Genomic DNA, 72,089 nt, shown 5'->3' on the forward strand with positions numbered 1-72,089 from the left:
AATAATCAAGAATAATCAGTCATAAAAATCCGTGACGGTTTGGTTACCGCCAACAACTAATCGGCCGATTAATCGGTCTAAACGAACGTTTTTTACAACACTGTATTTTTCAGTGATTATATCGATAAAGACTTAGTTGGAAAAAGCCAAAGATTGAAGGAAGTACTAAACAATAAATTCCGTAATGTTAAACAATCGGTTTGGCTGGTGGCAACTCGGGCAAAGGAGGATGCAACCCTTTGGGCTCGGTACTGTGGGAAAGTCAGAAATATGGGCTGTAGTGTTGTGAATCAGAATAGCTGAAAGGATACTTAGGGATGTAAACAAAAAATTATTGATGGAAAGAATAGTTGTTATAATTAAATTTATTAATATAACTTTTGTAGCAACTACCGAGTTTAAAAAAAAAAAAAATTATGGAACATATACAAAAGTGGAAGGTGTATTTGGGTAATTGAGATTTGTCTTTTTGGATAAAGAAAGGAAAGGATTCGTCACTCCTCACTATATATGAAGCACAGGGTGCCATGTTAGAGCAAGGGGACCACCTTGTTTGGTTTGAATACATCACATATGTCTATGGTGGTCATGTGGATGGGATACCAAAAATACTAAGTTTATCTTCTTCAATTGTAGACTTAAATTTATAACTCAGCAGCACTAATTTTAGGTTTTTAAGGTATTAAATATAGGAGCTAAGTTCCCAAGTTGTCAGTTGTAGGATTGTAAAAGAGTTGAGTTTGAGCAAGTTACTTCCAACTTGTGCTCAACTCATTTAGTTAATAGTCAATTTGAGTTGGAATGACAATGATGAGCTGTAAAGCTAACTTCAGTTCAGCTCATTATCAATTCGAGTCGGTTTACAACTTGTTTGACCAGTTAATTTTCTTAGTTATAATTATATACCAATAAGAGTTTATCTAAACACAAACAATTCAAATAGTTTAGAAAAATATTATCTAAACACAAACAATTCAAACATAATTAACAAGATAACTAACAAAACAAACAATTCAACAATAGCTTAGGAGTTATTTAGAAGGGCATGAGATTTATTGTGACTAATTTTGTGTAACTCAAGTTGTTAATAAGCGAGTTGGGTTATGCTCAAAGTCATCTCATTTATCAAATGAGCCAGTCAACTCAAATTGGAACTAACTCGAGTTGTAAATTAGCAAGCAAGTTATGAACGAGTTATGAATTTGAGCAATTTTATACAGCTCTAGTCAGTTGTCATAGTCTGATAATTACTGAGGGTCTAAGGCCAAGCAATTTGATTCCAATCAATGCAAAGGATTGACAAAACATTTGCATTGATTGGAGTCAAATCGCTATCATGCTTTTGTCAAGATTTGACTCTAATTTCTTCATCTTCCATTAATATTTAGCATATTTATGAAATTAAGATTTCGGTACTGGGAATTGTTTCTCAGTTCTCATGCTGCATTCCGGGTACATGTGTTCATGCACCACACAGCTGGGGATTCAAATCAGCTGAAATCCAAATGCATGAACAGTACCGCTGAAATTCTTGGAATTCCAAATTCAACCGTTCAACTTTTTCTGTGCACGGATCTCGGAACAGCTGATTTTTCTATGCACGCATCTCGAAACAGTTCAACGGTTGGATTCGGAATTCCAAAAATTTCAGAGTTACTGTTCATGCATCTGGGATTTCAGCTGATTTGAATCCCACAGCTAGCGATATCTAAATATTACAAACATCCTGAATTTAAAAAAATTAAAAAATATATTGTATTTCACATTTTCACTTCATTCAACATTATTGTACAAGATGCTTTGTTAACCGAATCAAGCAAAGCTTTGGTACATAAATCAATGAAAACAAATGGTGGCACCGTCCAAAACATATCTCTCTTTAGAAACTTGATCTACACGGATATTCTTCTGAGAGCAACTGTGACAGTAACAGCAACGCCGAAAAGGAGGATGAATAACCCGGTGAAATTGATCACCTGGCCTTCTGAAAGGGAATTAGGCGCGATACTCTTTTCCATCAGGCCTGTCTCGGCTGTGCAAATCGTCATAAAAAAGATGCCAATGCCGGCAGTCACATGCACCGGGGCTGCCATCTCACGGGTCATTTCCGGAGCTTTCGGGCACCAGAAGACCAGAAATCCAAATAACCACTGGCAAGTAATAAGAATTAATTCTCTTCTTCTTCTTTTATTCATCATATAAACACAGTTATAATGCTGTTCATTTCTAGACCATCATAATAAGCAGGATCATGGCAATTGAGAATATGTAATATGTTCAAGTTCAGAGAAAATTTGATTTGAGTTTTTTTTTTGAGAAAAGTTAATATCCTCCGGGCTACAGTCCCTCAAAAATCTCCGTGTATAAAAATCTTCCCTTTTTAGCTTAGTTCTGACACGTTTTTAACTGCCACAATTGCTATAATTTCAAGTACAATATGTATGTTTACAGAATTATATGTTTATGTTTATAGGATAATATGTGTAGGTTTACAGGATAATACATGTATGTTTACATGATATTATGTGTATATTCACAGAAGGTGGTCTCCAACAGCTGTCACGCGTTTTTAACAGCTTTAACGTGTTTTTATGTTTACAGGTTTTGTTGAATTATTTTACATGATTTAGTATTGATGTTTACATAATTAGTTAAAAATATCCGGAGATTTTTGAAGAACTGGAGTTGGGGTGTTAGCTGCTTCCTTTTTTTTTTCATTGTGCTATGAAATGACAATAAATGTAAAAAAATAAAAAATAAAAAAAATCAGTATGGGCATTGATCCGGCCTGTTTTGCATTTGGGCTTTACTACAGTTATTGGGCTGGGCCTAATATAAAGGCCTAATGCCAGATTAAGGGATGATTCAAAAATTTTAGCTGTCAAGAATTAAAAAAAAAAAAAAAAAACAGAGAGGTAAGACTGGTACCTGCAACCCAAACAAGCAAATGGTACAGATCCCTAACCAAGAATGCAAGGTGGTCATGTTTTGAGTTTCGCTCATACTGTGGTACTTAAATGCCACATAAATTCCGAAAATCCCGAGAACTAATGCGAAAAATTGAAGCATCATGTGTATCATCTTTTGCCCGATCCTATGCATTGGAAATGTCTTATATACCATGATCGCTGAAATTATCGATACAAGATAATGAAAAGTTAATTACTTAAATTACATATCAAGGTGCATTTTCCATTTTGATAAGAAGTTTTGTGCATGCATTTTCCATTTTATTACCTTCTCCAATCATGAGAATGAATCCTAAGCACATCACCAGAGGATGTACCTACAAAACAATTAGCGAAGCGTATAATTTAAAAGAAAAAAATAATAATTACATGATGTCAATATATCACTCAATGAAAGCATATTGCTTACGTTAAAGACGGTATTGGAATCTTCGGAATTGATGTTTGCACCACCCTGGTAGTGAACAACCCAAACGATCATAAGAATTGCTACAACCAAGGCCAAAATGTGAGCTGCTGTGGTGACATGTCGGGCGAACAAGACCATAGAAGCACCTGGTCCCATAAGAGCCATTGTTAGAGAGAAAGAAAGATTGTTTTTGGGAGAGGCTATGTTAGAATTAGGTTATAATAGAGGGACAGTTGCAGGAATTGGGTTTGGTATAAGTTCAGGTTAGAACATAGGTAAAGGATCCTAGCTAGTTAGTACATGAGGCTATGCAAACATGACAAGTTATCTCTAATTATTAGTTTTGTATTGGAATAGAATGTGGGCTAGGAATAATTCAGTGTGGATGACAATTATTTAGGTTTAAGTCTAGTGGATAAAGTAAGGAATATATTTGCTATTCTTCAACTTTTAACTTGAAAATTAACCCCCAATTTCTAACACCTCCAACTACATATTAGGTTTAATAAACCTTGTAAAAAAGAACTTTTTCACAAAATAAAATTAACTATTTGGTTGTCCTTTGATATTTAATGAATATATTTTTAACTTCTTCACAACTTGGTCTTAAATTAAGAAAACTGTAGGTATCAACATCTGTTAATTAAGAAACTTCATAAGAATGGTTGCTTATTTACAAACTTCAAATGTTCAATAATAGGTCTACTAAAAGCCCAAACTAAGCCCAATTCAAATCCAGGCCCAACTTCCATTGGAAAGTTGGATGGAGATTTCAATAATTGGAATGTTCTAAATGCCCATTTGGGTTATTTATTAAATGGAAATTTTTTCAAACTTCCAGCCTGTTTTGTTCAATTTTTTTTATAAACGATTAGACATCTAGAAAACTCCCGCTCAATTAGCTCTTGGGTGGCGCTCTGTAGGAGCTTTTACCAAAAAACCCAAGGTGGCAAAAAAAATTGTAGCTCGTGGATCGATCTTGACTCGTATCTGACTCGCTAGCTAATAATTTGTTCGTTAGTGAACTGAGTTATTAACGAATCAACTCATCACTAGCTTGATTCAAAATTAACAAGTTTGAGCTGAGACCTAGCTCGCTCGCGAACTGGCGAGCCAACCTGGTCCAAATATGAATTTGTGCTAATCTAGTATGCATGAATTTACTTTTGTGAATTATGTTTGTATGAATTTGAAAATTTAGTATTTCAGTATGTATGAATTTAATTACAAACTTAATTTATAGTAGTTGATTGTATAATATATTATCTAATACATTTGAGCTTTTAGTCCACGAGCATTTACGAACTGACTCGGCTCGTTCATAATTCGCTCGTTACTAAAACAAGCAAATCATAAGTTTGATCTAGCTCAGACCAAACCGGCTCGTTGACAACCCTACGTAAAACCAGCCTGTTTTGTTCAATATTTTAGCATAATTGGTAAAAATATTGTCTTCTATATGAAAGATAGAAGGTTATGAAATTGCATCACGGTACATAGGTGACATCTAACATGAAGGTTTCTATCAGTTTCTTTTTCTTTCTTCTCAATTATCGAACGAACCATGAATTTTATGTATGCAAAATAATATAGAATGCCCGAAACGAAAGATAAAAGTAATAAGTTTATGAAATGATATGGCGTTTGAATTAAAAATTGGAAGCTATTCAAAAGACTTAATTCGTATATATTTATTCGAATGAGAAGGTTGAAATGTCACGTGTTTTTCTTTCGTTTCATTCATATTTCGTATCTTTATTTTTATTTTAAATTTAAATAATCAGCTCGAAATTTTTAACATGATATTCTTATTATAATGTGTTGAGCGACTAAATTCGATATTTTTTTCCAAAAATATTTACTATCTTTTTAAATATATACAAAATTATTTTTCTATAAAAAATTCTAGATCATTCAAAAATAATTATTGTTTTTAAGCACATTTTAATATGATGATCATGTTTTTTTAAGAAGTGAAATTTCACCTGTTTCATTACGAAATAATATTTGTCATACAAAAATTCAATTATTATGAACTAGTGAAACATCAACCAACTAGTATCAACAATCACAAAACAAAATAGTATACCAAAAAATATAATCAAACTAACATCACTAAAATTATCAAAATCACTAATATCAATCACTAATAGCAATCACATAAGTGGAAGAAAAACTAGTATCAATCAAAGACCAATTATGAGATAATAAACCAGCTACCTCATCAATAACATCATAGATGTCGCTATCATTTGACTCCCTAAACCAAAAGAAGAGATTCCGTCTAAAACCATATAATGATCATGTTCAACAGTTTTAATCGATAGTTTGAATTTTAAATTAAATATAAAATGTGATGAAAAAATATGAAGTATTTGAACCCTCTATTTGAATAATGAAAAATTATCAATTTATTTGTCTACACCTAACAGAGTCAGTTAAATATATAGCACGAATACTGACACCAAAACACCAGTATCCAACAAAAAAAGAAGAAGAAGAAGAACTCAGCTGTTACATATATTGTGTTGGCACATGGATACCCATTTGGATAAGTACCAATCGTGCATAAAATTGTGTAAAAACTAAAAAAGTTCACCTTTTATATTATAATTATTTCTTAAATTTATTTGCAAGTAGAGGTAAAATAGCATTTTGAACTCTGAAACGGCGTTTATTAAATAGCAGAATATTTGGGAGTTGTCTAGATTTCAGGTAGCTAGACCCACATGTAACAATAACTTCCTTTGGTCTGTGATTATATTTTTAATTGTTTTTTCTTAGGGGAAAAAAAGAAGAAGATTATATTAATTGGGTAGATTAAATATTAGTCACTGTCTATATAGCAATCCGAAAATATGATCCTCAACTGCCATTAAATGGCATCAAATCAAATCAAGAAAGTCAAATAAAACCATTAATATTAGGGGTGGTAAAAAAAGTTCATAATTTGTGGTTGGATCTTGACTCGCATGTGATTTGCTTGCCAATAACTCATTTGTTATTGGACCAAGCTGTTAATGAGCCAGCTTGCCACAAGCTCGGTTTATAATTAACGAGTTCAAGCTAGAACCTAGCTTGCTTGCTAGCTCGGTTAGACATCAATTTGTGAATTTTTATGAATTTGTGTGCATTTTATACTGTCCAACTCGGTCCAAAACGTATGTATAATTTATTTTCTTCTTAAAACAAGATCCAGCCAAATCTAACGAGCCAGCTCATTAAATTGGGAGCTAGCTCAGTCCAGCTCGTGAAGATTTTAAATTGAGATTTCAACTCGGACTCCTAAAGTTAGCTTATTTGTGACTCGGACGAGCCAGCTCGTAATGAGTTCAAGTTAGGCCCAACTCGTGACGAGCCAACTTGTTGCCAACCCTAATTAATATATATAATTCACTAAAGTAATTTTACAAAAATGACTACTGCAAATTTTACACCTCTCGTTGTGGAAATCAGAGGAATTTAGCATATTTCAATTTGTACATATATTTTTCCGTATATTGATGGCAAAATAAAAAGTTAATATGTACTTAGATTTGAAATTTTTTTTTGCTAATATGGGCTCTTTTTGTTGACACATATAGTAAATTTTTATCTTTCTTTATGTAGAGGATACAGTGGCCAACAAAAACAAGTTTTGTTAAATTCAATAATCAATTTATATCACTAGGAGAGATCCAATTATACTTTTTTTTGTGATACTGGATTACATCCTATATTTTTAAAGTTTAAATAGTCAATCCAAATCGTTCAATATGATGGACATATTAAATGTGCTTACAAATCAAATTTTACATTTTTTTTTACTATTTATTAAAATGGGTACAAAAATTCAATGGTCTGAAAATAATGATTTTGCAAAATATTTAATAAATAGTAAAAAAAATCAAAAAAATGTAAAATTTGATCTGGAAGTACATTTTAATATATCAATCAAGTTAAACGGTTTGAATCGACTGTTTGGACTATTTGATCTGGAAGCACATTTTAATATATCAATCATGTTAAATGGTTTGAACCGACTATTTAGACTTTAAAAACTTTAAAAATATAGAATGTAATTCAATGTCACCAAAAAATAAATAAGTAGATCCCTCCTCTTATATCATATATAGAGACCTAAATCTTCTTTCTTACGTTGTATCACATCACAACTCAAAAATTCATATACCAATTTGTAATGAAACAGAGCCAGTTAAGAGTTGGAGGCACATGGGCCCACGTTACATTTTTCAAATTTAGATAGAAAGAAACAAGATAGGAAAATGACATGAACCAGTATTATTGTCTTCATACAACAACTCAGCACTCATCTGCTTTCTTTTTCTTTTTCTTTTTCTTTCTAATCCAGAAGACCAGAAAGGTGTAGTAGAAGGGCCCCATATATAGGTGTTCTTAACTTCTTATTGATAAAACCAAACAATCAGCCTCTGTCAGTATTTTAAAAAAAATACAGGAAAAGAAAAAAAAAATATGATGATATTACCTAAAATTGTTTTTTTGGTATTTGCAAAAACAAATGAGTGGGAATCATAGACAGGTAAGAGGCCCATACCCTGTCATGGCCAGGCGAGAGCATTACAATCCCAGACAAATTGACAACTAAACAATGAAAATGAAAGAGAAGAAAATGAATGGAAAGAAATAAAAGGAGATGAACACCCGTCATTGCCAGATTGGCATGGTCCCTGTTTTCTCAGCTTGCGTTTCAAAACTGAGTCCATTTTAAAAATGAGATAAACCCTCGCACATCGATGCAGCAGATAGGTTTTTCTCTTTAGATTATTTTTTTACTTTTTTTTTTAGTAGAAGACCCGTAAAGGTATCATATATTAATAAAACTAAGAGAATTTACAATATTATAATAAAAAAACCTAAATAGAAGCTGCAACATAAAATTAAAGACCTGCACTAAAACTAGTCCCTACTGTAGGAATAAAACGAAAAGCTACTAGATCATCTAGAAGTCTAAAACACCCCTTCCCTCCATTTTCTGAAATTTCAAAAGATAGAGGTTCTGCTTGTAACGTTCCACTTTTCTCTCTGACAGTGTGTTTCGTTTACCAGTAAAAACTGGGAAACCTGTTCCTGATACCAGTAAGACTGAGAAACATTTGTCGTTTACCAGTACACTGGGAAACCCGGACCATTCTCTGTTCCAATGATTCCCGAGTACCAGTACCCTCCATTTTCTTTTCCTTGATCCGCCATTTACCAGTAGCCTTTGCTGACCCTTCTACTGTTCCATTGCCATCCAACTTCCACTACCAGTATCCATTGGAAATTGATATTGCATCCCAGGGTTAATTTGAAAACTCGTCAGTTGTTAATTTAAAGGTGTTATTTAAACTTAAATTCATATCACAAGTTTTCAGATTAGTAAATAAAAGAAGAAGAATGCGCCTAAATATTACTTATTTTCGACCTAATTGAAGCCACAAAAACATACAATACAGGCAATAGCTTCCTACTAGTTAGAATTAATTGCAAAGATAACTTGTTTCAAGCCCACTAATCATATCACATTAACACCTAAAACAGCCACAACTCAAAACACCACAAAAATAAAATAAATACTAAAAGAACTACAAAATAAAAAAATTCACAACAACCCAATCCAACAATTCACTTTCTCTCTCTCTCACCTCCCATCAGCTGAAGTAAATGACTCAGCAAATCCAGGTGGCCTCGTGGGGATACTCGTCTGTGTATTATCCCGACTCATTGCAAAAGATGACGTCGCGTCATCCAATTGGCTATCCTCAAACGCCTGCCATTTCTTTAGCGCTTGTGGCAGGGTCATATCAAGATCAATTCCATAACTGTCGTCGGAATCCTGATCTGACGGCTTCCATGACTCAGCCAGGCTGGATAAGACATTTACAGAATGTCCCATATCGGGCCTCTGGTGTGGCTCTCTGGCACAGCAGTGGCCTGCCAGTTCAGCAACTGTTGCCACACTGGCAAGAGTTTCTTCATCAAGAGGAGAGAGGGTAGGGTCCACCATCTGGCAAAGGGAGTCCTTGGCTGAGGAGAGCTGCATCCGACGGAACCATGTCACAAGGTGCATAGACTCCTCAGGTTGGGTCTCGTCAAGAGCCTTTCGGCCTGTTATAAGCTCCATTAGGATCACACCAAAGCTGAACACATCTGATTTTGTCGTCACACGACCCGTCACTGTATTTCAAAAGAGAAAAAAAAAATGGGTCATTGAAGGGTACAAGTATCAAAATTCTTAATAAAGTAAATGGTATGGAGAAAGTTCTGTTTAGAGGAAACAGGTAAGAGCAATTGGTTTCGGCCGCAAATTTACCTTGGTAGCATTGGAATTTGAAGATACACAGTGAACTAGTTTAATTTGACTGGGTTTGTACAAAACAACTTATCAACAGTATGTAATAGAGACAAGTAATTAATATCCAAGAATGAACACTTATAAGCCTTGAATAGATGATTGTGCAAGTAAGATGTCAAAGATGTTACGCCCTGAATAGACACAGACAACTTGTGAAATGAAATAAAGTGACATGATTTTACCAATTGACTCTGGGTACAAAGGCATTCAATACATTACACTTTTGGTAGGCATCATACCAAAATAGCATTAAAACTATATATTTTGGACCATATCCTTACTTTGGTTCATTGACTAGGTAGACACTAGACAGTGATGTTATTGATAAGAGAGGAAACAGTCATATCTCGCACAAAAATGCACCAACTTTCCACTTATTTTCAAAACTTGGAAAATTAAAACATTTTAACCTTTGAAATAATGTCCAACCCCGTCCACAATATATCAATAGCATTGGCTCAAAATCGTCACTCAAGAGATAAACAAATTTATTAACCCACATAACAATTTTCAATCAAATAGTAAATAAGAAAGTATAATTAATAGTAAAATAAGAAAGTATAATTACCTGCGTACTCTGGTGCAAGGTAACCAAATGTACCGGCTAAACGGGTCTCAATTGAGCAGCATTTCCCATCAGCAGGTGCAAGCCGCACCAGACCGAAATCTGCAACCTTGGCCTTCATATCATCACCTAATAGTATATTACTTGGCTTTAAATCCCTATGTATAAAACTTTGGTGAGCAAGACTATGCAAATACTCAACCCCTCTGGCCACATCAAGTGCAATGCTTAACCTCTTCTTCCACTCCAGTGGCCTGATTCCTTGTTCCTTCCAGTCAAAGAGGTGTCTACTAAGTGCACCTTGTGGCATATATTCGTATACTAGTATTCTCTCATTTCCATCAAGGCAGTAACCTAGCAAAGATACCAAATTACGGTGCCGCACTTTTGTCAAAACTGCAATTTCAGATCTGAATTCATTTAGCCCTTTCCCCATTACTCCCGACTCCATTCGCTTAACTGCTATCTTGGTACCGTCATGTAACTCTCCTTTGTAAACAGTTCCAAACCCCCCACGACCAAGAACATTATCCTCACTAAAGTTATTTGTCACATTCCGAAGTACCTGGATAGAAATTACCATATTACCAGCCTCAACCACATGTACATCACTGGCATTGGGGCCGTTACTGATATGGGTCTCACTGGCTGCACCCCTTACACCATTTGAGTGGGTCCCCGCAATGGTTACCTTCACTGTGTCAGGATCTGACCCAGAATGTCGTGGATGGATCACAGTTGCAGCATACGGACTTTGGACACGGCCGAATGGTTGCTTCTTTCTTTTGTAACAGTAGAAACCCAGCAACCCAATAAGACACAAGCCTGCAATTGCACCAAGCAACGCACCAACAATGACCCCCGCAGAGGCTTTCTTACTGGTTCCAACAGCTGGTCCTGTTTTGGCTGATCCCTTGACATCACCATTGTTGCTCTCAGTGGTAGGACCGATCGGGGGTTGATCCTTCCCTATATTAGTGTTACCAGTTGTATTGACCAGAACGTTCTTGGCAAAGGTCGGCACTTTACCCCATATAGAGTTGTTACTCACATCAAGCTCCTTTAAAGATGGCAATCTAGTGAGCTCGGATGGTACGGTGCCTGTTATGTTATTATTCGAAAGTAGCAACTTCTGCAAAGAGGTTATTTTTGCAAAGTCGGGAGAAATAGCGCCATTCAGACCCATTTTCTGAAAATTAATCACAGTAATGTTACCAGAGGCATCACAGGTAACACCCATCCAGTTCCCAGCACACGGGTCGTTCCCTTCCCAGTTCTGTGCAAAGCGGACCGGGTACCCAAAATCTGCAGCAACTGAAAGAAGAATATCCACACGGGAATCACAGGGGCCAGGCGTAGAAAGACAGAACCTTTCACTTTCAGGTTTCAAATCCACATCTTTAACCGAATTTGGGAAAACAGGCACTGGGCCTTGCAGCAAATTGTTGGTCAGTGTCACCTTACTGAGTGATTTGAGACTGAGTAGTGATTGAGGTACTGGCCCGGTTAACATGTTATCCCTTAATTCTAGATCAGTGAGAGAATTCAAACCCAATAGGTCAGGTATAGGACCTGAAAAATCGTTGGAGTGGAACCACACTTGATTTAAGGAGGTCATGTTGGAGAGGAAACCAATATCACCAGTGAAACGAGTTGGTCCTTGCTGATTGTTTAGCCAAAGAGACCTTAACGGGGACGAAGCAAAAGAATCAGGTACAGACCCATTAAGGTAGTTGAATGACAATGCAAGGTGGCTGAATGAAGGGAAAGTGGTGGCAAGGAAAGATGGGAGAGCACCCGTTAGGTTCGTGCTAACGGCCGAGAAATTGACTAGAGAAGCCGTAGAGCTTAACGAATCGGGTATAACCCATGGCTGAAACGGGTTATTGTCGAGCGAAACTACTTGAAGAGAAGATAAACCAGAGAAGAAGTTTGACGGAATGGAGGTGAACTGATTGTTGTGGAGAAGCAGACTCTGTAAAAGTGTGAGAGTGGAGATGTCAGGGAGTGGGCCCGAGAGAGTGTTCGACTGAAGCTCGAGTTTGGTCAAGCCGGTGAGGTTGGCAATGGCAGGCGAGAGAGAGCCTGTAAGTTTGCGATTGCCTAGCTGGATGGCGCTCACGCGACCGTCTGAAGAGCACGTGAGCCCGGCCCAGTTTCCGCATGGTTCCGATCCAGTCCAGTTTTCCACGCCTAACTCTTTGGCCACAGCTCGTATGACAGGGAGATCGGAGGCAGCTATTTCGACGGAATCAATGGAGGGGACACTGGAGAGGACGCAAAGGAGAAGGTAGACAGGGAGCAGGGTGGAGAAGTGTAAAGGCGGTCGTAACGTCGGCATTGGTGGAGGAGAAAGAATGGAAGGTTTTGGTTTGAGCCTTTGACGCAGGGTGGAGAAGTGTAGAGAGACTGAGAGAGAGTGCACATGGAGGAGGCACATGGGGAGTACAGAAGGAGAGAGAGAGAGAGGTAGGACCAGGAAACGGATACGGTACAAATTAGAATTAGATCTCTTAGCTTTAATTCTGTGTAAAAAATTGTATTGCGGGTATTATTCTTCACAAATTATTCATCCGGTATAAAAAATGAGTGAAGCTCGAGGAGAGGTGGCCGGGAGTGCGCATCCTCTGCATTAACTCAAAAGAGAATCTTTTGAGTTAATGTATCTTAACCGTCTGATTATAAACGGAGTCCATCCAGCCCCATTCTATAATATAGGTGTCTTTAATATTAGTGTGGATTTAATACGGACGAATCTTGAAGCTAATCTGACGGTACATAAACATTAACTCAAAAGATTCCTTTTTGAGTTAATGCAGAGGATACGAAATGAGGTGGCCGGTGGGGTGAGTAGGGTTTTGTGAGGTGCAATGACGAAAAAGCCCATAGAGCGGTGTTGGCGTGTAAAAGTGGGATTGGATGGCTGGCTGGCAGGGAGCTGGGGCTTACTGTAACTGTGGGGTTGTAGTGCTGTACAGAGGAAACTTGTGTAAATTACAAACCATCCTTTGTCCGATAGAGACCGTATTAGGCTTTTCTGTGTTCAACATATTGGAAAAAAGAAAACATGGAGAATTTACATGCAAAAGATAGAAAGATATAGTTTGGTACAAAATTAAGGGGATCATCAGAAAGTTGATATTATCAATTTTTCTTTTTATAGTGATATTATCAAATTAATTACAAGAAACCGGAGAATCACTTTTTTTTTATTTATACATTGATTATTTCAGATCAATTTTATTTCTATTGACTGATACATAATTCTCTATTGCTATATCTATAAGTTCTTAACATATGACCTTTTCTGTCATGAGCTTCTTTCTGATACGTGTTTGTATCTATTTTATTTTGATCTTGTAATGCTATCTAGTTTTGAATTCAAAATGCATATTGTTTCCTTTGAACCATAGTTTGTAATTTGCTATCATTATTGAGGAGGGTTCAAATGCCTCTATTTTTTGTGCCTCCATCATGCCTCCATTTTTTAAAACTTTAATAATTTAAAATTTAAATCTTAAGGGCGTGTTCGGATGGCACGGGATTACGGAATGAGAATAGGAATGAGAATGGAATTCACTTTTGAAAAAGTGGGAACCCACGGGTATAGAATGCATGAGATTAATTATGGGAATATGAGAAAATGAGTGTTCGTTTGTATCATGGGATTAATTGTGGGAAATCTTTATTTATTTTGAAATATGTATATTTATTTAATTGTTTTAGTTTAATTTAGTTATAAATGATTTTTTATTTAATTATTGTTTTTGAATAGTATAGCGTTATGTTCTGTTGTGCCACCATCTATTTATTTAGACCAATAATATATTGTAAATTTAATATTTTAATGGATTGTAAATTGTAATATTTGATAAACATAATTTTTTTAAAAATTATATTAATGAAATTAAATAATAATATTAAAAAGATGAACCATTTCTAATAAAAAATATTACTAGAATGGTACAAATAAAATAAGAAAATATTTATAAATAAATAAATAAAATAAGAAAACAACAATTAAAAATATTTACAAAAAAACATTTAAAAAATACTTGATATATATTATACAATTATGCTTATTAATAAAAAAATTATAATTATATAAAGTAGATTAAATAATAACATAATAATATAACAAAAGTAATTAGTCTTTTATCTTTTCATCTTCCTTCATCCTTTCACCAGAGAAATATTATTCTTTAAATTGTAAAACAAGTTATACTAACAAATAAAATACACTTCGTTTGAAGGATGGGCACATAAAATCTGAGATAAAGAAAATTGGGACCCATAGTCACATGCAAATGGAAAATGTTATCCGGTCTCCTAGCTTATCAAGTTAGTCCCACATCTAAAAATCAATTTTAATCCTAGTCTTTATATATAGATGCTGAAATTTGTTTGTTATTTGAAAGAGAAAGAGAGAGAGACTTGAGTCAGATGACCACGTGAAGTGAGAGAAAATTGATGAGAGAGAAGATTTGGGAAGAAAAAAATTGTGTCTGAGATGATGTTTTTTTTCCCAAAAAATTGCATTGATATGGGAACGATTGGGGATATATTTGGGAACCCATCTGGGAAAAAACTAGCCAACCGAACGGAGCTTGGAAACAAAAAGGAAATTGATCCCAATCCCATATGATTCCCACAAAATTATGGCGTGCCGAACAGGGCCTAAAATTCAAAATAAAATCGTTGGATATGAACTATATCATTTTATCTATGCACGTGTAAAAAATTATGGTATTTCAACTTTGTTTTGATTGTCATCTTGAGCTTGTAAAAATGTATACTAATGTGGATAATTTCTAGACGTTGATTTTTCAATTTATTGATTCACATAAAAGCAAAATAAAAATGTGATAATTTTTTATGGACATATAGAGAAAATAACATAGATCACATCTAACGGTTTTATTTTGACGTTGAAGTTTTAAACTTTGAGTTATTTAAGTTTTAAAAAATGGAGACATGATGGAGGCATAAAAAATGGAGGTATTTGAACCCTCCTCATCATTATTTCATAATGATTCAATTAAAACAATTTTTTTTTTGTGTGTGTATCAGGTCATCTAGTGTAAAAAGGGAGTTCTGTATTTGAAAATTGGGAAAGTGCTAGTGGATTAGGTTATTAAGGCTGTGCTCCACAAACTAAGAGTAAAATCTCATTAAAGGGAAGGGAAGGGAGGAGACAGGATGAAAGCTCCCCCTCAAACAGTAATCTGTATACTCCGATTTGGGAGGTAACTATTTCATCAAAATTGAACACGGAGCTCACCTCCGAACAGTGTTTTCTCCTCTTCGCTCCCTCTCCGATTCTCTCCTTCTGGAGCAAGTAAACTCGCCCGGTCAGATCCGATCTAGTGTGAGTTCATCTCCGCACAGTGATTTCACCCTTCCCCTCCCTCCATATACCCCCGTCTGGAGCACGCCCTAAGAGAATACTGGTATCTTACTGGTATTTTTTATTTGGGAGGGGAATCGCATGAATGGGTTTTATTTGTAATATGTGTACAATGTAACTTATTGGTTAATGAAAGGAATGGCCAACGGCTCCAATGATGGAGAAAGGAGAAAAATAAAAGATAGAGAAAGGGTAAAATTTATAATTTATAAATTTAAGTGAGTTTTATTAGAATAATTAATAAATTGGATAAATTTGTGAGATTTTGAACTTTAGAAGGGTACATACGATATTACATGAAATTCCCCCAAAAAAACTATTAATGACATAATAAACTCTCACTTTTTTGTTTTATCTATAAATGCATTTTTTTCATAATTTGTCATTTCAAACTGATATTTTATTGATAACATAAAAATAATATCACGGGACGATATGTAATGAATAAATTAATGTTTGATCGCTCACTTATTAGGTGCAAATATAACATATATGTGTGTATGAGCGTGTCTTTCATTCTTATTTTTTTTCTCAATAATTTTATATTTAATCATAAGGAATTAGCTCAAATCAATGTCTCATTATAGAGTTATTATATATGCAATAATGATAAAAGAGTATAATTTGGAAAGAAAAAGTGGAAAAGTGGTAATTTGAAGAGTATTATTACTTTAAAATAGTAGGTGCCTAATAATAGAAGGGAGGATTGTTGTTGTGCCCATGAAAAAATACATTAAATTGTCTATTTTCCCATCAATACTAGGGGTGTCAACGGGTACAATAAGGATAGAGTGGAGAGACTTTCGTATCCGTATTCGTAACTGTTACAAATTGTCTTTACCTGTTTCAAATTATCTTATCCGTATCCTGTCATTATCTGTTATAGTTGTCGGATAACAAAACAGCAGTATATAAATAATGAATAATACTAATATAACAATAATTTGTATTATTTTCTGTATAAAATATTAAAATATATTCATTCCACACATATATACATGATTTAAAAGTTTATATTTTATTGGGATTTTTCTTATTGAAACCCGTGAAATTTTATTAGGCTTTGCTATAATTTATTTACATGTTTTAATATTAATTAAGTGTAACACAACTACATAGAATAGTCAATTGTCTAAGTCAGAAAAATTAATAAAATGTATTTTCTGAAAAGACAAAAAAGAGTTAGAGAATTAATATTTATTTCTCGTTAATATATATAATATATATAATTTTTTTTATAATCACCCGATCGGATAACGGATACGGAATAAGCTCTACCCGTACCCTTATCCGTTTAAATTACGAAAAAAAATCTTTTCCCATACCTGCTAAGTTTACAAAAAAAAGTCTTATTTGTATCCGTCTTATCGAAAACTGTACGAATCGAATAAACAGACAAAAGGGTGTCATTGACCCCTCTAATTAAAACATTCAAATGGATAAAATTAATTCTTAATTAGTATGAGTAAGAAAATGCTTATCGACAACCTAGCATAGATTCCAAAATATATCTCAAACAGTTAAAAGAAAAAATAATTTTACTCCACAGAACAATGATATTAATTAGTTCCTATTATGATACCGTGTGGCCCCAATATTCACCTAGAAGCATTTCTGCGGAGCTTTTAATCTGGTCCGTTCGTTTTGAATCGAGCGGGCAGAAAGAGGACAGAGCAAATTTTGAGAATTTTTTCAATTCAAGCAAGATCTGATCTGGTCCGCTCGATTCAAAATGAATGGACCAGATTAAAACCTCTGCACAGCTCCGCAGAGGATACGATTCTGTTATGATACCGTGTGGCCCCAATATTCACCCTCTTGATGAGACAATATGATATAGGCCACAACAGCAACAATGCTAAAAATGACATCATAATGTTGTTTATTTTTTCTTCTTGTTTCTATTGTTATCTTTTGCCATCTATTATTATTTTCCTCTATTTTCTATCTCAATTATCAATTTCATTTCAAATTGTAAACGAGATAAAAATAACTTTAAAGGAATGAATATAAACAGCACGGACTGAAATTTGGTGTTTATTAATGTATTTTAAAAATTTCAACGGTGCTAAAAATTTAGAATTATGCTACTCTCCAATTGAATATAAAAGGAGCTTTGCACTGGAAGTGAAAATAAAAGGATCATGTGATTTTTTTTTTTTGAGGAAGTCCAGGTGGGGGTGGATGGAGGCGGGGGGATTGTATCACCTAAGAGCATTTGTCTCTATTAGTGTATTAATGGTCGGGCGGGTACGGGTACTCCGAGTATACCCGGGTACGGGTACGGGTATGACGGGTACTAGGGTATACGGGTACGGGTATGTCGGGTATTTTTTTCAAAAATCATACCCTACCTGTCCTATACCCGTACCCGTGTACTCTTGACGGGTAGGGCGGGTACGGGTATTTTTTTATTTTTTTTTGCTGTTTTTTTTCGTTTTTTTTCATTTTTTTTTGTTTTCTTTCCTGATATTTTTTTTTTTCTGTTTTTGTTATGTGTTTTTTTTACTTTAAAACAATAAAATATAAATAAAAAAAATTAAAACATAATTTAAAAAACAGAAATTAATAAACAGAAATTAAAAACTGAATTTTAAAAACAGAAATTAAAAAACAGAAATTAAAACACAGAAATTAAAACACAGAAATTAAAACACAGAAATTAAAACACAGAAATTAAAAAACAAAAATTAAAAAACAAAAATAAAAAAAGAATTTTAAAAACAAAAATTAAAAAATAGAAATAAAAACAGAATTTTAAAAACAGAAATAAAAACAGAAATAAAAATAGAATTTTAAAAACAGAAATGAAAAAACAGAAATTAAAAAACAGAAATAAAAACATAATTTTAAAAACAGAAATTAAAAAACAGAAATTAAAAAACAGAAATAAAAACAGAAATTAAAAAACAGAAATTAAAAAACAGAAATTAAAAAACAGAAATAAAAACAGAATTTTAAAAACAGAAATTAAAAAACATATTTTTAAAAATAGAAATTAAGGGTTTGAGGGGAAATTTGAATTTGGGTCGGGTATAAGGGTACTGGTACGGGTAAGGGTAGATGGGTACCCAGGTAGGGTAAAGTCGGGTACGGGTATGGTCGGGTATTTGTCCAAAAAAATCGGTCCGGTCCGATTTTTGCCCGTACCCGCGTACCCGAGTACCCGACCCATACCTGGGCTCGGGCACGGGCGGGTATGGTCGGGTATACCCGTTAAGGGTATAATTAATACTCTAGTCTCTATGATACTATTAGAGTTTTTAATTTGATGTGGCAGTTTCAGATATATGACTATACGAGCGAGTTTACTATTTAAAAATTATACAATAAAGTTTCTTATTAAGAAACTGTTTATAAACTCTATGCTGATTGAATGATTGACTCAAATTATTTATCCTTTTTTAATTTATTGCTAATATGACTTAATAAAAATTCTAAAATTAATTTCAAAGATGTGAGAGTTAGAAATTTTAGAGACTTTAATTTATAAAAAGTAATTAACAGTTATTTAAAAACAGATTTGAGTTTATGGGATGTAGATGCTCTAAGGTAATATAATATTTTTGTTTAGATTCGGACCTTCCGATAAGGATCTCTACGGACATTTAAGAGGTCCGGTTTGACCATATTCTAATCTGACAGTTCGGATTTAAACATAAATGTTCTGTTACCTCAGAGGAAATGGAACAAAGAAACATCGGCCTGTGAATTTGAGGAACAAGTATCCTCTCCAATATTGTAAAAGATTTTCTTCACTTTACGGTTTTTGAGATTAATTAACTTCCAGCCGTTTTGAAATTCGAATTAGTACAGGAGCAGTATTATTGGATTCTGAGATTCATGTCAAAGTTCAGAAAGAACGGTTGAGATTCAATAATTCTAAAAGATACCCTATTACGATATCGGGAAGGATTTGAATTCGAATTTGGGAGGCAGAGATCTTGTTAAATTTTATCTGGTCTGTCGCGAACGCCATTAAAATTTAAGAGATCTTGTTAAATTCGTCCCCATTAAAATTTAAATTATTCTAATTACAGCAACAGGGGCTTTTTCTGGTGTGGTCATTTGGCTCTGCAGAGTGGGTCCCGTAAAGTGTGGGTTCCGCTTGCGCCTCGGATGCGTATCCTCTGCGTTAACTCAAAAGAAATATCTTAACCGTTTAATAAACGGAGCCAATCCAGATCATGCCTAGGAGTCCTTTAATATTAGTGCGGATCTAATTCGCACGAATCTTAAAATAGATCGAAAGGTTGAAATTCATTAATTCAAAAGAGATTCCTTTTATACGAATTCAAGGCCCCACCCGCTCACATGTCCGGATGCAAAAAGTTAGTTGTATAATTGTATTTCGTACGATGAATATAAGAAATGAAAGATACTCGAATTGCAAATAAGTTGCGAAATGTAGCGCTTGAAGGAGAACAAATTTATATACTTGGGCTGCCCGAAAACATCCCTCCCGATAATATACTTGGGCATGCCACTACATATTACCAAACCTGACAGACAAGCTTACATGCCGTTGATAGAAAAAATAGAAAATAAAATGCAAGGGTGGAAAGGAAGATTAATCTCACGTGGTGGCCGATTACAGCTTGTAAACTCGGTACTTTCATCAATACCGATATACTTCATGACTTGTTTTCTATTGCCTAAATGGGTGGTTCAAAGAATTGACCAAATTCGGAGGAGGTTTCTGTGGGGTAAATGTTCGGGAGATGAAAGAGGGGTTTCCTGGCTAAACTGGGAGGCTGTCTGTCTTCCCAAAAGGAATGGCGGATTGGGAGTCATAAATATAGGAATCTAGAACACAGCCCTCCTATTGAGGTGGTGGTGGATGGGCTACAAAAATCCAAACTCCCTCTGGTCTAGAGTTATGATTCAATTATACTGGAAGGGTACACAAACAGATGGGCCATTCCTTTGGAACGTCACGAGCTCCTTTTTCTGGCGGCAGTTACTCAAGTTGAAGCACTGGTTTCATTTTTCGGCATACTGGATTATAGGCACTGGAAAAACCATATCCTTCTGGCAAGATTCATGGAATGGTGAACCTCTTGCTCTAGACTACCAACCAACCTTTCCTAGCTTGTCCTTGGCAGATGCTTTGCCTCTGTTACATATCCTCACTCCAGAGCTCACACTGACAGAGCAGGTCACCTTGTCAGACCAAAGTGATGAATTGTATTGGCGCTGGACGGCCTCAGGTATTTACTCTGCTAGTTCCTTCTACAAGATCATGGTACAGGGAGGGAAGATTAAGTGGAATTTCATGATTGCTTGGCGGTGCAAGGCTCCCACCACAGTTAGGATTTTCTCAAATCTTATGCTAATGGAGAAGGTCCTAACACATGATGAACTCATCCAAAGAGGAATCCAGTGCGATATTAGATGTGTGGTGTGCAGCGCAGGCGAACCTGAAACTGTTTTGCATCTCATTGTAACATGTCCGTACGCGCAGACGGTGTGGAACCTGATGACCGGCTTTCTAAATGTACCGTTCATAATGCCTGGTGAATCGGTGCAGCAGACTTGGTGTGAATCCTGGAGGCAGGTTAAGTTGACAGGCAAAATGAATGAATGTACATGGGCCACATGGTTTGAGTGCACATGCTGGATGTTCTGGAAACAGAGAAATGGAATTATATTTTGAGGAGAAAGAATGCCGCCTCAAATTTTGGTGAAAAAGATACAGGATGAAGGGCGTTTATGGCTACTTAATTGCTAGGCATGCTTTTTGGGTTGTAACAGTTGTAATTGAAAACACAGCATACTGATGTAACCCTCATGGGGTTTTTTTTTTTTTTTTTTTTTTACCAGCATTATTAAAACCAGGCAACCTCTGCCTTTGATTTCAAAAAAAAGAAGGAGAACAAATTTATCTCGACTTAATTGTTCGTATTTATAAGCGTCTCATAAGTTCAAAATCATATTTGCATCTGTATTTATTATTTGATAATTCAAATATCAAGTATATATGTATCCAAATTTTTAGATATGGATTGGAAACGGATTTTAAATAATATCTGATCCGTTTTCATTTATAACAGCAAATATTAATTTTTCCGGGTCATTTAAAACACCGCAAAAAAAAATTTCAAAATCCAAATGTTGTAATTAAAAAATGGGTTTTGTAAGTCCAGATTTTAAGATTCAAACAGCAATTGAGAGAATTCGTAGCATTAATTAGACGACGAAGGTAGACCCCTTCAAATCACACTTAATTTGAAGTTTTGAACTCCAACAAAAGGCTTTCCAGACAATTTCAAATCACAATTTGTTTTGTTATTTGGCGAAAAAGGGGCAACAAAATATATAGTCTAGAGTCTAAAGCATTGAACATTATTTTTATCATATTTTGCAGGCTATTTGTTTTTTGGGAAGAAATCTTCTGTGATTAATTGCGAATCACAAAATTCTGTTAATTTAAGTCTATCTATTTATTTGTTTTGAGATAGTCCTGTGATTCTCAAAGAATCACAGAAGATTTTTTTTCTTTTTTTTTTTCCATTATATTTCTTAATATTGTCATATTTAAACACGGTGTTTTTAATAAAATTTGAGAATTTTGACTTAAATCATTTTATTCAAAATAAAATAGAAAGAATACATACATTTGGACACTCTCCTAGGAATGTTAGTGGTACCTTTTTATCCGTTTGTCCGACAGAATGCCAAATTTTTTTAAATATACTATTTATTGAAAAAAAAACCCTCTGTTATAAAAAAATTAATTTCTGCCATGGCCGCACCTAACGGATGCGGACTCATTTACTGGAGACCGCATGTAACGGATACGGCCCCAAAATAGAGTCTGCATCTAAGGAATGGGCCCCCTTTTTTGTTCTTTTCAAAGTTTGAGATATTCTTAGAGGATGCGAATTCAAATTTAAGATATAATATATTATTTTATTTTATGGTTATTTTACATCGAAGACCTTAGATGTTTATTCGTTAATAGCCTTAAATTAATTTTTATTACAAAGAAATCCAACTAGATGTATATTATTTTATTTTATAGTTATTTTTCACCGAAGACCCTAGAAGTTTATTCGTCGATATCCTTAAATATATTTTTATTACAAAGAAGTCCAATAACATATATATTAATGTATTTTTTTATTTTTTATTTTTTTCACCGAAGACCCTAAAAGTTTAATCGCTGATAGCCCTAAATTAATTTTTATTACAAAGAATTCCAATTACATATATATTATTTTATTTTATGGTTAGTTTTCACGAAGATCTTAGAAATTTATTCGCCGATAGCCCTAAATTAATTTTTATTACAAAGAAGTCTAATAGCATATATATTATTTTATTTTAGTTTGTGATTATTTTTCACCAAATACCCTTGAAGTCTATTTGCCGATATCCCTAAATTTAATTTTATTACAAAGAAGCCCGATAACATATATATCATTTTATTTTGTGATTATTTTTCACCAAAAATCTTATAAGTTTAATCGCCAATAGTCCTAAATTAAACTTCTAGAGATATCGGCGAATAACTTCTAGGGTCTTCGGTGAAAAATAACCATAAAATAAAATAATATATATATTATTGGCCTACTATCTAATCAAAATTAATCTAGGATCTTCTGCATCGGAAATGTCTTATATACCATGATCGCTGAAATGATTGGGATAAGATAATGAAAAGTTAATTACTTAAATTACATATCAGGTGCATTTTTCATTTTGATAAGATGTTTTCTGCATGCATTTTCCATTTTATTACCTTCTCCAATCACGAGAATGAATCCTGAGCACATCCCCAGAGGATGTACCTACAAAACAATTAGCGAAGCGTATAATTTAAAAGAAAAAAAAATAATAATTACATGTCAATATGAAAGCATATTGCTTATGTTAAAGACGATGTTGGAATCTTCAGAATTGATGTTTGCACCATCCTGGCAGTGAACAACCCAAACGATCATTAGAATTGCTACAATCAACGCCAAAATGTGCGCTGCCGTGGTGACATGTCGGGCGAATAAGACCATAGAAGCACCTGATTCCATAAGAGCCACAAAGACTTCAAATGTTCAATAGTAGGTCTACTAAAAGCCCAAAATAAGCCCAATATAAATTCAGGCCCAACTTCCATTGGAAAGTTGGATGGAGATTTCAATATTTTTTTTTTTTGTTTTTTGCGGAGAAGAGATTTCAATAATTGGAATGCCCTATCTGTAGTGATACTCTCATTTGGGCTATTTATTAAAAAAATTATTTTTTTGAGAAATTAAATTGAAATATTTTCAAAATGCAAATTTTGTGTAAAACCAGCCTGTTTTGTTCAATTTTTTTTAGTATAATTCATAAAGATATTGTCTTCTATATATAAAAGATGGATCACGGATAGAGAACTGGGTGTCTTTAATTCTCAATTGAGAAGTTTATGAAATTGCATCTCGGTTCATAGGTGACATCTAACATGAAGGTTTCTAGCAGTTTCATTTTCTTTCTTTCTCAATTCTCGAACGAACCATTAATTTTATGTATGCAAAACAATATAATTTTTTATCATTTTAAATAAGTATAAAATTATTGTTTTATAAAAAGGTCTAGACCATTCAAAAATAGTTTTGTACCTGTCAAAGAAATAATAAAAAAAATTCAAAACATATAAAATTTAATCTTCAAATACATTTTAATATGGAGATCATGTTGAACGGTTTTAATTAATAATTTGAATTTTGAAATAAATATAAAAAATGCGAGGCACGAATGAAGCATAAAACACAAAAAAAAAATATAAAGTATCTGAACCCTCTATTTGAATAATGAAAAATTATCAATTTATTTGTCTACAGCTAACTGAGTCAGTTAAATATATAGCACGGATACTGACACCAAAACACCAGTATCCAACAAAAAAAAAGGGGAACTCAGCTGTTACATATAGATATATAATATGTTGGCACATGGATACCCATCTGGATAAGTACCAATGGTGCATAAAATTGAGTAAAAAAATTCACCTTTTATATTGTAATTATTTCTTAAATTTATTTGCAAGTAGAGGTAAAATAGCATTTGGAACTCTGAAACGGCGTTTATTAAATAGCAGAATATTTGGGAGTTGTCTAGATTTCAGGTAGCTAGACCCACATGTAACAATAACTTCCTTTGGTCTGTGATTATATTTTTAATTGTTTTTTCTTAGGGGAAAAAGAAGAAGAAGATTATATTAATTGGGTAGATTAAATATTAGTCACTGTCTATATAGTAATCCGAAAATATGATCCTCAACTGCCATTAAATGGCATCAAATCAATCAAATCAAGAAAGTCAAATAAAATCATTAATATATATAACTCACTAAAGTAATTTTACAAAAATGACTACTGCCAATTTTACAGTACCTCTCATTGTACAAATCAGAAGAATTTAGCATATTTCAATTTGTACATATATTTTTCCGTATATTGATGGCAGCTGTGTTCAAAATATCGTCAATACATTCAAAAAAGTTACAATACTCCCTTGTCAGGGTTGTCTTTTACACTTGACCCCCTCTGTAAAATCAAATTAAAACCCATTAAGCACCCAATAAGCTCCAATAAACTCCCAACCCTTTACATGGTTGCAAACATAGAAAAAGCATGGCTAGTGAAATCTATATTCTCTGCTGAAACCTTCTTCGCCGGACAATCTGCCATGTCATTTTGGCTCCGATCAATGAACTGACACTGAAAACCAACATTTGCCTTTAAGGTCCTTCCAAATTTCAAAAAAAAAATCTTCAAAGGCCTTCCAATCAACAGAGTCCCACACATAGCAGCTTAACCAAACAAATTGCCAATATGAGCTCTTTTTGTTGACATATATAGTAAATTTTTTATCTTTCTTTATGTAGAGGATACAGTGGCCAACAGAAACAAGTTTTGTTAAGCAAATTCCATAATAAAAATATACGAAGGATAGGTTTATTCAAGAGACCTGAATTAGCTTCTCTCTCTTAGGTTGTATCACATCACAACTCACAAATTAATATACCAATTTGTAATGAAACAGATACAGAGCCAGTTGAGAGTTGGAGGCACATGGGCCCACGTTACATTTTTCAAATTTAGATAGAAAGAAAGAAGACAGGAAAATGACATGAACCAGTATTATTGTCTTCATACAACAACTCATCACTCATCTGCTTTCTTTTTCTTTTTCTTTCTAATCCAGAAAGGTGTAATAGAAAGGCCCCACATATATAGGTTCCATCTCAAAAAATGAATTGTTGATAAAACCAAACAATCAGCAGCCTCTGTCCGTATTTTTCAAAAAATTACAGGAAAAGAAATAATATCATAGACAGGTAAGAGGCCCATACCCTATCATGGCCAGAGAGAGCATTACAAATCCCAAACAACTTGATAAACAATGAAAATGAAAGGGAAGAAAAATTGAATGGAAAGAAATAAAAGGAACAAGTTGACATTATCTCTTCGAACGATGAACACCTGTCATTGCCAGATTAGCATGGTCCCTGTTTCCCCAACTTGTGTTTCAAAACTGAGTCAACTTCAAAAATGAGATAAATCCTCGCACATCGATGCAGCAGATTGGTTTTTCTCTTTTGATTGTTTTTAACTTTTTTTTTTTTAGGAAAAGAGAGTTTACAATACTATAATAAAAAACCTAAATTGAAGCTGCAACATAAAATTAAAAACCTGCACTAAAACTAGTCCCTACTGTAGGAATAAAACGAAAAGCCACTAAATCATTTAAACCTCTAAAATACCCCTTCCCTCCATTTTCTGAAATTTGAAAAGATAGAGGTTCTGCTTGTAACTTTCCACTTTTCTCTCTGACATCGTGTTTTGTTTACCAGTAAAAACTGGGAAACCTGTTTCGGTTACCAGTAAGACTGAGAAAATGTTTCTTTTACCAGTAAACTGGGAAACCCGGACCATTCTCTGTTCCACTGATTCCCAAGTACCAGTACCCTCAATTTTATTTCCTTGATCCCCCATTTACCAGCAACCTTTGCTGACCCTTCTACTGTTCCATTGCCATCCAACTTCCACTACCAGTATCCATTGGAAATTGATATTGCATCCCAGGGTTAATTTGAAAACTCGTCAGTTGTTAATTTAAAGGTGTCATTTAAACTTAAATTCATATCACAAGTTCTCAGATTAGTAAATAAAACAAGAAGAATGCGCCTAAATATTACTTATTTCGACCTAATTGAAGCCACAAAAACATACAATACATGCAATAGCTTCCTACTAGTTAGAATTAATTGCAAAGATAACTTGTTTCAAGCCCACTAATCATATCACATTAACACCTAAAACAGCCATAACACAAAACACCACAAAAATAAAATAAATACTAAAAGAACTACAAAATAAAAAAAATTCACAACAACCCAGTCCAACAATTCAGTATCTCTCTATCACCTCCCATCAGCTGAAGTAAATGAGTCAGCAAATCCAGGTGGCCTCGTGGGGATACTTGTCTGTGTATTATCCCGACTCATAGCAAAAGATGATGTCGCGCCATCCAATTGGCTGTCCTCAAACGCCTGCCATTTCTTTAGCGCTTGTGGCAGGGTCATATCAAGATCAATTCCGTAACTGTCGTCGGAATCCTGATCTGACGGCTTCCATGACTCAGCCAGGCTGGATATGACATTTACAGCATGTCCCATATCGGGCCTCTGGTGTGGCTCTCTGGCACAGCAGTGGCCTGCCAGTTCAGCAACTGTTGCCACACTGGCAAGAGTTTCTTCATCAAGAGGAGAGAGGGTAGGGTCCACCATCTGGCGAAGGGAGTCCTTGGCTGAGGAGAGCTGCATCCGACGGAACCATGTCACAAGGTGCATAGACTCCTCGGGTTGGGTCTCGTCAAGAGCCTTTCGGCCTGTTATAAGCTCCATTAGGATCACACCAAAGCTGAACACATCTGATTTTGTCGTCACACGACCCGTCACTGTGTTTCAAAAGAGAAAAAAAATGGGTCATTGAAGGGTACAAGTATCTATATTCTTAATAAAGTGAATGGTATGGAGAAAGCTCTGTTTAGAGGAAACAGGTAAGAGCAATTGCTTTCGGCCGCAAATTTACCTTGGTAACATTGGAATTTGAAGATACACAGTGAACTAGTTTAATTTGACTGGGTTTGTATAAAACAACTTATCAACAGTATGTAATAGAGACAAGTAATTAATATCCATGAATGAACACTTATAAGCCTTGAATAGATGATTGTGCAAGTAAGATGTCAAAGATGTTACGCCCTGAATAGACACAGACAACTTGTGAAATGAAATAAAGTGACATGATTTTTCCAATTGACTCTGGGTACAAAGGCATTCAATACATCACACTTTTGGTAGGCATCATACCAAAATAGCATTAAAACTATATATTTTGGACCATATCCTTACTTTGGTTCATTGACTAGGTAGACACTAGACAGTGATGTTATTGATAAGAGAGGAAACAGTCATATCTCGCACAAAAATGCACCAACTTTCCATTTATTTTCAAAATTTAGAAAATTAAAACATTTTAACCTTTGAAATAATGTCCAACCCCGTCCACAATATATCAATAGCATTGGCTCAAAATCATCACTCAAGAGATCAACAAATTTATTAACCCACATAACAATTTTCAACCAAATAGTAAATAAGAAAGTATAATTAATAGTAAAATAAGAAAGTATAATTACCTGCGTACTCTGGTGCAAGGTAACCAAATGTACCGGCTAAACGGGTCTCAATTGAGCAGCATTTCCCATCAGCAGGTGCAAGCCGTACCAAACCGAAATCTGCAACCTTGGCCTTCATATCATCACCTAATAGTATATTACTTGGCTTTAAATCCCTATGTATAAAACTTTGGTGAGCAAGACTATGCAAATACTCAACCCCTCTGGCCACATCAAGTGCAATGCTTAACCTCTTCTTCCACTCCAGTGGCCTGATTCCTTGTTCCCTCCAGTCAAAGAGGTGTCTACTAAGTGCACCTTGCGGCATATATTCGTATACTAGTATTCTCTCATTTCCATCAAGGCAGTAACCTAGCAAAGATACCAAATTACGGTGCCGCACTTTTGTCAAAACTGCAATTTCAGATCTGAATTCATTTAGCCCTTTCCCCATTACTCCCGATTCCATTCGCTTAACTGCTATCTTGGTAGCGTCATGTAACTCTCCTTTGTAAACAGTTCCGAACCCCCCACGACCAAGAACATTATCCTCACTAAAGTTATTTGTCACATTCCGAAGTACCTGGATAGAAATTACCATATTACCAGCCTCAACCACATGTACATCACTGGCATTGGGGCCGTTACTGATATGGGTCTCACTGGCTGCACCCCTTACACCATTTGAGTGGGTCCCCGCAATGGTTACCTTCACTGTGTCAGGATCTGACCCAGAATGTCTTGGATGGATCACAGTTGCAGCATTCGGACTTTGGACACGGCCGAATGGTTGCTTCTTTCTTTTGTAACAGTAGAAACCCAGCAACCCAATAAGACACAAGCCTGCAATTGCACCAAGCAACGCACCAACAATGACCCCTGCAGAGCCTTTCTTATTGGTTCCAACAGCTGGTCCTGTTTTGCTTGATCCATTGACATCATTGCTGTTGCTGTCAGTGGTACCAGTGCCTCTACCAGGACCGATCGGGGGTTGATCCTTCCCTATATTAGTGTTACCAGTTGTATTGACGAGAACATTCTTGGTGAAGGTCGGCACTTTACCCCAGATAGAGTTGTTACTCACATCAAGTTCCTTTAAAGATGGCAATCTAGTGAGCTCAGATGGTATGGTGCCTGTTATGTTATTATTCGAAAGTAGCAACTTCTGCAAAGAGGTTATTTTTGCAAAGTCGGGAGAAATAGTGCCATTTAGACCCATTTTCTGAAAATTAATCACAGTAATGTTACCAGAGGCATCACAGGTAACACCCATCCAGTTCCCAGCACACGGGTTGTTCCCTTCCCAGTTCTGTGGAAAGCGGACCGGGTACCCAAAATCTGCAGCAACTGAAAGAAGAATATCCACACGGGAATCACAGGGGCCAGGCGTAGAAAGACAGAACCTTTCACTTTCAGGTTTCAAATCCACATCTTTAACCGAATTTGGGAAAACAGGCACTGGGCCTTGCAGCAAATTGTTGGTCAGTGTCACCTTACTGAGTGATTTGAGACTCAGTAGTGATTGAGGTACTGGCCCGGTTAACATGTTATCCCTTAATTCTAGATCAGTGAGAGAATTCAAACCCGATAGGTCAGGTATAGGACCTGAAAAATCGTTGGAGTGGAACCACACTTGATTTAAGGAGGTCATGTTGGAGAGGAAACCAATATCACCAGTGAAACGCGTTGGTCCTTGCTGATTGTTTAGCCAAAGAGACCTTAACGGGGACGAAGCAAAAGAACCAGGTACAGACCCATTAAGGTAGTTGAATGACAATGCAAGGTGGCTGAATGAAGGGAAAGTGGTGGCAAGGAAAGACGGAAGAGCACCCGTCAGGTTCGTGCTAACGGCCGAGAAATTGACTAGAGAAGTCGCAGAGCTTAACGAATCGGGTATAACCCATGGCTGAAACGGGTTATTGTCGAGCGAAACTACTTGCAGAGAAGATAAACCAGAGAAGAAGTTTGACGGAATCGAGGTGAACTGATTGTTGTGGAGAAGCAAACTCTGTAAAAGTGCGAGATTGGAGATGTCAGGGAGTGGACCCGAGAGAGTGTTCGACTGAAGCTCGAGTTTGGTCAAGCCGGTGAGGTTGGTGACAGCTGGCGAGAGAGAGCCTGTGAGTTTGCGATTGCCTAGCTGGATGGCGCTCACGCGACCGTCTGAAGAGCACGTGAGCCCGGCCCAGTTTCCACACGGTTCCGATCCGGTCCAGTTTTCCACGCCTAACTCTTTGGCCACAGTTTGTATGACAGGGTGATCGGAGGCAGCTATTTCGACGGAATCAATGGAGGGGAGACTGGAGAGGACGCAAAGGAGAATGTAGACAGGGAGCAGGGTGGAGAAGTGTAAAGGCGGTCGTAACGTCGGCATTGCTGGAGAAGAGAGAGAATGCAAGGGTTATGGTTTGAGCCTTTGAGGCAGGGTGGAGAAGTGCAGAGAGAGAGAGTGCACGCGGAGGGGGCACATGGGGAGTAGAGAAGGAGAGGGAGAGAGAGGTACAAATTAGAATTAGATCTCTTAGCTATAATTCTGTGTAGGAAATCGTATTGCGGGTACTATATTCTTCACAAATTATTCATCCGGTATAAAAAATGAGTGAACCTCGAGGAGATGGAGTTCACATCCTCTCCATTACCTGATAAGGGAATCTTTTACAACTCCGTTCATTTTAACTTGGCACAGATCTCGAAGCCTAATAATACTGCCTCCTCCTCCACTAGCCCGAATCCAAAAACGGTTGACATTTAATCTCAAACCGTAAAGTGAGGTAACCCTCTACAGTGCTTGGGAGGATACGAATCCGAGGAAAGGTGGTGGGATTGGGTGGCTGGCTGGCAGGGAGCTGAATTCGCATCCTCTGAGATATCTCATATTTTGCGTGGGACTTGGGACTTGGGACTGCACGAGGTCTCAGTTTTTGACATTGAAGATCATCTGACCTATGCGGAAGCAATGGATAGGCCTGACTCTGATAAATGACTGGAGGCCATGAGATCCGAAATACAGTCCATGTATGACAACACGGTCTGGAACCTAGTTGTACTACTTGATGGGGGTGAAACCCATAGCTAACAAGTGGGTTTTGAAAAGGAAAACAGACATGGATGACAATATGACTATTTACAAAGCATGGCTAGTAGCGAAAAAGTTTCAAACAAATTCTGGGAATTGATGAAACTTTTTCACCCGTAGCTATGTTTAAGTCAATTCGGATACTCCTAGCAATTGCCGCATTTCATGATGATGAAATATGGCAAATGGATGTCAAAACCGCCTTCTTAAAAGGAAATTTAAGAAGAGGATGTGTATATGACACAGCCTACGGGTTTTGAAGATCCAGAGAATGCTGGGAAGGTATGCAAGCTTCTTGAATCCATTTATGGATTGAAGCATGCATCACGGAGTTGGAATCTTCGATTTGGCAAAGAAGTCAAAAGCTTGACTTCGTCAGATGCGAAGAAGAATCTTATGTGTACAGAAAAACTAGTGGGAGTGCCATCGCCTTTCTTAATCTTATATGTAGATGACATACTCTTAATAGGAAACGATATTCCTCTATTGCAATTAGCCAAGTCTTCATGAAAGAAGAGTTTTCTCAATGAAGGACTTGGGCGAGGATGTCTATATACTAGGCATAAAGATCTACCGAGGTAGATCAAAGAGACTTATAGGATTAAGTCAAAGCACGTACATTGACAAAGTGCTGAATCGGTTCAGCATGCAGGATTCTAAGAGAGGATTCCTGCCAATGAATCATGGTACACAGCTTAGCAAGACTCAGTGTCTTTCGACAACTGATGAGTAAAGCACTATGAGTAGAGTACCATACGCTTCGGCTATTGGCTCTATCATATGCGCCATGTTGTGCACTCGCTCAGATGTCTCGTATGCTTTGAGTATGACGAGTAGATATCAGGCTAATCCAGGCATAAAGCACTGGAATGCTGTAAAGAATATCCTTAAGTTCTTGAGGAGAACTAAGGATATGTTTCTCGTCTACAACGTTATCACCTAATACGAGAGATCGTAAACATCATAAGATGCTTATAATTAATTATAAAAGATATAATTAATATAAAGGTGATGTAAAGATAAGTAGAGTTGACACAGTCAGCAACACAGCTGATCCACTCACAAAATCTCTTCCTCAAGCCAAGCACGAGATGCTTAATGCTTCTATGGGTCTGGAACACATAGAAGATTGGCTGTGTGATTTTCTCAGGATCTACGAGATCTTAGAGAATAAAGAATTTTGTATATAAGTAGGGCCCACGATGATTGGCTCCTAGCTTAAGTGGGAGATTGTTAGTTTGTAATAATCTAGAAGTCAATAATACGATAAATTATCATAAAGCTTTGTTCATGAATAGAATGTTTATTTATATATCATTTTGTTGCCTTGAGTATTATTGAATTTATGGATCATTTCGAGTTCATGACTGAAATTGTGAAACTCCATAATATAGATGATATATACTCTTAAAAGGTCACTGACCAAGGTAATTAGCAGGAACACTAATTACCGCGATAAGGTTAGTATGTGGATTAAAAGATGGTTAAGTTTTACAAACCACCTGACACAAGATGTCATTTTAATCACATAGATACATGTTCTATGAACATGGTATTTGACAGACCCCGAATGAAACATTAAATAGAATTGTGTTCGTGTCATTTATGTTTTCATTTAGTGTCAGGTTCTACAGTATGAGGTATTTATCGTTCCCACTGAGAAATATGTATGTGTGATTGTTATCTACCGCTGTCCGTAAAAAGCAGTCATAACGGTAGCTTTTCCATATGTATAGCTTGGTTGAGGAAGTGATAGTTTACCAAGAATACTATCTGTCCCTCGTATCTCTATACGAGCTATAGCATCACTGGGCCCCTTGATAGAGTAAGATTATCTGCTAGCGGTATAATTACAAGAGTAATTATATTTGATAATCTGCTCAAGATCAAGAAAAGATTCAGTTAGTAAGGATGACACACATCTACCTTGAAACTGATCTGATAGCTATGAGACAGAAGAACAGACACAAGTAAATTGTTTACTGCATCGTGATATTGTACAGTACAGCATCATCTATGTAATTGGATGGTCATGATGTGTTGCCAGATGCCACCCATGATTATAGAAGTTAAAACAGTTTTAACTCTATTTACCAACATAACACAGATCCTATTGGGTCACACCATATAGGAGTTAATCGGAGAATCTTATTGCGATTGATTATAAATTGGTTATGATCAATAGTAAGATGGTTATAATTAATTATACGTGTTATAATTAAATTATAAATGTTATGTAAAAATAACAAGCAAAAACATTGGTTAATTTATAAACGTGTGTGACACGTTGTATAAAAGTTAACCGGTTAATTTATAAATGTGCATGACACATTGTATAAATTACCGAAACAACAAACCGCAAGAAAAATATATATATAATTGTTCAGAATAATTATACAAATATTATTTGTGTTCGGGCCGAGGGCATTCGGGTCTTTTCAGATTCGTCCTTATCCGCATGACATGTCATTGATCCTATCCAGATGACATGTCATCAATCCTATCCACAAGGGCAAAATGGTCATTTCACACCTATGCCACCTTGCATGTGTAGAAACATGGAGAAGAGCGTGGAAGGGTGTGGAAGGGGTATTTTGGTCATTTCACATATAAAAGGATGAGGTGTCAATGGCATACCTTGTAAATAGGCCGAACTTGGAGGGCATTTTGGTCTTTTGCAACCGACCCTAAACACTATAAATAGGGGTGGAGGGGTAGAGAGAAAATTAACTAATTCATTCGTACCGGTTTCGTGTCGAAACAGATCGGTATTTTCTCTCTTTCTCGGTTTCTCTCCCAAATAGTGTTTCGGTTGAGAAAAGAAAGTTATACGTACTTGACATATAATCTTGTGGGTTGTTGTGGAATATATTTACGGGATTGATGAATAGTGTTTTACCGAATTTAGCGGTATGTCAGTTTTGCATATTGATGAAACTGAGCAACCGAAAATTCGTGTTTACGGGTTTTCGTCTTTTTCCCATGAATAGTGTTTTTGCAGAATTTCGTGGTTTACGGTATTTCTGGCAGAAGAAATAAACCGCTCTCCGGTTAGTCCTGGTGGATAACCGATAGAGGTATCACACGTGTGATACTCCGAGTCGATTCCTTCCCTGGTGAGGCTCTACTCGCTCGGTCTGCATTCCAACTGTGATTTGGAAACAAGGTATAAATATGTTATATTAATCTATTTAATTGGTAAGTAGATTAAAGTTTTAAAAATCAATCATGGAGTAGATCTGTAAAAGGATTAAATTGGGTTTTGATGCCAAAGGAATACTGAAGGTGGACCGCCTTGGAAAGTTTCCTGACATACCCCGTTTAATCCTGAGCTTAAGTTGGCCGTAGAAACTACGATCATTCTGCAACTTAAGCCTAAACGGGTTTTTGGTTAGCACCCCGAAACCCCAACAGTGGTATCAGAGCACAAGGTTCTCCCGCTGATTGATTTTCTAAAAGTTATAACTTATGCAAATTAGGTGCATATACCGCATATCAGTTTAATTCTTACATTTGCAGCTTAAGTCCAAAACCGATTAGAAATGAGATTTTCTTGGATCGGTTCTACCGACTAAGAAAGTTAAATTAGATTTAAGCTTTCTTTATGCTTTCTTATGAAATGTAAACTTTTACATTTCTTGGATCGGTTTTCCGACCGAGAAAGATAAAATAGGATTTTATGCTTTCTTTATGTTTTCGTTTTCAAAACTTTCAACTGCATTTGAGTATATCTAAGAATGTGATGAAGCAATAAAGTACCCAAGTAAGAACTGCTAATCTCCACCCGTAAGCGACAAGGTTAATGACAAGAAAAGTCTCGGTTTTTCATCTAACCCTTGTTTACGTGTCCTGATAGCTGGCCCAAAGGGGACTTTGTCACGTTACCAAATTACTCTATGCTTTTGAAATGACAAAATTTAGTGTAAGTTTTTGCCTTTTCGAAAACCTTCGGAAGTAAAGTTCATCGAAGAATGTGATGAAGCAATAAAGTACCTGAGTAAGAGCTGTCATTTCCACACAAGAAAGAGATGGTTCTGTCTAGGAAAGATTGAGTCTAAGCGGTCCTCGTGACCCCAATCTTTCCTGGGAGACCCTTTCACGTGTCCTAATGTCTGGCCCAAAAGGAACTTTGTTACGTTACCAAATTGCTTTATGGACCGAAAAGAATATCTGATTTTAAAACATATAAATTGTTTATGTGCTCTAAATGGTATAAATAAGAACTGAGCATAGCTGCAAAATAAAGAATTGGTAACTGATAGATTATATACCCGACTTGGTCCCGTATATAAGTAAATTAGATTTACAGCTTAGAGTAAATTAGATTTACTGCTTTAAAATGAAAATTGGTAAAACTAGATTTACCGTCTTTCCAAGGAACCGTGAAAGAAAATTTTCTTTGAAGAAAAATACGAATGTGGGATCACATTTGGCATTGTTTTCTTTCTGACTTCCTTTCCACGACTGCTTACTGAAGCATATGAAAGAGGTCTTTTTAAGAAAATGGAAATGCGATCATATTCACTATTCTTTCTGTCTGACTTCCTTTCCACGACTGCTTACTGAAGCATATGAAAGAGGTCTTTGAGGAAGATAGGAATTGGATCACAATCGGTATTTAGCGGTATGTCAGTTTTGCATATTGATGAAACTGAGCAACCGAAAATTCGTGTTTACGGGTTTTCGTCTTTTCCCCATGAATAGTGTTTTTGCAGAATTTCGCAGTTTACGGTATTTCTGGCAGAAGAAATAAACCGCTCTCCGGTTAGTCCTGGTGGATAACCGATAGAGGTATCACACGTGTGATACTCCGAGTCGATTCCTTCCCTGGTGAGGCTCTACTCGCTCGGTCTGCATTCCAACTGTGATTTGGAAACAAGGTATAAATATGTTATATTAATCTATTTAATTGGTAAGTAGATTAAAGTTTTAGAAATCAATCATGGAGTAGATCTGTAAAAGGATTAAATTGGGTTTTGATACTAAAGGAATACTGAAAGTGGACCGCCTTGGAAAGTTTCCTGACATACCCCGTTTAATCCTGAGCTTAAGTTGGCCGTAGAAATTTTTGTTCTACGGTCATTCCGCAACTTAAGCCTAAACGGGTTTTTGGTTAGCACCCCGAAACCCCAACAAATCTACCCTAGAAGAGTCCTTAGCCTGTCATGGCTAAGATACAAATCAAATCAAAGAAAAATAGAAGAGTTCCGAAAGAAAGAAAACAAATAAAACCGATTGATCAATGATCTCTTCCTCCTTCTTCTCTCTTCTAGCTTTTCCTTGCTTTTCCTTGTTAAAACCCTAGAAATTCTGCCTAAAAAACGTCCCCCAATCTGTTCTACAGGTTCCTATTTATAGCCCCCTCTAAAACCTAGAAATAACCAACCAAAAATAGCAAATTCGGACTCTGAACCGACCTAATTGCGGGTCGCAATGTACTGTAGCAGTTAACAGACTGCACAGAAAAATTCTGAAGAGATCCTTGCGGGCCGCAATAAAAGTCCTTGCGGGTCGCAATACATTCCTTTTATATTCTCAGGTTGTAGATCTTCTCGTTAGCTTTCCAAAAAGTGGTCACAAGCCTAAATCGGAGTTACGAGTCAAAAGTTATGGCCGTTTTAAGTTCAGACTCTATTTTTGGCTGACTGCTACAGTGCGTTGCGGGCCGCAATAACTGTGCTGTAATGAAGAGGCTCTGACTTGTTTGGTTGCGGGCCGCAATAACTCCATTTCGGGCCGCAATAAATGTTGGCAGAAGCTCATTTCTTCGTGCTAACTCACCCGTTTTGCTTCGTTAAGGTCCAAACACTTGATTACCTGTAAAACAAACATAACTAGGGCAGTAACTTGAACTTTTGGACATTTCTAACCTAATTAAACCTAATTTAAACTAATTTAACCAAAACTTGGCTTAATTTACATACCTAACCCTAGGTTTAAATAGATACAATTTTGGCTTATCAATAGGCTCTATCTATACCCCTTTCCAGTTTAGATTACGAAAAAAAATCTTTACCCACATCCACTAAATTTACAAAAAAAAATCTTATCCGTCTTATCAAATACGGTACGAATTGAATAAAAGACAAAAGGGTGTCATTGACATCCCTAATTAAAACATTAAAATGGATAAAATTAATTCTGATTAATCAGCACGAGTATGAAAATGCTTTCCCTCTTTCTGTACCAACTATCGACAACCCTATCATAGATTCCAAAATATTAGGGGTGATTAATGAGCGAGTTAGGGTATGCTCATGCTCGCTCGTTAAATAAATAGGCAAGTTGTTAATGAACAAGTTTAAGCGAGTTGGTAATGAGCGAGTTTTTAATAAGTGAGTTATGAGCGGCTCACGAGTTATGAGTACCAAAATTTAACAAATTGTCATAATTCATTTAAATAAAATATAATAAAAATTCAATAAAAATTAACAAAAATAGAATCATATTACAAAAATCAACAGTAATACTTTCACAGTTATCGAATATAACAAAAATTAATAGTGTCATCCAATAAAGTGTAAAAAATATGAATGTATGAAACTATGAATATTACACAGGATTTAATGAGATAAGACTGATGTTGCAAAAATTTATTTGGAATTGAATGTGGCTGGGATTAGATGTAGCAAATTCTTAAGGAGCGAGTTATGAGCGAGTTGGGGCATACTCATGCTCGTTCGTTAAGTTAATGAGCGAATTTAAACGAGCTTTTAATGAGCAAGTTATGAGCGATTTACTCACCCCTGCAAAATATATCTCAAACTGTTATAAGAAAAAAAATATTTTTGACTCCACTGAACAATGATATTAATTAGTTTCTATTATGATACCGTGTGGTCCCAATATTCACCCTTTTGATGAGACAATATGATACAGGCCACAACAGTAACAACGCTAAAAATGGCATCATACTACTGTTTATTTTTTTCTTCTTTCTATTGTTTTCTTTTACCATCTCTTATTTTCCTCCATATATTTTCTATCTCATTTATCAATTTCATTTCAAATTGTAAACGAGATAAAATAACTTTAAAGGAATGAATATAAACAGCATGGACTGAAATTTGGTGTTTATTAATGTATTTTAAAAAGTTCAACGGTACTAAAAATTTAGAATTAGAGTGAGTCTATGGTTCTATGCATATTACGGTTTGTTACCGTGCTACGTACGGCTCTATATTCGAGTTTTCAAATCCTAACGGTCGATCCGAACCGTTCATCTTGTTCTCCATATTAATGTGTTTGGAGACCAAATTTTACATTTTTTGAAATTTTTTTACTATTTTTTTAGATATTTAGAAAATCACTTGATCTGAAAATTATGGACCATCCAAAAAGAGTGATTTTCAATAAATCTAAAAAAATAGTAAAATTTTTTTAAAAAATATAAAATTTGATCTCCAAACACATATTAATATGGAGAACAAGATGAACGGTTCGGATCGACCGTTAAGATTTGAAAATTCGAATATAGAGCCGTACGTAGCACGGTAACAAATCGTGATATGCATAGTACCATAGACTCACTCTTAGAATTATGCTACTCTCCAATTGAATATAAAAGGAGCTTTGCACTGGAAGTGAAAATAAAAGGATCATGTGAATTTTTTTTTATTAGGAAGTCCGGGGGTTGTATCACCTAAGAGAATCTGCATCCCTGATAGGCTGATATTATTAGAGTTTCTAATTTGATGTAACAGTTTCTAATTCAGTTTCAGATATGTAAGAAAGTTTTTTATTTAGAAACTATGCAAATAAGAAACTTTTTCAAAACTCCATGTTGATTAAATGATTGACTCAAAATTTTTGTCATTTTTAATTTGATACTGTCGTGGCTTAATATGAACTCTAAAATTTATTTCAGAGATGTGAGAGTTAAAGCTTTTAGAGACTTTAATTTTTATAAAGTAATTTACAGTTATTTAGAGTTGCTGAGATGTAAATAGTACAAGGTAACATAATATTTTTGTTTGGATCCAGACCTTCCGATCAGGATTCCTACGAACATTTAAGAGGTCCGATTTGACTGGATTCTGATCTGACGGTCCGGATTTAAACAAGAATATTCTGTTACCTGAGGATAAGGAACAAAGAAATATCACCGTGTGAATTTGGGAGGGATCTTGTTAAATTTCATGTGAGCTGGCGCGAACACCGAAATTCGTCCCTATTAAAATTATAATTATTATTCTTATAAGAGGAGGGAATTACAGCCTTCTGGGTAATGCGGTCATTTGGCTCTGCAGAGTGGGTCCCGTAAAGTGTGGGTTCCGCGGCCCCACCCGCTCACATGGCCGGTATTCAGATGCCCAAACATGATCGCTGTTTTCGTAAATTCCATCAACCTGTGTAGGCTGTGTTATTTCATAAATTGCCGCAACCACCTGTCAAATTGCTACGGTCTGATTCAATCAAATAGTTTCGATTTGGACTAGGCTTTCTTTACAGAGGATCTTCTGTTTTGTCAAGTAATACTAATACATATGACATATTCACTCCTATTCGCTTTAAATTCAGACACGCTAAATCGGATAACAGGTGTCTGATCTGATCACATATGCAGATAAGCAGATTTACACGAGGATCCATATATATACGATGAATATAAAAAAATAAAAAAAATCCCTCGCCGTTGCCCTGTACGAATTAAAAACATATTTATCTTGGCTTAATTATCCGTATTTATAAGCGTCTCATAAGTTCAGTATCATATTTTCATCTGTATTTATTATTTGATAATTCAAATATCAAGTATATATGTATCCAAATTTTTAGATATGGGTTGGAAACGGATTTTAAATAATATCCGATCCGTTTTGATATATACTAGCAGATATTCAATTTTCCGGGTCATTTAAAACATAGCAAGAACATTTTTCAAAATTCAAATGCTGTAATTGAAAAATGAGCGTCAGGCTACCTACTTTGTAAGTCCAAATGTTAAGATTCAAACATCATTTGAGAGAATTCGTAGCATTAATTTGAACTCCAACAAAAGACTTTCCAGACAATTTCAAATCACATTTTGTTTTGTTATTTGGCGAAAAAGGGCCAACAGAATATATAAATCTAATGCATCTGAACATTAATTTGATCATAATATTTTGCATGACTCCACACATCTTGATTTTTTTTTCTAATGTGGAATAATGATCAAATCTCCAAATCCAATCCATACCGTATTCGATAAGTCAGATACAGGTGATTTGAAGTCAGAAAAATTAATTCAAACTATTCAACGTGATCTACGTATTAAAATGTGTTTGAAAACTAAAGTTTACAATTTTTGAAAAGTTTTTACTATTTTATTAGAATTTTTTTAATTCACTGTTCTTCAGTCAATTGTGGACCATTAAATATCAACAATTTTAAAAATTAAAAAAATAGTAAAAAAATTTAAAAAATGTAAAATTTGGTCTCCGAGCACAATTTAATATGAAGATTAACTTAAACAGTTCGGATCAGCGTTTTAAACTTTAAAATTGCAAAATATAAAGAGGAGGGTTCAAATGCACCCAAATTTTTGTGCACCCAAATGCAACTTATCATTTTTCTTCGTTTTCAAAGTCCGAATAGTCAATCCGAATCGTTAGATGTGATCTATATATTAAGATGTGCTTGGAGACCAAATTTTACATTTTTTGGAATTTTTTTACTATTTATTAAGCCACATTGAAAATCTCTGATTCAATGGTCCAGAAAATGTAAAATCACCGATTTTCAAAGTGGCTTAATAAATAGTAAAAAAATTCCAAAAAATGTAAAATTTGGTCTCCAATCACATCTTAATATATAGATCGCATCTAACGGTTCGGATTGACTATTCGGACTTTGAAAATGGAGAAAAAAAATTTGAAAGATAGGGTGCATTTGGGTGCACAAAAGGTTGGGTGCATTTTGGCGCGGTTTGGATCATTTGAAATTGAAAAGTGGATCAAATTAAGTAACGCCCGGTGCTATCATGGATTTATTTATTATTGTACAAGTAGTTGAAGACCTCCCCACACCCCAGTACGGCAGTACATATTGCTATTTGCTAATGAAGAAAGGTGTAGGTCCGATGCCCATCGGACCTAGTTTGGTTTTTATGGGCAGATATATCGTCTAATTTGCTTCAGGATTTGTGTGCACGAATATTAAAGCAGACACAAAAGTTTTGGCGCGAATCATAAAGCCAATCCGACGGTGAGTGAACCCGTTGGAACCAAAGTAGGTCCGATGCCCATCGGACCTACTCTGTTTCCTTGCTAATGTGGTCCTGACCTGCTATAACAAGGGGTGTTCAAATGGTTCGGTTTTCAATTGAACTGAAAATTTTCGGTTTAAATGGTTTGGTTTTTCGGTTTAAATGGATCGGTTCGGTTGAATTTTTGAAATATTTCGGTTTAAATGGATTGGTTCGGTTTAGACTTTTCAAAACTGACTAAACCGAACCGACCAAATTATATTGGTTCAAGTATAGTTTATATTTTGTTTGGTTCAATCACTGTTTTAATATTTTAGAACATCTACATATTTTGTATGGAATTGAATAACTTGTGTAAATACATATGCAATTTTCGTTAATAATGACACCAATAGATTTACTTCGGTTTATTTGGTTCGGTTTTTAATCAGTTTATAATTTTAATCGGTTCGGTTCAGCTGTATTTTTGAAAACTGAAAAAAAAAATTAGTTTGGTTATTTTAGTTTGGTTTCAACTGAACTGACCGTTTGAACACCCCTGCCTACAATGAAAAGTAAACCAACAAAAAAACCAATGTCAAGTTAACCGCTCATGGTATTTTTATATAGCAAACTACTCAGACAAAATCAATTATTTTTCTTATTTTTGTGAAACTTCTTTTAGAATAAAATCAATTACTTTTATGTTAAAACCAAATAAATCATACAATATGTGCATCATTTTTTAAGTTAATTTTTAGACTCTTAATTTATGCCAAAACAACATGGAAAACTTATAATTTTCATGTACAAAATTATATACTGGACAGTAAGGCAATGACAAGTCACAGCGTAGGCATTTTTCTCGGGATTCTGATTTGTTGTAGTATAAAAAAAAAAAAAAAGCAAGTAAAAAGGCATTTAGTTTGACGCGGTAAACAGCTCAAACCCTGAAACCGCGAAAGTGTGAATGTGGTGCATCCTCTCAGTGGGACCCACAAAAAGGAAATGCCAGACAAAAAATTATGCATCAGACTGTCAATGCGTCAGTCGACAATGCCAGTGCGAAATTGTGTGTCCTTTTTTTTCTTTTCCGTATTTCGTCCATATTTGTCGTGTGACATGTAGGGTAGAACCAGGGTGTTTCTATGTCTAAGAGTTTTTTCTAAAAATAAAAAATAAAAAATAGGGTGTTTCTAACTCCACTAAAATTTTTTGTGAACTTAATTCTAAAATTTATCGAATTAGTTTTAAATGACAAATTCAAACCGTTAAAATCAATGCGTTTACATGTGAAAATTTTAAAGTTTCTAATTAATTTGATATAAAGTCAAGTGGTCAAATTATAAGGTTTATAAATTAATTTTAATACATTCATTTTTTGACATCTTTTACCACTTGACTCTATGCAAAATTAATTTAAATTTTTTTTTTTTTTCATGTAGACGCATAACTCGTGAGGTAGAAGGATTTTAATGGTTTGGATTCATCGTTTGAAGCCAATCAGACAGGTTTTAGAGTTGAATTTACAAAGAAACTTGGTAGGAACACTCTAGTTCTACTCGTGACATGTAACCTGTACACAGAGCAACCGTGTTCTATCATAGTGCAATATTTTGAAAATCATAAAATTTTAATTTTAATATAAGAGTGAAGAAAGCATGACCATGTTATAATAGAGATTTTCAATTTTACATTTTTTGAAATATTTTTACTATTTGTTAAGATGGATACGCAATTGTTGTTTTTAAACAATTATGGACCATAGAAAAAACAACAATTTTTAAATTTTAAAAAAATATATATATTTTTTTCCAAAAAGAGTAAAATTTGATCTCCAAACATATTTTAATATAGAGATCGTATTGAAAAAATATAAGCGTATATTAGAAGATAAGTTGTAATATGCATATTACAATAATCCAGCTCTCTGTCTCTCTATATATATTGATGATAAGCTCGTATGCATTCCCTTGTGACTTATATACTGCTCAACAACCAACTAATTTCAGAATGATTAGCGCAGCAGATATGGATTCATAGTGGGGCCCCGTAGAAAAGGGTGAACTGACCCAAATTGAACCCGACAAAACCCTCTTTGGAATTGGATCGCCTTCTCTTGTCCAGCTGTCCCTTGCCTATATTTTAGTAAAATTTTCATATCTTAATTGTGAGCCTAAAGGCAGCAAATTCACACTTGTCACCTGATCTAAACCCACCCGACCAAGAAATGACTTCATGGTCAAGTTACTAAAGATAATAAAATATTATAACATGAAAAAGTTAAGTTCACTAAGACTAAAAAATGTTCTTGAATAAGAAAGAGACTGTGAAATTCCATGGAAGAAGAAAATTGTCAGAATTCCATGAAAATGTTCTTTAAACTGGACTTCTTCCAGCTTTCAATTTTTCACCTGCTTCAATGTCAGAAGAGAATCCTTTAAAAGCCCTCCGTCTGAAATTGGAATTGCATTCGAAAACATAATTTTAATAGCAATTAAGACCATCAGAAACAGCACAGCCAAGCATTTGGGCCACAAGAGCGGTAAAAGGAAAATCGTTACAGGTAGGCGTTTTTGGGCTAAATGATTTTAAACGGTGTCCATACTCCATAGGCCATACAGCCCCAAAGTGACAAACGAATTCACATCCAAAATCCGATCGGTCCTTCTCTTCGGACTTTGGGCTTGGGCGGAACCCATTATCTCCCAAAATCTCGTCTCTATTCTCGTTCCGATTCAGAAAATTATCAGAAAATTGACGAGAAAAAGAAATCCCATTATCCTCCCAGGTACCTGAATCAATACAATTAAAATGGACGGTTCAGATTTACTCTCAGCCGGTCCTTGCTCGGGATGATAGAGGAGGCAGTATTATTTGTGCTTTGAGATTCGTGCCAAGTTAAATAGAACAATTTTGGACTGTCTGATTCAATTGTACTCAGTCCAGTAACCTGCGGGGTGAATTCTCTGGTTAGCACATGCGAGCGATCCCATAACCCCAGGATATATTTCTCTTCCCCGCTTCGATCCATCTCTCTCATCTCCAATCATGGTGCACGGTGCATACGACCCGACAGAGCTAGTCAAGGGATGCCAAGCTCGGATCGACGCAGTCGCGTCTCACTCAGGGAAGCTCCTCCTGGGTTTCTCTGATTGCTCTCTCCGAATCTACGCCCCCTCTTCTCTCCCTAGCGACCCTTCCGATCATGAAATCCGTAGGGATAATTACTCTATGGAGCGATCCGTCAATTCCTTCTGGAGGAGGGCTCCGACTACCATGGAGGTTTCGCATTCAAGGGATTTGCTGCTGTCATTGTCTGAGTGGGTGGCGGTGCATCGATTGCCTAGCTTGGAATCTCTCGTTGCCATCGGAAAGACTAAAGGAGCTAATGTGTTTAGTTGGGATGACAGAAGAGGATTCTTGTGTGTAGGGAAGCAGAAAAGGGTCATAATATACCGACTTGATGGTATGCAAAATGTTTCTCTTTTATTTCATAGGTTTCATCTATACTAATTTCAGTGAAGGTTACTTGGATGCTGATGTGTAATTACATTTTGATATAACATATTGAAGCTGTGTAATTGACAATGCTTGAATTAATTGATTTTAGTGTTGTTTTAGGTGGGCGCGAATTTGTAGAGGTGAAGGAGTTCAGTGTGCCGGACACAGTGCGATCAATGGCATGGTGCGGCGACAACATATGCCTGGGAATTAGAAGGGAATATGTGATCATGAATAGCATCACTGGTGCATTATCTGATATATTTCCTTCAGGTAGGTCCCCGCCTCTAGTTGTATCACTGCCAACTGGACAGCTTCTCCTAGGAAAGGTAAAGTTTGAATCATTTTTTCTGAAAATTGCAATAGTGTTTTATTCTCTGTTTCTTCAGAGAACTATTGATGACCATGATAAAAAATGTGAGTACGGTACTGTAGCACTTGGTCATGACTTGCGTATTAGAATAAGATAAGCTAGCCAGCAATTAATTTTGGTATCCTGATGCTACATAGGTTTCTGCAAAGAGCTTCTACCAAGTAGGAAGCAATATTTGTTAAGTATATTAGTGGCTGATTTAGACATCCTTTTTGTTATTTTATTAGGATAATATTGGAGTTTTTGTTGATCAAAATGGGAAGTTACTACAAGAAGGGAAGATATGCTGGTCAGATACACCCACAACGGTTGTCATCCACCGACCTTATGCGGTTGCTCGTTTGCCGAGACACATTGAAGTAAGAAAGAAATTTGCACTGTCGTCAATTATTCATTTCTGGATGATGAATTAATGGTTGAAAACATGTTCCAGATTCGATCCCTCAGAGCACCTAATCCGTTGATTCAGATGGTAGTGCTACGTGATGTCAATCTGCTGCTTCAAATCAATAATTGCATTGTTGCTGCACAAGGAAATTCACTTCATGGCCTTATGCCAGTCCCTATTGGAGCACAGGTATATAAAGGAAATTTATTAAGGGATGACATATTTTAAGTGGAATTATTTTCTTTGTAAAGTTGAACATGTACAAAGAGAGTGTTAATTTGGTCAATTCAACCCAAACCAAACTGTAACTAGTCGAGACAAAATTTATGCTAACTAAATTGTAAACAGAACTGAATAAATATAACATTATAACTAATATAAACTGAAACTCTAGGCAATAGAATGCTCTTGTTAGTTTATTATTATTATTATGAGTGAGACTATGGTAATATGCATATTACAAATCGACCCGTGCTTTGGGTTCATATCTCTATTTTCAAAGTTCAAACAGTCTATCCGAATTGTTAAACTTGATCTCCATATGAAAATTTACTGAGAGGCCACATTTTACATTTTTGTAAATTTTTTTTACCATCTTTTTAGATAAGTAGAAAATCACTACTTTCGGATGGTCCGAATTTTTAGATAAAGTGATTTTCTACCGATATAAAAAAATATTTAAAAAGTCCTAAAATATGTAATAATTGATCTGAATTTTTTTAGATCTAAATTTTTTTTCTAAAATATGTAATAAGGGATCCAAAAAAATTCTAAAAAAATCACTACTATTTTTTCTCTGGTAGAAAATCAATACTTTCAGATGATCCAGAATTTTTAGAACAAGTGATTTTCTTCCTATACAATGAAGCCCTAAAAACAAACACAAGTTGAACTGGGTGACTGTATTATTTAGCACAATTGATCTGCATGTTTTTTCATATATTAGAGCTAGTAAATAACTTGATGCATTATGCATACCAGTGATTTCTATCTGTCTATTCCTTCTGGTACAGGGCAGCACATTCCTGTTCCTGACCTGATTGAAGGGACCTGTACTGGTACTGGGCCAGACAAGTCTCCACATTGAAGTTCAAGCATTACATTCTGTTAGGGCCTTGATAATACCATTACCCAGCTTTAAAACCAGAGTTCATTATAAACACCGCCTCTTCTGTACCAGAATAAACAAACAATAAGTAAATATATTTTCTTTTTTGATTCATAATTACTTCAATATTTATTTGGATTTCAGATAGTACAATTGACGGCATCAGGAGAATTTGAAGAGGCTTTGGCCTTATGCAAACTTCTTCCCCCCGAAGATTCGAGTCTTCGTGCCTCAAAGGAGAGCTCTATTCACATGAGGTTACTTCTTTACCGTTGGTGCATTTAAAATTACTGTACCTTGCCTTAACATTTGTTAACTTTTTGATGCATTTGAGTAGAGTCTCGCGGAGTTTGTTTTAGCTCATGCAAACTACAAGGTAATCTGTCCAAATATCAATTGCTGCCTTCTTTTCTCAGATATGGACATTATTTATTCGATAATGGAAATTACGAGGAGGCAATGGAACAATTTTTCGCTTCACAAGTTGACACTACCTACATTCTGTCTCTATACCCTTCTCTTATCCTCCCAAAAGTAGCACATACAACTTTACCCGATAAGGCCGAGTCGACTGAATCATCTTCGCAGTTATCGAGGCAGTCATCTGACGCATCAGATGAGATGGAAGCAGGTTCAACTGCTCCGACGCAGCTGGGCGAGCTAGATGAAAAAGAAGCTAAAAAAATGAACCATAACGCATTAATGGCTCTTGTGAAGTATTTGCAAAAAAGGAGAAGTGCTATAATTGAGAGGGCTACAGTTGAGGTCACTGACGAGGTCGTCTCAGGTGCTGTGCATGATGGGCTGTCCTTGTCAGACCCATATAGGTTAAAGTCCTCAAAGGTTTGTACCAACATTCACCATATATGCATATTACAACTCATGCATACCATTTTAACAAATAACATCCATCTTTTCTCGTGTTTGTTATTAACTATAGGTTATATCAAGCAAACTGTAGCTAATCTAGCATATATGTATATATATAATTTCTCTGTGTTTGCTCAACCAAATTTATTCACAGCTACCTTTTGTTAATTCAGGCCTAACAATTAAGTTCATATTTCTTTTTTTATTTAAGTGCAAAGTGGCTGTAGAAAAAAAAAAGGTTAGCTAAGCTAGGACCAAATTTATCATTAAAAAAAGTAATCACTATCTAAGCCAGCATGTTATCTAGGTCCCAGAGCTTGCTTCAAATATTTCAATTTTTTTTTAAAGTTGTAGAACTTTCGATGTTATCTCATGTACAGTAAATTCCATTTGATTTGTGAAATGTCTTTATTAAATATATATGTGCCATTTAAAGACTTGTTTGAAGAGCCTGTCAGACCATATTATATTGTTTTCTCTTTTTCAACCTCTGTGTCTTTTATCAGAGGCGGGTACAGGCTCATGTAAGCTCGGTAGCAAGAGAAACTGCAACTGTACTTGACACTGCACTTCTTCAAGGACTTGTTTTGACTAACCAACTAAAAGGTGTACTCGATATGCTAAAAGGGATGAATTATTGTGATTTAAAAATATGCGAAGAATTTTTGAAGGAGATGAATCATTATATAGTGCTCTTAGAGCTTTACAAGTGCAATGGCATGCACCATGAGGCACTTAAATTACTTAACCAACTCGTTGAAGAGACTAATACCGAGATCAGTGAGAAGTTCAAGCCAAATATGATTATTAATTATCTCAAGGTATCTCTTCAATCTTTGTTATTTTTGAAATTATTTGATATATCTCCCTTGATATGTGAACTAGCTAATTAACATAATCTGAAAGAAGTTTTCTTTGAATTTCTCTAAAAATATTTGTTATCATAATTATTACTGTTGCCTTCTTCATCATGATAATTGTAATTAGTTTATTAAGACTTGCTTTTGAGGTGGGTTACTGAGCTTTACAAAGCAGAAATAGTCATCCTTCTACCTGAAAATCTGGAGTTCTGAGATCCAAATATACGAAACACTTGCAGTGTGATCTATATGTCAAAATATGCTTACAAGCAGAGCCTTACATTGCTAATTTTTTTTTTACTGAAGTATTTTGGATAGGTTGGAAACCATTACAATCATATATGGTCAAGATTGCTTAAAACATTGGTTTTCCACCAATTCAGAAAAGAATATAAAGGAAATTCAAGAAATTTAAAACTCGGCTTATAAGCATATTTTCACATTTAGATACAGTGGACAACTCAGATTACCTGGAATCTCAAAAACCGAGACTTGAAGCTTACCACCTAGGTTTTGTGCTTCGTAAAGCATGGTAACCACCTCTTATCACTTATATTATGATTGTTACAATTTGTAAAATTTGCATTTTTACAGCCTCTGTGCAGGTCGGATCCAATGCTAGTTTTGGAGTCATCACTGTATGTGCTCGAGCGTTGCCCCACAGAAACAATAGAATTATTTCTTTCTGAAAATGTTCCTGCCAACCTGGTCAACTCTTACCTAAAACAACATGCCCCAAATTTGCAATCCACCTATTTAGAGCTGATGCTCTCTATGAGCGAGACTGGCATTAATCCTAATTTACAAAATGAACTGGTACGGAATCGTTTCATATTTATTGCAGTATGTCATTGTGTGCATACTATATTCCTGTTATGTTCATCAAGATCCTTTCCATATAACTTTTCTTTTCTCTTTTGTTGTTCTTCTTCTTGTTGCTATTATTTATTCTTTGTTTCGGGAAGGGAATGGGGGATTGCTTTCTATTTTTAAACAGATGGACCAAACCCTCATATAATTGTTACCTGGGCTAGGGCTGGTATAGAGGATTGTTCCACAAAAATTTAATGGCCTCCTGAACTGTTTGATTTATATCCTTTTTCTCAATTTGTATATTCTCCGCTATAATTTTCAATTTACTTAGTTGACATTGAGAACAAATTCTGGTTGTCAGGTGCAATTATACCTGTCAGAGGTACTAGACTGGTACAGGGTTATGAAGGAAGAACAAAAATGGGATGAAAAAGAGCTCTCTCCAACACGCAAAAAGTTAATTTCTACCCTAGAAGTTATCTCTGGTTACAATGCTGAGAATCTGTTAAAACGCCTCCCTACTGATGCTCTTTTTGAAGAACGTGCGATTCTTCTCGGAAAGATTAACCAACATCATCTTGCCTTGTCACTCTATGTTCATAAGGTAGAAAAAATGTTCAGAAATGAAAGGACTAAATTGGTGTACACCACATGGGTGAAAATTAAGATAGGACAAAGCCACATAAGTATGCTCGATGTAATTGTCTATTGGTAACAAATTTAAAACTATTCTATGGACTAAAAAGGGTGTGCACTATACTGAGTGAAGTATAAGCTAGAGCAAAGCCACATAAGTATGCTTTGATGCAATTTGGTATTGGTATTTAATTTCAAATTATTCAAAATCCGTATTGTACCTTTGGTCGCGTGTCAAAGTTGTGGGAGATCGCAGGTTTGAAACCCGGTTTGAGATCCCTAGTGGATATATAAGTTGGGAGGCCTGACTCCCAGCTTTATTAAATAAAAAATCTATTATTTTCTGATTTACAAGAACTACTTGAGAATTGCCAAGTTCATAATCTTGAGAACTAAAAACAGGATCAACCATTTTTTGATAAATGTCTAGTAAGTGTTACTGTTTAAGATTGTGTACGGTTAACCCAACTTTATATTTTGACTTTTTGCCTAACCCTTCTGACTTGGCCATTTAGCTTCTTTTACTCTAATTCAGATTGACCCTTCAAAATCTTTACTTTCTTAAAAACTAGAATAGGTTAGTATGCTTGTACTTCTAAATTGCAAAACTTCATTGTTTTTCTTATAATATGTCATTGCTTTTGAGTTTAAGATAGGTAAAACTGTCCCTGGTGATAGTTAGTCTTTAACGCCAACTGAAACATTTAGTCCGGTGAAATGACAATACCAAAAAAGATTAAATGACCAATAGGATCTTATTGAATCGAGTACTTTGCTGTAAATTAATGCGAATGCCCGAAGAACTGTATAATACCAAGCTAACAACAATAATATTTGGAATTCCTGCAGCTGCAGTTGCCCGAAAAAGCAGTAGCATATTGTGACCGCTTGTATGACGAAGGCTTAAACCAACCAACACGATCAAACTCAAATATTTACTTAACGCTCCTCCAAATCTACTTAAACCCGCGAAAAACTGCACGGGACTCGCAACGCAAGGTGGCTCCTGTTGCATCCCAGGTGGCACCAAAACCAGCAAACAGCAAGCTAAAAGGAGGGTTCCGGCTGTCAAAGAAGGTGGTGGAAATTGAGTTTGCAGAGGAAGCGAGATTTAGTGCAAGTGGTACTGATAGTGGGAGAAGTGATGGAGATATGGATGAGTTGAGTGAAGATGGTCAATGCCAAAGTCAAGATGAAGGGGGTTGTAAGGGAATTATGTTGAATGAGGCAATGGATTTGTTGAGCAAGAGATGGGACCGCATTAATGGAGCCCAGGCACTTAAATTATTGCCGAGGGATACAAAACTTCAGGTAAGCAGAAATGAATGTTATTACACTAGCTGGTGCCAGTAAAGAGGCTCGAAGTCAGAAATTTTTGTTAGAGGCAAAACAAAAGGACATACTTAATAGTGAGTCTATGGTAATATGCATAGTGCATATTGGTCTGTATTACGGATCAGTATTTTCGTTTTCAAAATCATAAAGGTCAATCCGAACCGTTCAACATGATGTACTTCCATACTGAATTTTTTATTTTTATATTTTTTTACTATTTTTTAAGATGGGTAGAAAATCACTTGATCTGAAAATTCTGGACCATTCAAAAACAGTGATTTTCTATCTATCTTTAAAAATAGTAATATAATTTTAAAAAATATAAAATTCGGTCTGCTAGTACATATTCATATGGGAATCATGTTGAACAGTTCGGATCGACCGCTAGGATTTTGAAAACGAAAATATTAATCCGTATTACGGACCAATCCGTGTTATTCATAGTATGATAGACTCACTCTATACTTAATCATTACCACCATTTATTAACATTAGAACTTTTATACAAAAATAAATTATAATTTTTAGAGTGAGGCAAAGTTTTCCAAATATTTTTTTTACAAACATATATTCTTTGCTTCCTTTCTAATCTGTGATAGAAAAAAAAATTAAAATTATTGATATACTTGAGCCAGGGTCCCTTGGAACCACTTGGCTTCCACTCTGCCAGTAAATATTGACATCTCCTTTTAGCTCTATAATTCAACAATTGAGTGCAAATGAATATATTTCTACAAGGTTGAAAAAAATAGGCAATATTTTATTTCATAAAAATATGAAATTGGCATGCATGTAATATGTGAGGTACCATTTATGCTACCTGGCTTGGAGGCACTAGCACTCTTGGTACTGAAACCCTTGAGTTGATCTCATGACATCATCCAACCTTCTTTGTTATAGTTTAATTGTTTGTTGTTTCCTTATCAGAATTTGCTCACTTTTCTGGAGCCGCTGCTAAAGAACTCGAGTGAACACCTTCGGAACTACTTGGTCATCAAGAACTTAAACTCTAGAGAGAATTTACAGGTGGGTATTTGAATCTTTTGCTGAAACTAAATCAGATGTAATAAGACTAGTTACTAGTTTATTTGGTTATATCTTTGTTATATAAATATATATATATATTTTTGGCTTAGGTAAAGTGTATTTGAATCTTTTGCTGAAACTAAATCAGGTGTAATAAGACTAGTTACTAGTTTATTTGGCTATATCTTTGTTATATAAATATATATATTTTTTTGGCTTAGGTAAAGGAGGAGCTATACAAACATAGAAAAACAGTGGTGAAGATTGATGCAGATAGCATGTGCACTCTGTGTCACAAACGCATGGGAAATAGCGCGTTTGCAATTTACCCCAATGGAAAAACCCTTGCTCACTTTGTGTGCTACAGAGACTCCCAGCGCAGTAAGTCTGGCCGAAGCAGGGCGCAGTCCAGGCACCTCTGAGTTTCTTGCTGTTCTTTTTCATGTGTTGATTGGTATTGTTTGCAGATCTATATATATATATTTTTTTCACTTTGTAATTACTTGGGGTGCTCATTGTAAATAGTCATGCTGTTCTGAGGCATGAGATGAAGAGAATTTGTTGTCGGCACTTTCTATTTTGTACAAATTAATCTGCTGTGTGATGTTGTTGTGTGTACGTAAGCTGTACCTCATTTCCTGATTCTTTCTACAAGTGTTGTTCATGAAAATTATGTAAAGATAATATTTTTCTAGTTTCGTTTTCTTATACATCATTAATTTTTTTGTGATTAAATTGCCGAGTGCGGACCATTTTTAATATTAAACAGGCTTAGTTGAGACAGCACAGGAATTGTAGGCCTGGAATGCGCCAGGCTTGGGTAGGGATTGTGACTTCACAAGTCAATACGCATGTTATCAAAGGTACGGCGTACAGATAGTATTAGAAAGGGTGGGCATATTAAAACCGTTAAACACTGAAATCATTGTGCGAAGCATGATGGAATTATAAGGCAGGAAGACATTTCTCTTTCCTCTCATAACTATTAATTATTTTTATTTTCTTTTGCGTATTGGTTCTCGCTTATAGAATTTAAACTATATATTTTTGTTTCTCACCATCAGATTGGGGGCAACAGCCCAACAGCCTTATATTGAATATTAGGGTTGCAATTATTATATTCTCTTGATGTATGAATACACTACTAGTATACCACAACTCTTCAATTTTAGTGTTGTATTAGTTTTACAACTATCTTCTTCGCTTGCTATCTAAACAAACTAGTGTGCTGCAAAGGCCACTAATTGGAGTGTTGTATTAGGGTTGTAACCACTCTTTTCTTTTGCTATCTAGAGACATTACTAGTGTGCTGTAAATATCTTCAATTGAATAGTTGTATTAGGGCTGCAATCACCCTCTTTTGTTGTCATCTGGAGACACTACTAATGTGCTGCAAAGACCTTCAATTGAAGTGTTGTATTAGTGTGTTGCAAAGTAGTTCAATTGGAGTGTCATATTAGGTTTTCAACCACCATCTTTTCTTGCCATATGGGGACACAACTAGTGTGTTCCAAAGACTTTCAATTAGAGTGTTGTATTAAGGTTACAACCAACCTCTTCTATTGCCATCTGGAGACACTACTAAAGTGTTGTAAAGACCTTCAATTGAAGTGTTGTATTAGGGTTGCAAAAACCATCTTCTCTTGCCATAAAAAATAATATTTGTGTGCAACAAAGGCCTTCAACTGGAGTGTTGTATTAGGGTTGCAACCATTCTCATCTCTTACTAGCTGGAGACACTGCTAGGATGCGGCAAAAACCTTTATTTGAAGTGTTGTATTAGCGTTGTAACTATCCTTTTCAGTTGCCATCAGAGACACTACTACAGTGCTACAATGACCTTCAATTGGAGTGTTGTATTAGGATTGCAACTACCCATTTCTCTTGCCATATGGAGACATTACTAGTGTGTTGCAAAAACCTTCAATTGGACTGTTGTATTAGATTTACAACTACCCCTTTCTTTTGCCATCTGGAGACATTGCTGCAAAGGCCTTCAATTGGAGTGTTTTATTAGGGTTGCAAGCACTCTTTTTTCTTGCTATTTGGAGACACTACTAGTGTGCTGGAAAGATCTTTAATTGAAGTGTTGTATTAGAGTTGCAACCATCCTCTTTTTTTGCTATATAGGGACACTACTAGTGTGCTGCATAAACATTCAATTGAAATGTTGTATTAGGGTTGCAACTATCCTCTTCTGTTGCCATTTGGAGACACAACTGGAGTGCTGCAAATACCTTTAATTGTAGTATTGTATTGGGGTTGCAACTACCCTATTTTCTTGCAATCTAGGGACACTACTAGAGTGCTACATAGACCTTCAATTGGAGTGTTGTATTAGGGTTGCAACTACCATCTTCTTCTGCCATTTGGAGATACTACTAGACTGCTACACTGACCTTCAATTGGAGTGTTGGATTAGGATTGCAACTACCTTCTTCTCTTGACATAAGAAGACACTACGAGAGTGCTACAAAGATCTTCAATTGGAGTGTTGTATTATGGTTGCAACCACCTTCTTTTCTTACCATATGGGGACATTACTAGTGTGTTGCAAAGACATTCAATTGAAGTGTTGTATTAGGATTACAACTACCATCTTCTATTGCCATATAGAGACACTACTAGAGTGCTGCAAAGACCTTCAATTGGAGTGTTGTATTGGGGTTGCAACTACCCTCTTCTCTATTCTGATGGAGGCACTACTAGGGTGCTACAAAGACATTCGGTTGGAGTGTTATATTAGAGTTGCAACTAGCCAACTGTCCTCTTCTCTTACCATCTCGAGACACAAATAGAGTGCTGCATCGTCCTTCAATTTAACTGTTGTATTATGGTTCCAACCACCCTATTTTCTTACCTTTAATTGGAGTATTGTATTAGGGTTACAACTACCATTTTCTGTTGCCATCTGAAGACATTACTAGAGTGATCCAAATACATTCAATCGGAGTGTTGTATTAGAGTTGCAACCACCATCTTCTCTTGTTATTTGGAGACACTGTGTACTGCAAAGAGCTTCAATTAGAGTGTGGTATTAGGTTTTTCAACCACCATTTTTTCTTGCTATCTAGGGACATAACTAGTGTGTTGTAAAGACCATTAATTGTAGTGTGCTTACAACAAACCCCTTTTATTGTCATCTGGAGACACTACTAGAGTATTGCAAAGACCTTCGATTGGAGTGTTCTATTAGGGTTGCAAGTACCCTCTTCTCTTGCCATATGGAGACACTACTTGTATATTGCAAAGTCCTTCAATTGGAGTGTTGTATTAGGGTTGCAACCACCCTCTTTTCTTGCCATCTAGAGAGACTACTGATGTGATGTAAAGACTTTAAATTGGAGTGTTGTATTAGGATTGCAACTACGTTGCCATCTGGAGACACTACTAAAGTACTCCAAACACCTTCAATTGGAGTGTTGAATTGGGAGTTGCAAATACCCTCTTTTCTTGCAATCAATAGACATTACTAGAGTGATATAGAGACCTTCAATTGGAGTGTTGTATCAGGGTTGGAACTACCCTCTTCTCTAGTCATCTCGAGACAATACTAGAGTGCTGCAAAGACATTCAATTGGAGTGTTATATTGGGGTTGCAAATACCATCTTCTCTTGCTATATGGAGACACCACTAAAGTGCTACAAAGACCTTCAATTTGAATATTGTATTAGGGTTGCAAGCACCCTCTTTTCTTGCCATCCAAGGACACTACTAATGTGCTGAAAAGACCTTCAATCGGAGTGTTGTATTAGGGTTCCAACTACTCTCTTCTATTGCCATCTTAAGACAGTACTAGAGTGCTCCAAACACCTTTAATTGGAGTGTTGTAATAGGGTAACAACCACCCTCTTCTCTTGCCTTTGAGAGACTAACTACTATGCTTCAAAGATCTTCAATTAGAGTGTTGTATTGGGGTTGCAAGCACTTTCAATTGGAGTGTACTATCTTCTGTTTCCATCTTAAGACAGTACTAGAGTTCTCCAAACATCTTTAATTGGAGTGTTGTAATAGGGTTGCAACCACCCTCTTTTCTTGCCTTCGGGAGACAAACTATTATAATTCATCAAAGATCTTCAATTGGAGTGTTGTATTGGGGTTGCAAGCACCTCAATTGGAGTGTTGTATAAGGGTTGCAAGTACCCTCTCCTCTTGACATATGGAGACACTACTTTGTTATACTAAATGCACCGTTAATCACTCTAAAAACTGAAAATAAATGCGATTGAAAGTAAATAGATTAGTTTAGAGAAATTTGACACGCGTGTTAACGGAGTTCGGCAAAACAAAAGCCTATGTCTCCGGGGCTTCGCAACCTCTTCTAGGTGTGCCTTTTTATTATCTAATACGAAATGATTACAACTTGTGAACCGTTGAGCCCTTATAATTCAAGCGGGAAGTCAATCGGCCAACTAGAGATGAGAACGAAGTCTCAAAGTTTAAGCTACTCAAAAGAAACACTCAAAAGATCACTTTAACCTAATCTAACTCAAGATTAGTGAAGTGAGTTTGAGGTTGTTTGAGGGATTTTAAAGTTTAAGCTCTCACAACAATGGAGTAAGCAAAGCTCTCAAAAAATCGTGTTTTAGAAGTTTAGGATCGGCTGAGATGCTTTGAGAAGAAAGCCTAAAGCCCTATTTATAGAGACAGCTCAAAAATGAGCTGTTTGACTTAAAACGTTACCAATGTTTTATAAAATGTTACAACGTTTTTGTTCAAAATGCGATTTAGGGTTTCAATTTTCTGACAGCTCAGTAAAACGTTACAACGATTGTAAAACGTTATGTAACGTTTGGTACTGTAAAATATTGATCAAAAATAGGAATTTCTGAAGCTCAGATTTAATTAAAACGTTACAACTTTTGTCAAACGTTATAACGCTGATTTAATTAAATCGTTGTAACGATTGACAAACGTTACCAACATTTGTAATTCAATTTTGAATTTGATCCAGCTGTACTTCAGCATTTCTGACATTCTTAAATCGTTATAACGTTTTATAAACGTTACAACATTTTAAATTACTTCTGAGTTTGATCAAGCTGTTACTTCAACATTTCTGACAGGCTGAAAACGTTACAACATTTTACAAACGTTACCAACGTTTGTTCACAGTTTAAACAGCCTCAGATTTACTTTATCAAGTTTATGATTTTACAATTTGTATTCTTCATAAGTGTCTTCATGATTTCTTCAGTTCAAGTATTCCATATTGCCATTCCATTTGACTTGAACCTGCATATCTTTCAAAAATAGAAGAAATCGTAAAATTCAATAATTGTATGTTTTAGCAAATTAGTCAAATAGACCAAAAAGATTATTGGTAGAATAACAATCTCTCCTTTTTGACGATTTGCAAAAACATACAATGCGAGTAAGTGCATAAATCGAAAATTTTCCCAATTTGGTTTACCCAATTGTTATTTTGCATGTCTAGCAATTTCTTTCTCTTTTGGAAATCGACGAAAGGGAGAAGAATTAGTACAAATCCAAAGTGCTCCCCCTTCAAAATATGCTCTCCCCCTCAATTTAGCAATATAATACCAATAAATCACAAATGAAATAAAATTGAGGGATTACTCTATAATTCTACATGACAATTTACAAGTCCATTTCAATTCGCAATTTTAATAAAGTATTGTCAATCGAAAATCTCACAATGCATATCACAATTCATACATATCAATTCAATTCATGCATTTCAACATCTCATACCACTTGTCAAGGTTTCAAGATTTACAAGTATAAGTATTCAATAATTTTGCAATTCTATCCTTGACAAGTTATCAATTCATGTAATTCATAGAATTTCCTACATCTCATGCATATCAACAACAATTACCAAATATTCAAGATATAACAATTCAAGCAATTAACAAATTTGCATTTAAACCCCTAAATAATCCATATTGCATGATTTTCAATATATATCACATATCCAAATGGTAAGCATGTAATCATTCGACAATTTAGCAATTTAATCCCTAATAAACCCACAATTCAACAAATTCAACAACTTAAGCACTTAAACAATTCAAACTACAATTCAAGCTAGTTAAAGTTCAAATTAAACATGCAATCAGAGATAAGTTCATGCATAACAATTAAAATAGCAAATTTTAATTCAAGTTAGGAATTGATAAGAAAAACGACTAGCCCTCCATGTCGTCATCGTGCGCCTCCTCTTCTTCATCTTCATTTACTTCATCATTGAGCTCTTATTCTTTGATCTCCTCTTCCTCTTCTTGATTTGCACCTTGTTGAGATTGAGGTGCCGAACTACTTGAAGCACCATATACCTTCAAAAATCGAGATGTAAGACTTGATTGAGCCTCACGGAGTAAGTTAATGTCTTTGGTCCCTTCTTCATCTCTTGATATTCCAACCGGTGAGCATGTATTTATTGGCATAGCCAAGCCATTTGTGCTTCGGGGCCTTGTTGTAGTACAAATTGACCCGCTTGAGGAATTGCGTAAGGTTGTGGTTCTTGAACCGGTGGGGCATGTGCCGGGTTTTCTTGTTGTTGGTTATCTTGGAGATCCCAATATTAATTTGGTAGAGCATTTTTTGCATTTATCCAACCGTTTATATCCCGTTGATCGGGTGAAAAACACCTTAGTCTCGAAGGAGAATAAGCTTGGACCCAACCCATCCTTGTTAAATGGTCAACCAAATGAATCGGGAAGGCAAATTGTTGCTCCTTGGGTATTTCAATACCATTTGCCCGAATGATCTTATGAATGAGGTGAGCATATGGCAACTGAGAGACCTTGCTTATAAAGGCACTTTTCATGTGGCGAAGGATGATATATGTGATATTGATGGTTTTATCATCCATTTGAATAAGGTGGCGTAGATAATACATGAGACCCCATTCAATGTTGGTTTTGAGGATTGCTTTAGGAATAAGGATGTTGTTGATGAAAGTAAAAAGCAACCGGTGTAGGGATGGAAGAGATGATACATATAGAGGTGCCCCGCCAATATTATTTCGGTCAAACCATCTTTTATAATTATCAGCAGTATCAATGGCCGATTGTGTCCAACCCCTTAGAAGATAGGTTTCTTCACTCTCATTTGGTAGTTCAAGCCATGCGGCTATGTTCCCAAGAGAAAGGGTAATTTCTCGCCCGCAAATCCACGAAGAGAGTGAATGGGATTTCTTGGATTGTAAGATTGGCATAGAGGGTACGGGTAAGGATGTCGGTATATGGTTCACAACAATTCAAAAGAGGGTTCCAATTTCAATGGTTTATGTATGCAATGGTCTTATCATTCTCGGGTTGACGAAAGGTAACCTTGGACTTATCAAAGTAATAACAATTTGATAGGAACCTGTCTTTAAATTGGAATATGAAGTTCTCATATCCCACAATGTTCCGAAAGAGATAACGGTTGGTTTGGTGAAATCCAAAGTAGCGTAGCATTACTCTCTCTCTCTCTCTCTATATATATATATATATGAGGTTGGCTAAGATCAAAGTGGTAGTTCCTGAACTTTGGTGCTACCAATTCGTTTTTCAATTTTCAAAGTTCAAAACGTCGATCCGAACCGTTCAAGTTGTTCTCCATATTAAATTGTGCTTGGAGACCAAATTTTACATTTTTCTGAATTTTTTTACTATTTATTAAGCCACTTTGACAATCGCTGATCCAAAGGTGGCTTAACAAAACAGTAAAATCAGAAGCCACCGTTGGATCAGCTGTTTTCAAAGTGGCTTAATAAATAGTAAAAAAATTCAGAAAAATGTAAAATTTGGTCTCCAAGCACAATTTAATATGGAGGACAACTTGAACGGTTCGGATCGACGTTTTGAACTTTAAAAATTCAAAAACAAATTGGTAGCACCAAAGCTCAGGAACTACCACTTTGATTTTAGCCAACCTCTATATATATATATATATATATATATATATATGAGGAGGGATCAAGTTACAACAATTTTTGAGTTACAACAAGTTACAACAAGCATTTTCTACATTTTTAAAGTCCAAATCGTCAATCCAACCGTTAGATGTGATCTCTACAATAAAATGTGCTTGGAGACCAAATTTTACATTTTTTGGAATTTTTTTACTATTTATTAAGATGGGTACAAATTCAATGGTCTAAATTTGACTAGTTTTTATACCCATCTTAATACATAGTAAAAAAATTTCAAAAAATATAAAATTTGGTCTCCAAGCACATTTTATTGTAGAGATCACATCTAATGGTTTGGATCGACAATTTGGACTTTGAAAATGTAAAAAATGGTTGTTGTAACTAAAAAATTGTTGTAACTTGATCCCTCCTCAACAAGTTACAACAACCATTTTTTACATTTTCAAAGTTCAAATTGTTGATCCAAACCGTTAGATGTGATCTCCACAATAAAATATGCTTGGATACCAAATTTTACATTTTTTGGAATTTTTTTACTATTTATTGAGATGGGTACAAAAACTAGTCAAATTCAGACCATTGAATTTTGTATCCATCTTAATAAATAGTAAAAAAATTTCAAAAAAATGTAAAATTTGGTCTCCAAGCACATTTTATTGTAGAGATCACATCTAACGGTTTGGATTGACGATTTGGACTTTGAAAATGTAGAAAATGCTTGTTGTAACTTGTTGTAACTCAAAAATTGTTGTAACTTGATCCCTCCTCATATATATATATATATAGATAGATAGAGAGAGAGAGAGAGAGAGAGATGAGCTACGCTACTCCATGGAGTAAAATGCGTTTGTACTCCACGCCGTATTTTCATTTTGAAAGTCCAAACGACCGATCCGAACCATTATATGTGATCTCCATATTGAAATGTGCTTGGAGACCAAATTTTACATTTTTTGGATTTTTTTTACTATTTATTAAGCAATTTTGGAAATTTTTGTTTTGCTGTGAAAAGTAAAAAACAATAAAAATTTCTGGATCATTGGATCAGCGATTTTCAAAATTGCTTAATAAATAGTAAAAAAATTCCAAAAAATATAAAATTTGGTCTCCAAACACATTTCAATATGGAGATCATGTTGAGCGGTTCGGATCGGTCGTTTGGATTTTCAAAATAAAAATATAGTGCCATGGAGCACCAACGCGTTTTACTCCATGGAGTAGCGTAGCTCATCTCTCTCTCTCTATATATATATAAATATAGATACATACACACATAATTTACTAATCGATAAATTAATTATTTACTCGGATCCTAGAAATCAATTATAGACACGTAAAAATAATAATGCAGCATTATAATAATTTTTACGAACCTTCGATTCAAAATATGGAAGAAAATAGATTTTTAAACACAAACTAAATGAGCTCTTATTAACTTATAAATTTTTAGAACCGTTTGATCTATTAATCCAACACGGATCTTAAAGACATCTCAATCCTTGAATTTTGAATTAAAGGAGAAGGGGATTTAACCCTATTGAAACCAAATTTCGGGTTTGGTCCTTTGGTTTCCCCTTCTTCCTCTACTCTTCGAGTGAGACAGAGGGATGTTGCTCCTTCTTCTCTCTTCTCTCGCTACAACCCTAGCCCCATCCCTCTCAGTTCTTTCGCTAACAGCCCGACTCCACCCCCGTGCTCCTTCTCTCCTTTTATCTCCTTTTAGGAGATGGCATTCGGGTTTGATTTCCCCTCTCTCTTTCTCTCTTGTTGTCCCATTGAATATCAAAACACCACGCCGAATTTAATGCGAAACGGTGAAAGTTGCCGCTGTCTTTCCGTTGTCAGCCGGCCGTACTGCCTATTGCGTGTGGTTTTTCATTTTTTCGGGTATATAAACCCCCCTGTATCTCTCTTTGGTTTTTCTAGTTCTCTCTTGCTCATGTGTTGAGACTTTTGCTTGATTCTCTCTATTCTTGCTCTCTTTCTCTGTTTTGTTGAGAATCCAAAACCCTAAAAAAAAATCTAGGATTTCTTGTGAGTTGTTCTGGTGTTGTGCTTGTTAATTCTTGGTGCTCGCTGTTGATTCTTGGTGCTCGCTGTTGATTCTTGGTGCTCGCTGTTAAATTCCGGTGCTTGATTTTAGATGGCCGAGGGCGAGACTTTTTGACTTGGAACCAGCCTCTTTTGCTAAGCCCTTTTTTGTGATTCTTTTTGCCAATCGGGTTAGTGAGCATCTTAACTTTCGTTTGGTTCGTTTGGATTGTTAAATTCACCTTTGCCCGGGTTGTTGATTTTTCTGGCAAAGGTGATGACTTGTAGCTTGTGCCTTCTGTGATACCCTATTTTGCTGGCTGTGTTGCCCTGCCCTCTGACTTGCCTTCCTTGTTTTGTGGGCTATTTTGTCTTGCTTGTTTGCGGTTCGGTTGAGTCTGGTTGGTTGTTCTTCCTTACTTGTTGGCTACCCTGTTGTGATTGTTGATCTCGATTTGGTTCAGCCCTTTTCTGTTGCCTTTGTGATTATCTGTGTGATGCTTGATTGCCATGCCGGCACTACGCAAATTATCTCTGAATTTTCTGTGCCATGATTTAGTTGATACTGTCTGGTTTTGCATGTTTACCAGAATATTGAAATGACAGGGACCAAAGTGTAAATAAAGTAATTTAGGGGTTGCTGTGCAAAATGCATGCCCTTAGGAATTATTATTATTATTATTATTATTATTATTATTATTATTATTATTATTATTATATTTGTTCACATAGTCCGAATTGATTACTATCCGATATTGTATTTTGATTTTGGGTTTATTTCGCATGTTGGCATATTAGAATAATTGCATCATGGCATTAATTAAAAATATTTTATGTCTATTAGATATTGAGAGAGGTTTACACTTATGCATATTTAATTGAATTCATAACTGTACGAAATTTATAAATAAAAGTACTTTGACCGTAGAGGATCTCTGAGGGGATAGTTCTGGCTCACATACTAGGCGATTAGTCACTCACCTACAAGTTATTTCGTGGGTTTTAGGTACAGAGTCTGGAGATCCGCAGTAGGAGTTGTCAAGAGCTGTCCCCGATGGCCACACTGCTTGAGTAGCTAGGGTTAGGCTTTTGATTAGGTTTACGAGTCTCGTATTTCCTGTGTTATATATACGGGATTGATAGATCATGTATCCCCTTCTGTAGTTGATGTTATTTTGGATCCGAGATGGATCAAACTATATGATGTGTATTGCGACACAGAAGATCCAAGGCACTAGATATTTGGAAGGATTGATCAGAATTTGGCGCTATTAACTCTGATGGCTCTACTAGGCATATATCGCTTAATAATTTGATTCTCCTATTTTCTTCTCTTTCTGGTTATTTGTTTCTTTCTTTCAAGATTATTACCAAATATTGTATAGGCTATGGTTTCTTCTATTCTTATCTATCTCTGATCTATATATAGCTAGCAAAGCATGGATGTAAAATATAAGTTTAAAATAAAATAAAATAAGGGAGGGAGGATTGAGGGAGTGTGGTGTTAAATTTCTGTGATTGCTTGATTTCACAATATGGTATCAGAGCAAAGTTCCAGTGGTACTGATTGCTGATGGCTATGCCGAAGGTGATCTAGCTACTACATTGGTTCCTTGTTTTCAAGCAATAGCTTCTTGTCAGGTGGTATTTTTCCTCCTTAGTCCCTTATTTTCCTGTTTTTTCATTTTCTCAATTTGAGAAACACTCTGCTTAACCTATGGCAGAAACGAATTTCAAAAACTCCTCCATGCAACCACTTACAAATTTTCATTTAAATGAAACCAATTATCGACCTTGGGCCAGAGCAGTAAGAATTGCTCTTGGAGGTCGCTCAAAACTAGGTTATGTTACAGGTGATACCAAGGCACCCGAAAAAAAGGACGACCCAAATTACCAGGAATGGATTGCCAATGATCTTTGTGTCATGTCATGGCTATTTAATGCAATGGAACCCCAAATCTATGAAATATTTGCGTATGCAGAAACCTCAAAAGAATTATGGGAGTCTTTACAAGAAATGTATGGACAAACTAACAATTCTTCTCGAGTGTTTGAACTCCAACATAATCTTTCCAATCACAGGCAAGGTGTCAACCAATCATTCACAGATTATCTAGGCAAGATGAAAAAACAGTGGGAAGAACTTCGTCAATACCGGCCGATTGCAAGCACCACAGCCGAGTATGTAAAAAGAGAAGAACGGGATAAAATTTTTCAATTGTTGGCTAACCTCACCACTGAATTTGAAGATGTTAGAAGAGAGATTCTAATGAGAGCAGAGCTACCCTCGTTAACCACGGTTTGCTCCATCATACACCATGAGGAGACACGAAAACGGGTAATGAATCCGACACACAAGGTAATAGATTCTCAAGAAAACTCTATTCATTATTCCTCTACAAATTCTAAATCTGCTGAGAATAGTAAGTGGAATAAAGAAAAAAGAGGGTTGGAATTTTATTGTGACCATTGCCGGCGTACCGGCCACACCAAAGAGCGGTGCTATGTTCTGCACCCTCATCTCAGACCAGCAAGAAACAAACCTAATGAAGCTCATGTTGCCACCAATGAGAAACCGGCAGCTGCTGGTTCAACTGAGTTTCAGGCACAGCTTGACGCTCTCAGTCAACAGATGGCATTTTTCATGAAGTCTTAGAGTGCATCATCCACTGTTCCAAGCACTGAAGCTGCTGCAGCTGCGGCTAAAGGTTCTGGTAAGAATTTTGCCTTGTTTACAGATTCAAATACTCATATTATTGTTGATTCCGGAGCAACAGATCACATGGTCAGTTCTAAAAGAATGGTAAATCAAACAAGTCACAATACATACCCATATATCACAGTAGCAAATGGTATAAGAGTACCTACAGATGGTAAAGGCATAACCCATATTTTTCAAAAGGGAATTGAGGCAGTTATTGTACCCGAATTAAAGACCAACCTTCACTCTGTCAGTAAATGGACTAATCAGTGGAATTGTAATGTGTTGTTTACTCCTCAGAAAGTAATCTTTCAGGACAGGGCTTCGGGGAGGGCGATTGGTGAAGGGAAGCTGATCAATGGATTATATGTGATACATCCCAGTTTATTTGTTCTTACAGCTACCGATTCAAAGGTTGATCCTAGTTTGTGGCACAAAAGATTAGGCCATCCTTCCGATAGAATTTTACAGAAGTTAAATGTGTCTTTAATTCATGACTCGAATAATTGTGATTGTTGTCATTTTGCTAAGCAACATAGACTGCCGTTTTGTGAACATTCTGAAAAGGCTAATAATGTGTTTGATTTAGTGCACTTTGACACTTGGGGAAATGCCCCCATTGATTCCAAAGAAGGATTTAAGTATTTTGTTACTTTCATTGACGACAAGTCTTGGGCAACTTGGTTATATCTACTAAAATCCAAGAGAGAAGTACTTTCTATTTTTAAAGATTTCTATAATATGGTTCGCAACCAATTTAATAAAACCATTAAAATCCTTCGAACTGACAATGGTACCGAGTACACCAACCATGAGTTTCAAACCACTTTACGTAATTTAGGCATATCTCATCAAACCACATGTCCTGGTACTCCGCAATAGAATGGAGTTGCGGAACGAAAGAATAGGCATTTGTTAGAAGTAACTAGAGCCTTATTGTTCTCAGGAAATTTACCCAAAAATTTTTGGGCTGATGCCGTTCTTACAAGTTGTTATTTAATAAATCGACTTCCTAGCCGAATATTAAATTACAGAAGCCCTTTAGAAGCTTTATATAAACGCAAGTTCAATATTTCTCATCTCAGGATTTTTGGTTGTGTGTGTTACATGCACGTGCAAAATACTAATAAATTGGAGCCTCGTGCCAAGAAATGTGTATTTTTGGGATATTCATCCTTTAAAAAGGGCTATAAGTGTTTTGATCCTAGCACTAATCGTGTCTATTTTTCTAGAGATGTACTATTTGCTGAAACACAATTGTACTACCCTTCGAGTCAGGGGGAGAGTTACACAGAATTTACAGAAGTCATCCCTACACATATTATCCCGAATTGAGAACTTGGGCCCAACAACAACATGCTTGATTCAAGGTCACCTGATGCAATTGAAACTATGCCCGATGACACTCATCAGCTACAGGCCGAAATAAATGCACCAGATTCAGAAATAACAAGTGAGCAGCAGCGTAGGAGATCCAACAGAATCTCTCAACGGTCAACTAGATTGAAAGATTTTGTAACGTATTCTACTCGCTATCCCATCCAAAAACAGGTCCAGTATGAGCATCTTTCTCAAAACTTCTATAGTTTGTTAACCACAATTGATGATCAAATAAAACCAGTTAACTTTCATGAGGCTCAAACAAAGGAAATTTGGGTTAATGCTATGAATGAGGAACTTGAAGCTTTAACCAAAAATCAAACTTGGGATTTAGTAGAATTACCTATTGGAAAACAAACAGTAGGGTGCAAATGGATTTACAAGACCAAATTTAACAGTGATGGGTCTATTGAAAGACATAAAGCTAGATTAGTTGCGAAATGATTCACTCAAACCTACGGTATTGACTACAAGGAAACCTTTGCTCCAGTAACCAAAATGAATACTGTTAGAACTGTCATGTCAGTTGCGATTAACTGTGATTGGCCTCTGTTTCAAATGGATGTCAAGAATGCATTCTTGCAAGGTGAACTTGAAGAGGAAGTCTATATGGATCTTCCCCCGGGGCTACATGTGACAAGACAAGAGTTAGTTTGTAAACTCAAGAAGGCAATATATGGGCTCAAACAATCACCAAGAGCTTGGTATGGGAAACTAAGCGCCGCATTATACAAGGCTGGGTTTAAAAGAAGCAACGCAGATTCTTCAATGTTCACTCAGGTAACAAACAAAGGTATAGTTGTTATTCTAATCTATGTTGATGACCTTGTGATAACAGGAAGCGACTCGAATGGGATTGACAACTTGAAGAAACATTTAAAGAGTGAGTTTGACATAAAAGATCTTGGAACACTAAAGTACTTCTTGGGTATTGAGATTGCACGCTCTCACAAAGGTTTAATCTTATCTCAACGAAAGTATGTTCTAGATTTATTAAAAGAAACCGGCAAGTTAGGGGTCAAACCAGCCAGTACTCCAATGGACTATGGGAGTAAAGTAATTACTAATAATGTGCCTTTGGAGAATATTAGACTTTTTCAGCGAATTGTGGGAAAGCTAATTTATCTCACAATTACCAGACCAGATATAGCTTATGCAGTAAGCTATGTAAGCCAGTTTATGCAAAAACCAACGAAAGGCCACATGGAACTTGTCAACCAATTGTTGAGGTACTTAAAAATTGCACCTGGAAGAGGGATTCATATGAAATGTCATGGTCATGCCGAGATAGTAGGTTATGCTGATGCCGATTGGGCAGGTAGTCCTCATGACAGAAAATCTACCACTGGCTATTGCATGTTCGTGGGAGGAAATTTGGTTACATGGAAAAGCAAAAAAAAAGACACAGTTGCTAGGTCAAGTGCTGAAGCAGAATATTGTGCCATGGCTACTGCTACAAGTGAAATAGTTTGGTTAAGATTATTACTCCAAGAACTTGGATTTAGGGCTAGTAAACCTACTAAATTGCACTGTGATAATGTGGTACAAATACCTTAAATTGGAGTGTTGTATTAGGCTTATGATAGGGTGAAAATCAATGCTAATAATATTTATAACCCTAATTGTCTACTTTACAATCGATTCACAAGCGCAGGAATCTATTGTATAGTATAGATCGGGGTGTCGATCTGCAGGGATAGTGTATTAAGAGATCTAGATGCAAACTAAGTCTAGGTTATGGTTCTTTTAGGTTGGTTGGTTGTGTTTGATTGATTGATTGTTGGTTGTTTTGGTTATAATGTTGAGTTACAACAGTGAAGTAGTATTAGATTAAGTGTTCAGAGAATGGGCTTCTAGCGGATCATATATTCTATCATTCAAACTTGTTTAATCTAGGTTCTGGAAAACATAACAATTGCGTATAGTTTGTCACCAACCGCATGCTACTGCTAAAACTTGTCAATGTAAAGTCACTCAGTAGCATGTGGCTTTGTCACCATCTGCACACGACCGGGCAAACCATACAAAGGCTGGTTTCTATTCTAGTCGGAATTGCACACAGTTTGGCCTTACCCGCACACGCCCTGCACTGGTATCAATTGCACTCTGAGAGTTGCTAATCCTGTTTTAATGTCGATCACTTGGTCAGTCTCAAAACACCCTAATTGAGTAAGTCCTGGTTGGGCACTTAGTACAATTGCATGAAGATTAATGATAAGTTCTAATTATTAATATTACAAAAGGGTCAAGTTTACAGTTACGTCCTTCCTATATGCCTTTCATAATAGTAACAATCAAGATTACTCCACTATTAGTCATAGAATGCAACATTCGTCTACTAAACTATATCCTAATAGGTCTCGAACTTCAATAGGTCTCTAACTGAAGTTCGGATACAAGCGGGCACCCTTTCGGTCTATTCTATCTAAGATACTTATATTCTATGGTTATTGGTTAACCCCCCAATGGTATACAAGCAATGCACATCTCAATGCATACGAGGTAACTTTAAGCACACAATAAGTAAGAACATAAGGAGTAAATCTCAGTAAGAATTCATATCATAGTACAATGATAAATATAAATGAACAACTAGATTAAACCCATAAGAATTCAAGATTACATGTCTTCACCCTAGAAAAGGGTTGCTTAGCCGCTCATGGAGGGTTCAACAACAAAAAAGACAAAAGACATTAAGAAATAGAGCAATAAAGAGAGAGAGATGGAAGGTGGACACCTATGCTACCTCTTCTCTCATGCACGCCGTCTTCTTGTCTTTGTCTCTACTCCTTTCTTCTAATGGAGACTTTGCTATTCTATTGATCTCTCCTTTGCATAGCCTCCATAAGATAAACCCTAATTCTAAGTGTTCTCTCTGTAGTTTATGGCTTCAGAGATTCAAAAGATGGGAGATATATCTTTCCCTGGGCGTCCATATGCTTATATAGGCCTTGATTAGGAAGTTAGATCTGTAACTGTTGTTCTGGCAGTTTCTACGTGCGGATGACCGAGTCGCATGCAGTTTGGAGTTAAACCGCACAAATGGCATAACTTCCTACGGCAGCTGATCTGGGTAGCATGCAGATGAGGACATCCGTATGGCTGAGGCTGAGTGTCAGAATTGCTTCATTTTATGCCTGTTTTAGCTCGAATATCATCAGAAATCTGCGATTCTCTTCGATCAAGTAAAATAACAAAAATGAATCTAATTCTTTAGAAAATAGACAATTGTAACTCGATAAATGACAATGTTTTAGACTAAGTGATAGGGAAAATAACGACTTATTTCACCCTTATCAGCTTACAACCACCCTCTTTTCTTGCTATCTAGGGACACAACTAATGTCATGGAAAGACCTTTAATTAGAGTGTTGTATTAAGGTTACCACTAAACTCTTTTGTTGCCATCTGGAGACACTACTAGAGTACAACAAAGACATTCGATTGGAGTGTTGTATTAGGGTTGCAAGTATACTCTTCTCTTGCCATATGGAAACATTAATTGTGCGCTCCAAATGAATTCAATTGGAGTGTTGTATTAGGGTTGTAACCACCCTTTTTTCTTGCTATATGGGGACATTACTTATGTGCTACAAAGGCCATTAAATATAGTGTTTTTATTATGGTTCCAATTACTATATTCTGTTGCCATATAGAGACAACACTAGAGTGATCCAAACACCTTTAATTGGAGTGTTATAATAGGGTTGCAAGTACCCTCTTATCTTGCCATATGGAGACACTACTTGTGTGCTACAAATGACTTCAATTGGAGTGTTGTATTAGGGTTGCAAGTATCCTCTTCTCTTGCCATATGGAGACACTACTTGTGTGCTACCAAGTCCTTTAATTGGAGTGTTGTATTAGGGTTGCAACCACCATCTTTTCTTATACATCTAGGGACACTACTAAAGTGCTACAATGTCCTTCAATTGGAGATTTGTATTAGGGTTCTAACTACTCTCTTATATTGTCATCTGGAGACACTACTAGAGTGCTTCAAATAACTTGAATTGGAGTGTTGTAATAGAGTTGCAAGAACCTTCAATTGGAGTGTTACATCAGGGTTGCAAATACCATCTTCTCTGGCCATATGGAGACACTACTTGTGTGCTGCAAAGCCTTCAATTGGAGTGTTGTATTAGGGTTGCAACCACCCTCTTCTTTTTCTATCTAGAGACACTACTAGAGTGCTACAAAAACCTTTATTTGGAGTGTTCTACCAGCATTGCAACTAGATGACAAGATAATATGGCATTTACAACCATAATACAACACTACAATTGATGGTGTTTGGAGCACCCTAGTAGTGTTTCTATATGGCAAGATAATAAAGCATTTGCAACCCTAATACAACACTCCAATTGAACGTGTTTTGGAGCACTTTATAAGGCAAGATAATAGGGTATTTATAACCCTAATACAACGCTCCAATTGAAGGTATTTGGAGCACTATAGTTGTGTCCCCATATTGCGAGATAAAAGGGCATTTACAACCCTAATTCAACGCTCCAATTAAAGGTGTTTGGAGCACTATTGTAGTGTCTAAATATAGCAAGATAATATGACATTTACAACCCTAAGACAACACTCCAATTGATGGTGTTTGGGGCACTAGTAGTGTCTATATATAGCAAGATAATAGGGTATTTACAACCCTAATACAACAATTCAATAGAAGGTGTTTGGAGCACTCTACTAGTGTCTACTGATTAGGGCATTTACAACCCTAGTACAACACTCCAATTGAAGGTGTTTGGGAAATTCTAGTAGTGTCTCTATAGGGCAACATAATAGGGCATTTACCACCCTAATACAACACCCCAATCAAAGGTGTTTGGAGCACTCTAGTAGTGTCTCCAGATGACAAGATAATTGGGTATTTACAACCCTAATACAACACTCCAATTGAACGTGTTTGAGGAATTCTATTAGTGTCTCTATAGGGCAATATAATCAGGCATTTACAACTCTATTACAACACTCCAATTGAAGGTGTTTGGACCACTCCAGTAGTGTTCTATATGGCAAGATAATAGGGCATTTGCAACTCTAATACAACTCTCCAATTGAAGGTGGTTGGAGCACTCTTGTAGTGTTTCTATATGGCAAGCTAAGAGGTCATTTCAAACCCTAATACAACACTCCAATTGAAGGTGTTTGGAGCACTCTAGTATTGTCTCTATATGGCAAGAGAAGAGGGTAGTTGCAACTTTAATGCCACACTCCAATTGAAAGTCTTTGCAGCACTCTAGTAGTGTCTCCAGATGGCAACATAAGAGGGTAGTTGTAACCCTAATAACACACTCCAATTAAAGGTGGAGCACTCAAGTTGTGTTTCCAGATGGCAAGATAATAAGGTATTTACAACCCTGATACAACACTCCAATTGATGGTGTTTGGGGAACTCTAGTGGTGTCTCTATATGGCAAGATAATAGGGCATTTACAACCCTAATACAACAATCTAATAGAAGGTGTTTGGGGGTACTCTTCTAGTGTCTACAGATTATGGCATTTACAACCATAATACAATACTCCAAATGAAGGTGTTTGGGGAACTC

General features: G+C 35.9%; 5 protein-coding genes and 1 long non-coding RNA gene across 7 annotated transcripts; 3 read left to right on the forward strand and 3 right to left on the reverse strand.

Annotated features, from left to right (window-relative positions):
* Nucleotides 1-1,731: 1,731 nt before the first annotated feature.
* On the reverse strand, nt 1,732-3,548 carry LOC144565702 (putative ascorbate-specific transmembrane electron transporter 2). The gene is made up of 4 exons (XM_078315523.1): nt 3,379-3,548; nt 3,238-3,286; nt 2,929-3,128; nt 1,732-2,150 (listed from the first exon to the last, which is right to left on the reverse strand). The coding sequence occupies exons 1-4, from the start codon at nt 3,541-3,543 to the stop codon at nt 1,893-1,895; spliced, it is 672 nt and encodes a 223-aa protein (XP_078171649.1). The 5' UTR covers nt 3,544-3,548; the 3' UTR covers nt 1,732-1,892.
* Nucleotides 3,549-8,776: 5,228 nt separating this feature from the next.
* LOC144565687 (receptor protein kinase TMK1-like) lies at nt 8,777-12,714 on the reverse strand. The gene is made up of 2 exons (XM_078315509.1): nt 10,302-12,714; nt 8,777-9,555 (listed from the first exon to the last, which is right to left on the reverse strand). Exons 1-2 carry the CDS (start codon nt 12,637-12,639, stop codon nt 9,020-9,022), a joined length of 2,874 nt encoding a protein of 957 aa, XP_078171635.1. The 5' UTR covers nt 12,640-12,714; the 3' UTR covers nt 8,777-9,019.
* LOC144565688 (uncharacterized) lies at nt 12,521-30,822 on the forward strand. The gene is made up of 2 exons (XR_013514937.1): nt 12,521-12,612; nt 30,710-30,822. It is a non-coding gene; the product is annotated as an uncharacterized LOC144565688 (long non-coding RNA).
* Nucleotides 26,953-30,745, reverse strand: LOC144565686 (receptor protein kinase TMK1-like). Its single transcript, XM_078315508.1, has 2 exons — nt 28,393-30,745; nt 26,953-27,648 (listed from the first exon to the last, which is right to left on the reverse strand). The coding sequence occupies exons 1-2, from the start codon at nt 30,743-30,745 to the stop codon at nt 27,113-27,115; spliced, it is 2,889 nt and encodes a 962-aa protein (XP_078171634.1). The 3' UTR covers nt 26,953-27,112.
* Nucleotides 30,823-44,587: 13,765 nt separating the features above from the next.
* On the forward strand, nt 44,588-53,234 carry EMB2754 (Vacuolar sorting protein 39). Of its 2 annotated transcripts, none has more exons than XM_078315510.1 (12): nt 44,588-45,084; nt 45,240-45,448; nt 45,720-45,851; nt 45,926-46,069; nt 47,133-47,245; nt 47,405-47,831; nt 48,365-48,679; nt 49,313-49,534; nt 49,893-50,135; nt 51,017-51,478; nt 52,430-52,528; nt 52,750-53,234. In XM_078315510.1, exons 1-12 carry the CDS (start codon nt 44,667-44,669, stop codon nt 52,948-52,950), a joined length of 2,985 nt encoding a protein of 994 aa, XP_078171636.1. In that variant the 5' UTR covers nt 44,588-44,666; the 3' UTR covers nt 52,951-53,234. The 2 variants fall into 2 exon arrangements, with proteins under 2 accessions (XP_078171636.1, XP_078171637.1); XM_078315511.1 differs by having other exon boundaries at nt 44,951-45,084; nt 45,229-45,448.
* A 10,768-nt stretch (nt 53,235-64,002) lies between these two features.
* Nucleotides 64,003-66,389, forward strand: LOC144565516 (uncharacterized). Its single transcript, XM_078315310.1, has 2 exons — nt 64,003-65,159; nt 65,447-66,389. The coding sequence occupies exon 1, from the start codon at nt 64,163-64,165 to the stop codon at nt 65,099-65,101; it is 939 nt and encodes a 312-aa protein (XP_078171436.1). The 5' UTR covers nt 64,003-64,162; the 3' UTR covers nt 65,102-65,159; nt 65,447-66,389.
* Nucleotides 66,390-72,089: the final 5,700 nt, after the last annotated feature.

This window comes from Carex rostrata, chromosome 14 (genome assembly GCF_964058835.1).
Source record: "Carex rostrata chromosome 14, lpCarRost1.2, whole genome shotgun sequence".
NCBI classification, from domain to species: Eukaryota; Viridiplantae; Streptophyta; class Magnoliopsida; order Poales; family Cyperaceae; genus Carex; species Carex rostrata.

What these genes read in the sequence shown, in the direction of transcription:
- LOC144565687 (XM_078315509.1), bottom strand. Translation starts at nt 12,639, where the DNA reads ATGCCGACGTTACGACCGCCTTTACACTTCTCCACCCTGCTCCCTGTC. An exon ending in CCTTGCACCAGAGTACGCAG is followed by an intron (nt 9,556 to 10,301) that starts GTAATTATACTT and finishes TTTGAAATACAG; the next exon opens with TGACGGGTCGTGTGACGACA.
- LOC144565702 (XM_078315523.1), bottom strand. Translation starts at nt 3,543, where the DNA reads ATGGCTCTTATGGGACCAGGTGCTTCTATGGTCTTGTTCGCCCGACAT. An exon ending in ATTCCAATACCGTCTTTAAC is followed by an intron (nt 3,287 to 3,378) that starts GTAAGCAATATG and finishes ATTGTTTTGTAG; the next exon opens with GTACATCCTCTGGTGATGTG. An exon ending in CATTCTCATGATTGGAGAAG is followed by an intron (nt 3,129 to 3,237) that starts GTAATAAAATGG and finishes CGATAATTTCAG; the next exon opens with CGATCATGGTATATAAGACA.
- LOC144565516 (XM_078315310.1), top strand. Translation starts at nt 64,163, where the DNA reads ATGGCAGAAACGAATTTCAAAAACTCCTCCATGCAACCACTTACAAAT.
- LOC144565686 (XM_078315508.1), bottom strand. Translation starts at nt 30,745, where the DNA reads ATGCCGACGTTACGACCGCCTTTACACTTCTCCACCCTGCTCCCTGTC. An exon ending in CCTTGCACCAGAGTACGCAG is followed by an intron (nt 27,649 to 28,392) that starts GTAATTATACTT and finishes TTTGAAACACAG; the next exon opens with TGACGGGTCGTGTGACGACA.
- EMB2754 (XM_078315510.1), top strand. Translation starts at nt 44,667, where the DNA reads ATGGTGCACGGTGCATACGACCCGACAGAGCTAGTCAAGGGATGCCAA. An exon ending in GTTTGCCGAGACACATTGAA is followed by an intron (nt 45,852 to 45,925) that starts GTAAGAAAGAAA and finishes AACATGTTCCAG; the next exon opens with ATTCGATCCCTCAGAGCACC. An exon ending in ACTCTAGAGAGAATTTACAG is followed by an intron (nt 52,529 to 52,749) that starts GTGGGTATTTGA and finishes TTTTTGGCTTAG; the next exon opens with GTAAAGGAGGAGCTATACAA.